We start from the raw sequence: 71,932 nt of genomic DNA, 5'->3' as shown, positions 1-71,932 counted from the left end.
ATTGAATACCTCTTTTTTCTCTGTTTAAGTTTGGGATACATCCTGCTAAGAAAACTTTGCATCCCCATTAGTGATTTCCTGCCGATTTTGTTGAACCTCTCGAATTTCTGCTTCGCTGACTCCCCGAAATAGAAGCCCAAAGGTAGAAAGTCGAAGAGAGGAAGGTTTGTCAAAAATTAGGGTTCAGGCCTGAAATTGCTGGTTAAGTAACTAGCCAACTCACGAGCCACTGAAATCCAAATGCAACCTCTCTCTAGGAATTAACGACTCTTGTAGCTAGGGGTGGCATCGAACCGACCTGGTTTGCAAGCAGCTCGAGCTCGGCTTGGTAATATTCGTTTTATTTGGATCTCAAACTGAGTTCGAGCTCCAAATCAAGCTCGTTTAATTTAACAAGCCGAGCTCGACCAAACCATGGTTCGGTTCAAAAGCTCGCGAGCCGGCTCGTTAACTTAACGATGGCCAAGGAGGCGAGAGTGAGAGCTCTCTTCGTCCTCGTCTCGACTTCTCAGCAATCAAGGGAACAAGGAAATGGTCGGCAATTTTCTTCTCTTCGATATCTTCATCCCCCCATATGCTGTCGCCGAAGAACAAATACTATGGTTGCTGACTCCTCTATAATTTTCAATCAGGAATAGGTCCACCGAAGGAAAGAAGAAAGGGAGAGAAGCGGGCACTTGAGACAAAATTCACTTATTAGCAGAAGGGCTATTGTGGATATTGACCGTGAAGAAGAATTAGGAGAAGATGAAGATGTCGTGGACAAAAACAAGAAGTGGTTAGACCCGTGGAGAAAAGCAGCGGTGAGAGACGATGTCCCGAGCGGAATAGAAGAACAAGAGAAGTCAAAAACATCCTGAACAAAGAATAGAGGATGCACTCGTACAATTACAGAAGAATGCAAATGCAGAAAGAGGAGAGGCGAAGAATAGAACTTACATGCTTCAATTGATACAAATTTCGAATTTCTCATTACGGCCATTGCGGATCGCAAAGACAAGGTGAAAGAAACCCAAACTTCTAGAGGTTTAAGAAGAGCGAGGTGTGAGGGGTAAAATCTCCGAAGAAGCCTAAGAAATGAAACTAACTCCCAATGAAACAATCGGCTCATGGCTATGCTTTTAATGAGGTCATAAGACCCATTAACTATACACTGGGCAGGGTGTGGGCAGGGTGGTCCACCTTTGAAGAGTATTTAACATTAGCTTGTAGTGGCTATCTTCCTCATAGATTAGAAAATCGGCTCTCCCATTAAATATCACTTGGATGTTGTATTTCATATTTAAACCACATGTGTTAAAATATTTCATATTTAATATAAAATATATGGTAGATGAGAATTTGCCTTTTCAGGATCCCTTGAATAATACCTCGAGCAAGGGGAGAGAGAAAAAAAAAGGAAAAATAGAAGAGCTCTCTGGTAGAGAGAGAAGGAAAGGAAAATAAAATAGAGTAGAGAGAGAACACTTCACACGAGAGAGAAGAAAAAAATCAGTAACATGATGAATTCCGAGTTACAATCACCTCTATTTATTGTTCAGGAGGTGATAGAGTCCATGTACAAAAATTTTGGACTCCTAATTACATTCTAACTAGAACTCTCCAAGATAATCCTATCATGATAAGATTACATTATCTATTTAAGAGACTAATTTAACTAAACTACAAACACCTTTAAGGATGTGAATCAAGCTAGAGATCAAGCTCTTGTTCTTATTTTGTGGGTCCCACTTAATCTTCTAGCTCATGTAGATAGAGATACCAGTTCGTGGTAACTTTGTGGGTCCCACTTGATCTTCAAATCTTCTATTTTATTTCAGCACATGTTCCTTATCTCTTAGCTAGAGCCACTTTGTATGAGGACTCTTGTGGACACCTCTCGAGCTGATGGTGGATCCTACATTGTAACATTCTGCAAACACCTCTAGTCTCCGCTCTAATGGCCACAAGCACCTCTAGATGAGAGAGAAAGGAGAGAAAGGGGGCAGATGAGCTTCCTTCTGTTCCGTAACTTTTCAACATGCTCTGCTCACCTTTATAATTTGTTCCTTAGTTAAAAAAAAATTGATTGACGACGAAGAACAAAGAGATTGAGAAGAAATCGTAGAAATGGAGGATGAAATTGAATAAAAATGAAAACTTACCTAAAGGACCAGATCAAATACCTCTTCTTTCTCTATTTAGGCTTGGGAAAGATCCGGCTAAGCGAACATCGCATCCCCATTAGTGATTTCCTTCCGATTTTACCGAGCCTCTTGAATTTCTGCTTCGGTGACTCCCCAAAATCAAAGCATGAAGATAGAAAGTCGAAGAGAGGAAGGTTTGGCGAAAAATTAGGGTTCGGGCCTGAAATTGCTGGTTAGGTAATGAATCGCTGAAATCCTAACGCAACCTCTCTCTAGGAATTAACGACTCTTGTAGCTAGGGGTGGCATCAAATTGAGCCGGTTCGCGAACGGCTCGAGATTGGCTCGGTTCAATTTGTTTTATCTAGATCTTGAACCAAGTTCAAGATCTAGATCTGGCTCGTTTAAGTTAACGAGCTGAGCTCGATAGAACTATGGTTTGGTTCGAAAGCTTGCGAGCCCACTCGTTAACTCAGTGATGGTCTGGAAGGCGGGAGGTAGGAGTGAGAGCTCTCTTTGTCTTCGTCTTGACTTCTCGGGAATTGGGGGAACAAGGAAACGGTCGGCAACTTTCTTCTCTTCAATTTCTTCCTCCCCCCATCTGCCGTGGCCGAAGAAAAAATACTACGGTCGCTGCCTCCTCTATAATTTTCAATCAAGAACAGGTGCACCAAAGGGAGGAAGAAAGGGAGAGAATCGGGCACCTGAGATAAAATTCACTGATTAGTAAAAGGGCTACTGTGGATGTTGTCTGTGAAGACGAATTGGGAGAAGAAGAAGATGTCGTGGACAAAAACCAGAAGCGGTTAAACCCGTGGAGAAATGAATCGGTGAGAGACGATGTTACGAGCAGAACATATGAACAAGAGAAGTCAAAAAATATCTAGAACAAAGAAAAAAAATATCCAGAAGAATGCAAATGCAAAACGAGGAGAAGCAAATAATGGAACTTACATGTTTCAATTGAATTTCGCATTTCGAATTTCTCATTGTGGCCTACCTTATCAGGGTATAATTGGGTCCCCACTTCCGCCCTACTTTGCCGGCAAATTCAATGGCGAGTGGAGGGTAGCCCTCCACATATAAACTGTCACGTCTTGTGGCACTCATAAAACGTGTTGTATCACGTGACAAAATGAGATACGAAAGTCGGTGGAGAACGAATGCATTTCCTCTATTTTCGACCAATTAATTAGTTGAGGCAGAAATCCCTCCTAACACAGCCGATAACGCCTCTCGCTTTATAATCTCTCCTTCCCTTCTCTCCTCTCTCTCTCACTTCCAAAACGATTCCTCCTCCTCCCTCCCCTCTGTTTTTCTCCCAGTTCCCGTTTCAAGAATGTCTGCCTTTTCTGCCATCAATATCCTACAGCCACCACCATTCGCCTCCCGATCTGCATTCGAGAAGTCTCCCCCGAGTCCTGTGACATGCAAACGTCAGGTCGGCAAAGTGATGGCCTCCCACGTAACAAATCATCCTCCGACCACCGGAAACAGCTCGTCGGAGCAGTTACGACGGACCCAAACGAATCACAGACCGTCCGTTTGGGATTATGGATCGATTCAATCCTTAGGGAGTCATTCCATGGTTTGTAACCTCATCGTCTGAGATCTGTTCATAATTCATGTACTGAATCACGTACTTGGAAAACTTGGTTGCAGGGAAGCAGCAATGGCGAACAACTGGAGAAGCTCACCCAGGCAGTGAGTGTTTTGTTTGAACAAGCAGGCGAGCTTCGGGCGGAACTCCAGCTTGTTGATGCAGTTCAACGCCTGGGGATGGGTTACCTCTTTGAGAAAGAGATAAAGAAAGTACTGGATAGAACAGCCGAGAGAGTTGACGGTATAGTGATGGTAGACGACGATCTCTATACTAGAGCACTCTTGTTTAGACTCCTCAGGCAACATGGTTACAAGGTTTCACAAGGTATATCTTTTGTTTCCATCAACAACAACTCTTTCAGTTTTTCTCATGGATTAGTGACTCAAGACAAGGTTTTCAAATTCGGAATTCGGATCCTACTTGGGGTTCTAAAATTTTGCTCTCTTTTACAGATGTCTTCAAAAGCTTCAGGGACAAAGAAGGTTTTAAGCCATACCTCTCAGAGGAGATACAAGGAATGTTAAGCTTGTATGAAGCTTCCCATCTGGCATTTGAAGGGGAGATCATACTGGAAGAAGCGAGGAACTTCACAAGAAACCGACTTAGGGGCCATTTACAGGTAGAACCAGGGCTAGCCGTTAAGGTACAGCATGCCTTGGAGCTCCCAACGCACAGGTGGTTAACATGGTTGGAAGCCAGGTGGTACATGGACTCGTATCCGAACGAACACTGGTCGGAACCTGCTGTAGTTGAGCTTTCCAGGATGCATTTCAACATGGTACAAGCCACACACCGGAACGATGTCAAGGCCATGTCCTCGTAAGGGGATCACACCAAATTCTCTTCTCTGCTATTTGAGAATGTAAACTAAGTATGCTTTTGTTTTCGCCTGTTTTAGGTGGTGGAAGGATTTGGCTCTTGCATCTAGATTGAGCTTTGCGAGAGACCGACTGATGGAGAGTTTCTACTGGTCAATAGGACTTGTCTACGAGCCACAGTTCAGATATTGCCGACAGCAGCTCACTAAAGTTGCTCAACTTTTAACTACCATTGATGATGTTTATGACGTCTATGGCACCTTGGACGAATTAGAGCTTTTCACAGATGCCATTCGCAGGTTAGTCTCTTCAATTTCTTCTTCATCAGATAAACCCATTAACCCATTAATTACTTGAATTGCCTTACTAATTCTTCAGGTGGGATTTGAACACGATAGACCATCTTCCAGACTACATGAAGACATGTTTTGAAGCGCTTTTCAAAACTGTTAAAAGAATAGGAGACGATACCATTAAAGAACTGGACAGGGACATCAATCCATACTTGAGCAAAGCGGTATTGCTACAACTATTTGCTCTTACACACTTCAAATTCTTCTTCATGTAGATTTAACATGAAAATTTATGTCCGTTCCAGTGGGGAGATCTATGTGAGGCGTTCTTGACAGAGGCCAAATGGTTCGATAAAAAAACGAAGCCAACATTGGAGGAATACTTGGAGAACGGATGGGTTTCATCATCCGGGCCACTCCTCCTAACTTTTGCATACTATTTATTACCTCGTAAGGCATCAAACAAAGAGTCAGGAAGCCTAGACAATTACATGGATCTCATTAAATGTTCTTCCATGATTTTCCGGTTGTGCAATGACTTGGCAATTTCAAAGGTAAGAAACTATACCTACCATCGAAGGGTCTAGGAAGATGCTTCAATCACCTGGTCAGTGATAACCCAGTTGTGCTTATTCAAAATCAAGATGACTTATGTCTCTGCATTTTCTCCGTGTCATCTGCAGGAGGAATTGGAATTGGAAGGAGGTGATTCTATAAGTGCTATCCAATTGTATATGGATGAAACCGGTTCTACCGAAGAAACTGCTTGTGAATACATTCGAAGTTTAATATCTGATTGCTGGAAGAGACTAAATGAAGAGTCCATCTCATGCTTCCCACTATCACAAACTTTTACCCATGTCGTAATTAATCTAGCTAGAAATGCTCAAACTGTCTACCTGCATGGAGATGGGTTTAGTGCACCCGAAGGCCAAACTAAGGCTTGTGTTACTTCGTTGCTGGTTGAAACCTATTGAAGATAAGAGGATTTAAAGATAAGAATAAACCTTTTAGATAAGAGAGATTTGAAATTTGAATTTATACGGGATACATTCCTTTATATACATGTAATCTGCTAATGTATCAAATATAGGAAAAGAGAAATTTACTATAGTATCAGAGCATAGCTGGTTTTTGTCAATCCCGAATCGCCGCTTGTAGTGAGATTTCTCGTCTTCCTTCTCGTTGCCGCTTTTGGCTTTAGTGACGATACCGTCGAGGTTTAAAACCTCTCGGTAAACAGAGACTCGGCCATTTTGTTGCAGTCCATTAGTCCCGAACGCGGACAAAATCTTCATCATCAACGAATCCGGTGAATCGTCTCACAACCACGTACTTGGAACCCCATTTCTCGATGAGGAGATTTCTCACCGACGGTGGGTTGGCTTGATTCTTCACCGACATGTAGAAACTGTCGACAGATGAGGATGTGCTGAAGGGTCAGTTGCTTGGGACGACTTGATATTGATTTCTCTTTGTTATCGCAATTGTTTCCGTCACGGCCACTCTGGCTTCTCCACTCCATCTTCCAACTCTGCTACCTTTGCCATTCCCCGCGAATGGGCAACATTCGACGCCATCTCGATGCAGAGGCATCTCGCCAGAAAAAAAAAAATTGGAAAACAAAGAAGAAAACAACGGTGGCTCGATCAACTATCAAGGCAGAGTATCATTTTATGGCTACTACATGTTGCGAAATTACTTGTTGAAGAATATTTTGAAGGACTTGGAAATCATAAATACTCAGCCAGTCATGTCGTATTGTGACAACCAAACTGCTCTACACATCGCCTCAAACCTGGTCTTTCATGAGCAAACCCAGCACATTGAAATTGAATGTTACTTAGTTCGTAAAAAGATTCAAGCAAACATGATTAAGACAACACACATATGAACCAACAACCAAACTACAGAATAGTTCACTAAGGAGTAGAGTTCGTCCTAATTAGAGGCATTACTTGATAAGTTGGGTATCGTTAACATACACTCCAACTTGAGGGGGAATATTGAAGATGAGAAGATTTGAAGATAAGAATAAATCTTGTAGATAAGGGAGATTTTTAATTTGAATTTATAAGGGAAGCATTCCCTTATGTACATGTAATCTAATAATGTATCAAATATAAAAGAATAGAAATTTATTAAAACCTTCCAGTTGGTGAGATAAGAGATGTAGTAGCTTCTTTGGAGAGAGAGAGAGAGAGAGAGAGAGAGAAAGTGAGAGAAATATTACATCTTGGGTAAAAATCTGGGTGAGGAATTCTAAGGGGAGAAATGACATTGAGAGATGGAAATTCAAGGGGATACTACCCATTTTTTTAGAGAAGCACTCTCTGTTTTCTGGCGAGTAAAAATTTTGGGAAAACACTTTTTATTTGTGTGGTTGACTGTGATCATTTCCAATCTCCAAAAATAATAAAGACATCCCTCCTACATTTGGAAATAATTAAACATCTCTCCTACATCTAACATGCTTAAAAGTGTTATAATCCTAATTACGTGCATAGTTGGGAGGGTTAATTTGGGACCTAGGGGACCTAAAAGTCGTATTGCATATGAGAGATTTGGTCATTTTACATAAGTTTTGATCTAAGAAGGTTAAGGTTGCGGTAGAGAGAAAATTAGGGTAACCTTGTTTGGATGGATTGAGGGACAAGAAGGAGGTTCTAGGCTCAGGTTTATGGACTAGGTTTTGTTTTAATGAGGGTCTTGGGTTGGTGGGACTAGGACTAGCTTTCGGGAGCACTTGATGAGAAAGACTTAGGGTTTGGATGGAAGAGAGGGATAAACTTGATAGACTTGTGGAGCTCATGAGAGTGTTTTAAGTGGAGAAGAAGGGTTTGATTAGGCTAGAGAGGCATTGGATTTGGTTTAGGAAGCTTGGAAGAAGTTAGGGAGGTTGAGAGAGAAGATAGTAGGGACTGAAAAATTAAGGACAAGATAGTAGGTAGTTGGCATGGGACTAAGAGAGTGGAAGTGTTTAAACAAGAAAAGAGAGTCTAAAGAGAAATTTTCAATATCCCTACTAGCCTAGGTTTCCTAATCTAAGTTAGAAGTGGTGAAGAGTTCTAGGGAGACTACACTCATAACCTAGGAAATGGTAGAACTAGAGGTGCACTTGTGTTAAGTTGTGGAGCCTAATCAACACCTTATGCTGAGTCGGTACACAGATTGACTTTTGTTTCATTAAGGGCAATTTGTGGATTTCACACTTGTAATCGGGTTGCCCTAATTTTATCTTTATATTTGGGGGCACCGTTGTTAGGATTTTATCACTCAGAGTAAGATCATCAGTATCTACCGAGAGAGGTTAGAGAAAAACCACCTGTAAGTGTGTGTAGTGTGCAGTCGCAGGCAACCAAAAATAAAACTTATACTCTTAAAAATATATGAACTAGTGAATAAGGAACGATCCCACGAAGAGTGATTAGTCCACTTTTATGTTCCGTGAACAAGGATGGGGGAGGGGGTTTGAGTATAACGAAAATAATTTAAAAAAACAACAACTTAGAAACAATTCAAATTAAAAGAATTGAAATCAATCAAAAGAACAAACTTGGGTCTAAGTCAACATCCACCATCGGAATTTCACAACTGATCATCAATGCAAGCATATATCAATTCGCACTTGAATATTCACCGTTAGAACTATCTTCCTATCTCTCATTTCGTAGTTAATTAGAAAACAAGCAATCCAATTAACCCTAACTACTAAACAACCCAAGACAAGCGCTAAAGGTTTAATCTAGCATGAGCCTTAAGAATTAGAGAGACTGACGAAGCTAACCAACACAAGCACAAGTGGCTGCATTTAATTTATTCCAGCGTTCTTCTCAAGAACTAATAATTCTTGACATAACAAATCATCAAATCTTGATTGCTTCACAGGTTAGAGAGATCAAACAATTACGGATTTGACATCTAACCTAGCAGTAGATTGCAACGAGTAATAAACTAGTAGGCTTCCTAGGGATTAAACGAGACAATCATGAACGAAAATTTCAGAAGAACATCGGATACTCACAACATTAATTGAACAATGAAAATAAATCAGATCTCAATGTTGTATTGATACCGAGGCTTCAATTTTCTTTTACCAAGTCTGAAAGTTTAGCCACGCAGAGCCATGAAGAAATCTGAAGGAAAAAACTAGAGAAAATAGAGAGGGAAATCTGGAGAAGAGAAAATGAGTTCAGGGGGCCCAAACTCCTTTTTTCCTTTTTTCCCCCTTCTTTCTACCGGTTTAGGGTTTTTCTTTTTGTGCATTCGGTCTGGGTTACAGTGCACATGCCGCGACTTCAAGCCAGGTTTCGACCTAGATGTGTTCCGTATTGCTCAAAATTCAAAACATAAAAGTTGTAGAAAGTTTTCTTGGAATTCCATATCATTTTAAATCATCTCCATCAGAGCTCGGATGAGAGAGTTATGCCCGATTACTCAGCAATGTCAAAACTATCCAGAATCGCCCAATTAACTTTGTTTTGCACTTAACACTTCCATTTGCATCCTAAATCAAAATATAAGAATAATGAGTATATTTAGGCACAAAATAATTACAAAACCCCTAGAATTAAGGGATAAGAATATGACATTTTGCATTCTCATCAGTGTGTGATTTCTCTTGTAAACTATTTCATCTTAAGAGTGGATTACTGCAACGGCATAAGACAGGACGTAGTCTCACCTTGAGACGAACCTGTATAAATCTTGTTGTTTTTTCATGCTTATTTTTACTTTCTTCTCTAATTATCATTATTTCTCTCGTTAGTTGGGAATTATAGCATCTAATTCCTAACGAGTGGTATCAGAGCTTTTATTTGTAATTGAGAGCAATGGCTGGCAGAGATGGATCGACACTTGGAATCAACAAGTTTTATGGTATGGATTTTGCCTTCTGGAGGATTTAGATCGAAGATTACCTGTATAGTAACCACTTATGGATATCAAACCAAAAGGTATGAAAGATGATGAGTGAAATCTCCTTGATAGATAGGAGTTGGGAGTGGTCCAATTGACACTATCAAAGAACGTCACTCATAACGTGGAGTTGGAGAAAACCATTGCAGGGATGATGAAGATTTTATCGGATATGGACGAGAAGCCTTCCACAAATAATAAAGTACATCTCATGAAAAAATTCTTCTATTTAAAGATGATAGAAAATACATTAGTGGCAACTCATTTGAATGAGTTTAACACGATTGTCAACCAATTGACCTTGGATCATATTAACTTGATGATGAGGTTCATGCTTTAATTCTTTAGGGATCTCTGCCAAATTTTTGGGCGCCTATGAGGGTTGCAGTTAGCAATTCCGTAGGAAATGGGAAGTTGATATTTAATGATGTTCGGTATACCATTCTTGCTGAGGAAGTTCGTAGAAAGGACTGAAAAATCGTCAACATCTAATTTTGCCCTAAATGCCGATACTAGGGGCTGGAACTTTGAGAGGAATTTCAACAAGGGATACGGTAGAGGAAAGTCAAGGAATGGAATAAGCAAGTCCAGATTTAGAAGGAATGTGGAGTGCTGGAATTGTGGCAAATCTGGTCACATAAAAAAGAACTACAGAGCACCGAAGAAGGATGAGAAGAAAAACGATATCGCAAATGCAGTGACTAAAGAAGTAAAAGATGTTTTACTCTTGTCAGTTGATAGCCCAATTGACTTTTGGATGTTAGCTTTAGGAGCTTCTTTGCATACCACTGCACACCGCGAGATCATGGAGAATTATGTTGTTAGAGATCACGCGAAGGTGTATCTTACTGATGGAGAAACTTAGAATATTGTCAATATTGGTAATGTCAGTTTGAGGATGTCAAATGTGATCTCAGTAAGGCAGCTTGAAGTGGAAGGTCATAATGTGACTTTTAATGGTGATGCCTGGAAAGTCACTAAGGGAGCCATGGTTGTTGCATGGGGAGTTAAAACTGGAACTCTTTACATCACTTCAGGTTGCAGAGACATGGTTGTAGTTGTTGATGCTGTTACTGATTTTGATTTGTGGCATTATAGGCTAGGTCATATGAGTGAGAAGGGAATGAAAGTGCTTCAGTCCAAAGGGAAAGTACCAGGGTTTAAAAGTGTAAAAAATAGTTTGGGTGAAGGCCGTATTTTTGGCATGCAGAAGGGTTAACTTTACTAAGGCTAGAAAGGAGCAAAAGACAGTAAAATTGGAGTTAGTTCACACGTATGTGTGGGGGCCTCCAATGGTTACCAGTCTTGGTGGTTCTAATTAATGTGTGACATTTATTTATGATGCAAACAAAAAGGAATGGGTTTATTTCCTGGAAAAAAAATTGATTTCTTTGATACCTTAAAGAGATGGAGAGCAATGGTTGAGAATGAGAGATTTGAAGGTGAAGTGTCTGCAATCAGATAATGGGGGAGAATACATAGATGATGATTTCAAGTGGTATTGTATTGATAATGGAATCGAGATGAAGAAGAACATTCCTGAAAAACCTCATCAGAATGGTATGGTTGAGAGGAAGAACATGACTTTGAATGAGCGTGCTATGAGCTTGAGATTACATGTGGGATTTCCAAAGATGTTCTGGTCTGAGGCTATTAGCACCACTGCCTATTTGATCAACATAGGTCCCTCAAAACCATTGGATTGCAAAATACGGAAAGAGGTTTGGAGTGGCAAAGAGGTAAACCTTTCTTTATTGAAAGTTTTTGGTTGTGTTTATTATATTCACACTGGTTCTGTTGTTAGAAATAAACACTATGCTAAATCTAAGATATATATTTTTATTGGCTATGGTGATACCGACTTTGGTTATCGCTTCTGGGATGACCAAAGTCGTAAGGTTATCAGGAGCAAGGATGTGATATTCAATGAAGATGAATTATATAAAGACAAGTTGAGAACAGAGTTTGAGAGCACAAGTAATGAAACCAAGAAGTCTGAAGTGATTCCGTTGAGAGATCTTCCAGTTATTCAGATGGAGAATATTGCTCAGGAAGACTAGGAAAATATACCTCCATAAGGAAATCAGAAAATTCCTGTGACTGAACTCAGGAGATCTACCATAACTAGCAAATCACCACTGAGGTATTGCCCCACTCTGAAATATATTTTATTGACTGATAAAGGTGAACCGGAGAGTTAGGAGGAAGTCATGCAAGCTGACATGGATGATTGAGTTACCAAAAGGGAAGAAGTCCTTGCAAAATAAATGGGTTTAACGAATCAAAGATGAACATGATGGTAGTAAGTGGTACAAGGCAAGACTGTTTTCAACAAAAAGAATGCATTGACTACAATGAGATTTTCTCTCCAGTAGTAAAATTGACTACTATTAGAACAATACTTGGACTTGTGGCAAATGAAGACTTGCACTTAGAACAGTTGGATGTAAAGATAACTTTTCTTCATGGTGATTTGGAAGAAGAAATCTATATGATGCAAACACAGTGTTTCAAAGCACAAGGAAAGGAGAAAATGGTGTGCAAACTTCAAAAGAGATTGTATGGATTTAAACAAGCTCAGAGAGAGATCATGAGTAGTATTTATTTCCTGAGGTGCTAGGCGAATCATTGTTGCTATGTGAAGAACTTTGATGACTTCTATATCATACTACTGCTATATGTTGATGACATGTTGATAGCAGGTGCTTGCAAACAGGAAATAGATAAGTTGAAAAGGGAGTTGTCCAAAAAGTTTGCAATGAAAGATTTGGGTGCTGCAAAAAAAATCCTTGGGATGAGGATTACTAAGGATATTGATGTCTTGAAACTATCACAAGGAGAATATATGAATAATGTGCTAAGCAGATTCAACATGAATTATGCAAAACCAGTGAGTACTCCTTTGGCTAGTCACTTTAGGCTATCTAAGGAGCAGTCATCTACAGAGCAAGAGTGAGCCAACATGGCCAATGTGTCTTATGCTTCTGCTATTGGCAGACTTATGTATGACACGGTGTGCACTTGACAAGACATAGCTCATGTAGTGGGAGTTGTGAGCAGATATATGAGTAATCCAGGTAAACAACATTGGGAAGCAGTGAAGTGGATTCTTGGGTATTTGATAGGCATTGCAGACTCAACCTTATATTTCAGAAAGTCAGACTTGGGATTATAGAGTTACGTACATGCTGACATGGTTGGAGACATTGATGGTAGGAAGAGTACCACTGGATATGTATACACATTGGGTGGTGCAGCAGTTAGCTTGGTCTCTAAGTTGTAGATGATAGTTGTTCTTTCCACTATTGATGCAGAATATGTCGCTATGACCAAAACCAACAAAGAGATGGTATGGTTGCAGTCTTTCTTGGAAGAATTAGGTTTCAAACATGGGAAGAAATTATTGTATTGTGATGGTTAGAGTGTTATTCATTTAGCAAAGAACCATGTTTATCATGCCAGAACAAAGTACATACAGGTGTGATATCCCTTCATTAGAACGGCTCCTGAAGATGGAGTATTAGCACTTGAAAAGATTCAAGGGAGTTAGAATCCGGCTGATATATTGGCAAAGACTGTTACAATTAATAAACTGAAGTTGTGTGGACTTCTCTCTGAGGTTTGAGAAGTTTTTACCGCTACAGAGGAGATATTGATGAGGGATTAGTCTCCAAGTGGGAGATTGTTATGTTGTGGAGCCTAATCAATGCCTTACATTGAGTCAATTGCCTTAATTTTCTCTTTACATTTGGGTGCGCCATTGTTAGGGTTTTATCACCCGAAGTAAGATCATCAGTTGCGACTGAGAGAAGTTAGAGAAAAACCACCTGTAAGTGTGTGAGATTTATCTTGTTAACTATTTTATCTTCAATGTGGATTACTACAATGGCGGAAGACAGGAAGTAGTCTCACCTTGAGTCGAACTTGTATAAAACTTATTATTTTTTTTGTGCTTGTTTTTTCTTTCTTCTGTGATTATTATTATTTATCTCGTTAGTTTGTAATTAGTGCATCTAATTCCTAACAACTTGATGGGGTTGGGGTGGCTCAAATGCAATGCCGGGAAGGGTAGGTGTAGACCGGCATTTAATCAATCTATTGAAGGGGAAGGGTGGCTATGTTAATGAATGAGGAGTGCTAATGATAAAGAAATTGAAGAACGTATTGACTCTCACCATTGTTAGGGTAGTCCTCCTTGTGCTGGCGAGACTCAATACACCAGATAAAAACCCTTGAATTGGGGACATGACCATTTTTAGAATTAGTTTAACGCCTTAGGTTGGCTAAAGCTGAAAAAAGAGGTTTGTATTGATTGAATGATTATGAGGTTCATAGAGCTTATAATTCAAAGATTGGGGACTAAAACTACTTCTACTCTCTGCTCTATGTGCAGTTAATGGTTCTCAACTCTGAAACTTCTTGTTCTAATGTTATACCCTAAGCTTAGTTGACACCTCTTGCTAGAGATTTCTTTGGATTTTTCTGTCCAATGATGAGTGGTGCCACCTCTTCTATAATATTCCTTGACTCTTCTAACCTTACATAGATGGTGCTCTAGCATATTTTGTGATAATTTTTCCCTTCTTGATTGGCACCACTTGTGTCCTCCTCTTCATTGGTCTCCTGCTTCTTCTTGGACACTCCTATTTGACATAAATAATACCCTATAGACTTCTAATGTACAATTAAATCATATTGGGCCTGCCCAAGGACCTAATTCTCTTATTCTCCTATATACCCCTTGTGGCCAATACGGTCTTTCCCTAATCAAACCAGCTTGGGCATGTAACAAACCGTGCCAGTTAATCTAAAACCTGCCATCAAGATTCTACTTTATTTTGGACTTCCTAGACTGACGGATGCTCACCTTCCATATTCTTTTAAGGGTTGGTTCTTGATCCTTTCTCTGCACATCAAACTCAAGATCTTAACATGAAAGAACTACTTCAATGAATAATTCAACCCAAACAATTATTGGGAGGGTGCATAAATAAGACATAAACATGAAAGAAGTACAATACTTTTAACATGTTTTATTATGACAAACTAAGACTCTTTTGACATGCTTGACCCATCTCAAACTACCCAGACTTATACTTTGTCCAATTGAGTTTCTTGTTCCTATTAGGATCTATGGTGTAATTCACTATAATCCTTAGTGGTAAATCAAGAAGAAAAGAAAAGAAGAAGAACGACAACAAAACAACCAAGTAAAGAGATAAAGAGGAGTGGTAGGAGAAAGAAGAAGAGAATGACTGGAGAGAGAGACAACTTTTGCCCCTTAGGATTTGAATGGGTTGAGCTCCTCTCACTTGTATTTATATTAAAAAGTCTTATTAAATAACAAGTGTCCCTTGGCTACTTAAAGAGAAAATAAACAACCTTAGAATTAAGAGTTTAATTACTTTATACTTTCTTAACTCCCCCTCAAATTGGTGGTACTAATACATCGAATACCCAAGCTTGGAACATTAATGTTGAAGTATACTTGCTGCAACTGCTTCAATGAGGATGAGTACAAGCTAATTTTTAGAAGGAATGCAATGCATACTAATAATTCAGGCCTTAAGGCTTTTATGAATAGAATAGAAGTCAATCTCAATGTATTCTTTATTTTCATTAAACACGGGATTTGTCCCAATATGAATGATTGTTTGATTGTCATAAGGAAGTTACATAGGTCTCTATAAGACCAAGTTTTAAAAGTAAAGATTGAAGCCATAACATCTCACAAATGGCTTGCACCATAGCCCTATATTCGGCCTTTGCACTAGACCATGTTATAACACTTTATTTCTTATTGCACCAAGTTAGCAAGTTGTCACCAACCATTGTACACAAACCAGAAGTAGATTTCCTATCATCAGGAGAATCAGTCTAGTCTACATATGTAAATCCTTCAACTCTAGAGTACCCATGATTCTTATAAAATAATCTTTGGATTCTTTTTCTAATACCTCAATATCTTTTTAAGCGCTTGCTAATGAAAGAGCTATGTTTTTATGTATGAATTGACTGATAACACATACATCAAAACAAATATTTGGTCTAATAACAATCAAATAAATTAGCTTACCAATCAGTCTTTGAAACTTAGCAACATCAACCTCATATCTGTATTCTACACACAATTTGACATTCCATTTCAAAAGAGTACCAAGAGGCCTAATCATTAAATTGGTATCGCAGCCTAAACAGAAAAAACCAAAGATTAATCCATATTTATTCAAGTAAATCTAACACGTGCTTCCTTTGAGATAAAACAATTCCATGTTGAGATAATAACACCTCAATTCCAAGAAAACATTTTAGGAATTCATGATCTTTGTTCATGAGCAAATATGGAGGAGTCTTACATAACTCTCACGATAAGAAATCATACAGAGCCACAATTATTATGGGAGGTCTCACAAAAGAGTTTCAGTTTAAAGGTATATTAGTTATGTTAGTCTTCTATTTATATTGAGTTATTTAATTATGTTAAGAGGTCTCTACTACTTTCCTTTATTATAAATAGGGGTTCATGTACTCTGATTATAAAAAGTCCATGAAGTATTTCTCTTTTCCAAAATGGTATCAGAGAAGGTTTTGTGCTTGACATGATCAACTCCACAGGGATAATGTGATACTTTTCTGATCTATTATCTCTAGCAATTTAGGTTCGTATCTATTTTTTTCTCTGTTCAGTCCTTTTACCTATTCTTTGCTTTGAATTTTCACTGCTATATTGAGATTTTAATATTGCATATTATATATTGATAGAAAAATATTTGAGCCTACTTCCCAAATAGAAATGAATTTTGGAAATCAGAGTTTTCTACAAAAATAAGTCAATATTTGAAGTGGCAAAGATCATATTGCAAAAATGGTTCGAGCAGCAGTAGAAAGCTTCAACTTCCAAGTTATTTTATGCTATCAAGAACGAGACTTTATATAGAGAATTATATATCAAAAGAAACATATGTAAGTATATTTTATTATCTATTCAACCAATTCTCTATTTGAGTTTTTTATATGGAGATATTGATCTTGGAAGAGTCAATGGTTATGCTGGTAAAAGGAGAAAGAGTACTTAGCTCGGCAAATTATAGAGATTGAAATCTATCAGATTATTTATCTCGAAATAAGTATATTTTATGAAGAAGTTATACTTGGTTGAAAGGTATTTAAGCTAGTTTAACAAGGAGAAATTTTTATATCAATATGATCTATATTTAAGGATATATTCGCATTGGAAGAATCAAAGGTCATGTTGGTATCCTATTGCATTGAAAAATCCGAATTTAAGCTAAGTTTTTTGCGTCACTTTTTGAGTTGCTGTTATTGATCAACTATATTAGGAAAATATAACACTTACCCCTTTTTCGGTAACCTTTATCCTACCACCCTTTTTTTACTCTCACATACCCCCATGATTTTCTGGTTGTGCAATGACTTGGCAATTTCAAAGGTAAGAAAATATAGCTACCATTAAAGGTTCCTGGAAGATGCTTCAATCACCTGGTCATTGATAACCCAGTTGTGCTTATTCAAAATCACGATGACTTACGTCTCTGCATGTTCTCCATGTCATATGCAGGAGGAATTGTAAGTGCTATCCAATTGTTTATGGATGAAACCGGTACCACCGAAGAAACTGCTCGTGAGTACATTCCAAATTTAATCACTGATTGCTGGAACAGACTAAATGAAGAATCCATCTCATGCTTCCCACTATCACAAACTTTTACCCATGTCATAATTAATCTTGCTCGAAATGCTCAAACTGTATACCTACATGGAGTTGGGTTTAGTGCACCCGAAGGCCATACTAGAGGTTGTGTTACTTCTTTGTTGGTTGAAGCCCTTCCAATTGGTGAGATAGGAGATTAGTAGCTTCTTTAGAGAGAGACAGAGAGAGAGAAAGAGAGAGATTACAGCTAGGGAAAAAATTAATGCAGAGGAAAGACATCACTAGGAATCAAAGAGGAATTAAGTAAAAAGTTGATCCTTATTGTCATATTTCAATGGGATTAATGGGGTGAAATTGGAGAAATGACATTGAGAGATAGAAATTCAGGGGGATACTACCCAGTTTTTAGAGAAGCACTCTGCTTTTTCTGGCAAGTAGAAATTTTGGGAAAACACTTTTGACTTGTGTGGTTACCTGTGCTCAATTCTACTCTCCTAAAATAATTATGTTTTGGTCCCAATTATATACAAAAATAATAAAGGCATCCCTCCTGCATTTGAAAATAATCATTAAAAACATCTCTCTTACATCTATCATGCTTAGGTGAATGAGTGAGAGGGATCAACTTGATAGACTTGTGGGGCTAGATGAGAGTGTTTTAAGTGAAGGAGAAGGGGTTGATTATGTTAATAAATGAGAAATGCTACTAATAAAGGAATTGAAGATCGTACTAACTCTCACCGTTGTAAGGGTAGTCCTCCTTGTGCTGGCGAGACTCGATACACCTGATAAAAACCCTTGAATTGGGGATATGACCTTTTTTATCATTACTTTAACACCTAAGGTTGCCTAAAGATGAAAAAGGAGATTTGTATCGATTGAATGATTACAAGTGTCATAGAGCTTATAATTCAAAGATTGAGGACTAAAACTACTTCTACTCTCTTCTCTATGTGGGACTAATGGTTCTCACCTCTGGAAACTGTTAGGAATTAGACTCCCTAATTCCAAAATAACAAGAGCAATAATAATAATTGTGGAAGAAAGGAAAAGAAAGCACAAAAAACAACAAGATTTATACAGGTTCGCCTCAAGGTGAGACTACGTCCTATCTTCCGCCACTGCAGTAATCCACTATAAAGATAAAATATTTTATAAGAGAAATCGCATACACTTGCAAGTATTTTCTCTATCCTCTCTCGGGCTACAACTCTAGCTCCTTCTTGGTGATGATCAAACCCTAATAGTGGCATCCCTCAATTATAAAGAAAAAATTAGGGCAACCGCTATACAAAAGTAAAATTTCCAAACTGCCCTTAATGAAAGCACAGTTAATATATCGTGGACCAAGCGAGGGCTCCACCCCCACACAACCGACAGGGGCTTCCCGCCCCCCTTCAAACCCCCACAGTAACCTTACTGTGAATGTCGATCTGCGTACCGACTCAGCGTAGGATGTTGATTAGGCTCCTCAAGTTAACAATCTCCCACTTGGAGACTAATCCATCATCCATAACTCCTCTGCAGTGGCAACAACTTCTCAATCCTTAGAGAGAAGTCTAACTGAAGTTTCACACAACTTCAGTTTCTCAATTGTAACAATCTTTGTTAATATATCAGTCGGATTCTGACTTCCTTGAATCTTTTCAAGTGCTAAGACTGAGATCCTCCAGACCCGATCTGATGAAGTGATAACGCACCTGTATGTGTTTTGTTCTGACATGATAAATGTGGTTCTTTGCTAAATGAATAACACTCTGATTGTCACAATACAACATATTTTTCCCATGCTTGAGACCAAATTCTTCCTAGAAAGACTGCAACTATACCATCTCTTTGCTGGCTTCAGTCATAGCAACATATTCTGCCTCTATAGTGGAAAGAGCAACTATCTTCTACAACTTAAAGACCCAACTAATTGTTGTACCACCCAATATGTATACATATCCAATGGTACTCTTTGTGTTATCAATATCTCTAGACATGTCAGCATCTACATAACCCTGTAATCCCAAGTCTGACTTTTTGAAACATAAGGTTGAGTCTGCAATGCCTCTCAAATACCTGACTTCCATCATGAAATCCAAACCTTTGACATTTGATCTTTTTTACAGGAGTATTAAGTTCCTCCATCATGAAATCCCAACTATTGATAGTTTATATTTTTGACAGGGGTATTAAGTTCCTCCGTCATGGAATCCCAACCTTTGGCATTTGATATTTTTTACGGGGGTATTAAGTTCCTCTATCATGAAATTCTAACCATTGACATTTGATTTTTTTACGGGGTTATTAAGTTCCTCCGTCATGGAATTCTAACCATTGACATTTGATATTTTTTATGGGGACAAATAAATGATAGTATGATGTCACCTCTTCTTCAATAATAATGTCTCATCCAAAGAGACACAATAGTATCAACTAGAATGGGTTTGGGCCCATATAACACGAACCAAAATAATCCTTGTAAAATTGACCCATGAAATAATCTAATGCACATATATGTACCCAATAATATGCTGACCAAGGAATAATCTGTCAATTCTTCAAAATAATAATCCAGCCAGAGAAAAATTTACCAGAGTCGCGTCAAGTCAATATATCCGAGTCACTGCAGAAATATGTATAAGTTTTGGTCCATACACATATACCAAGGTAGAAAATAAGTGGCCCAGGTTAGGTTGACCCAGACCCGAGTTGACTCGGTCCGAGTTGGTTTGGGTTGACTCGGTAAGGAACATAAGTCACACTCGGTTGCTGGTTTGACTCGGGAACGTGGCCAGTCTGAGTTAGGCTGGAACGGGCGTGGGCTATGCTGAATCGGCGCTCATTAATTCATTTTTCCTTAAGTTAGGAAACATATAATTTTTCTATAGTGTCTTCTTCCCCACACTGAAGAGATCGGCAAACCAGAGATGCATATATGTATCATCGTGGCAATCAGAAAGTTTTCGAAAATAACCAGCGAAGGATTAACAATGTCTGAAAATAAAAGATCCGCCAGAATAACTCGAAAGAACCAATAGATTTAATCGGCAACAGCAGTGGATTCGTCTTCCCCAAGGCCAAAGGTCTCTCAGAGGAAACAGTCCATTAAAAAAACTCGGCAAGGATAATATATTCACGAATTCAATTCAGTTTCCTACCTTAGGAAACTTTTATTTGGGAAACATTACCTTCATCTTCTCCTTGACGCCGAATAGAGAGGGAGACCAGAGGGTCTTCAGAAGATACGAATTCAGAAAATCAACTTGGCGGTCATCCACAAATGGCAACACCTTGTATAAAATCTCTCTTCTCGGCAAGGCAAAAATAGACACACAACAGAGTCGTCGTCCTTTGAAGCTGGTGATGAACTCGGTTGGGTGCTGGCAACATTGTTAATGGAAAACTTTTCCGACAACAACGAATTTCTAGACAGCAACGCAGTAGCGAAACACCAGGAAGCAAAGCATATCTTCGTCTTCCTCCCCCTTCCCAAAAGTTATTTTCAGAAGGAGAGTTCTTTTGCTGGAAGCGTACAACAAATTTCCCACAGAAACTAGCAGATTTCTAGAGGAGAAGCACCTTGCTCCTCTTGCACGATCAACCAAATGAATGCGCCTTTGGACTTTCCTCATGGGCTGCCCTTCTAAGCAGAACTTCTCCACGGCCGAGTTGCAGTCGAGTTGAACTGAGTCAAAAGACCCATGCTCGAAACTTGACTAGTATTATCAAACACTCTTCACCAAGCTCACGACAGGAAAATAAAACTTCACCATAATTCCATGTTTTGATTTTTTTATGAGTCCTCAAGAAGAAAGCGAGTAACAAAAATTAAAACTGAATTTATATACTATATAAAAAAAAAGAACATGGGTTTCTGGAACCCTGAAAACCATAGCTAGGAGTCCTGAAAATCAAAGTTCTGATACCATGTTGGTTTTCAAGACTCCATGGATTTAGCTCATGGAAAAAAAGGGAGAGAGACCCATAGACAGAAAACCAGAGGAAGAAGAGGTTATGGACTTGGTGTCCTAACCCTCCCCCTGAAGCTCTATTTATAGATTAATAAAACTATTGTATTACAATAATACCCTTGAACTTAGGGTTTAGGGTTTTAACCCTAGAACTTTAACCTAATTACATTAATGTCATCTCTATGAGATGACTCTTTATTTACCATCCTGCCATCATATTATGTGAGCCTTCTCCTTGATCTGTGGGCCTTGAGCCTGCCTTCTATATCTCTTGGATATATGGGTTTTCCTTGGTCTTATGGGCTTGGGCCCATCTTCTAACACTCTTGGATATGTGGGTCTTCCTTGGTCGTGTGGGCTTGGGTCCTATCTTCCAACAAGAAAGGCATTAAAAGAGAGATAAGAAATCTTACAAAATCTGCTTGGCAATTGGAGAAAATGTTTTTTCATAATCAATGTCATATGTTTGAGTAAACCCTTTAGCAATCACAATTGCTTTTAGCCAAGCAACAGACACAACTGAATTGTGTTGTACTACAAACACTTCTAATAGTCTACAACTTTTTTTTCTAAGTGGTAAAGAAGTCAAATCCCATGTTTAATTACTATACATGGTAGCCATTTCCTCCATCATGGTAGTTTTGTTTTCCATCTTGGATTTTTTATGAGCCTCAACATGATCCCTGGAATTAGACATAGAAGTCAAGGAAGCAAGAAAAGAACAATACTACGAGGAGAGTCAGTGAGTGAATATATCGTGAGAAACAAGATAAGAGGTGGAAGCTCGTAGAGGAACACAAAAATCTGGTTATTTACGGATAGCTATAGGACATGCATCAAAATGAGGCCCAAACATATTAGGAGAAGAAGGAGAGTTATTAACCTTAGATTCAACAAATGGGGTAGGTGATTGGTTGGCCACTAAAAGAGTGTTGCAAATAGCCATGTACTTAGGTCATTATTCAGCTCTTCCTATTATGTTCAGCCTAAGGGCATGATTGTATTAGTAAAAATATTTTAATATAAATAGAAGTTAAGGGATGTTGAATTTAGGATCCCACGACAAGGTCCTCGACCAAGGTAGTTAAAGAGGAGAGGAATAAAAGGAGGAGAAAGGAGAAGAGAGAAAGAAAAGAGAACTCGACTAGAGAGATGGATAGAGAGAGCTTGGGAGAGAACAAAATTCTAGGGACAAATTTGAGAGAGAAGAGAGGAAATGAAACTTAATAATCTACTTCATGCCTTGATCCTCTATTTATAGTTGTGAAAGGGAGTTTACAATAACTACAATGCCCTTAGGACTATAAGTTTTGTAAAAGAAAAGATATAAGTAGACATACATCATCTTCTTTAACTACACTTGTGTGTCATCCTTATGAGAAGACCTTTTAACTACCTCATTTGCCACCTCCTTGATGTGGGGGAGGTATTTACTTTGATGCTACTTTGGGATGTCTTCCAACACTCCCCCTCAAGTTGGGGGAGAGAAAACATCTTAGATACCCAACTTGCCGCATATAGTGGTTAAAATCTTGAATGTGACTGGTTTTATAAAAATGTCCGCCACCTACCCTTATGATGAAACATTTCTGAGAGATAAGATACCAACCTAAAACTTTTCTCATATAAAGTGGCACTCTACCTCAATATGTTTTGTTGTCACGTCGAAGACAAGATTTGAAGTGATATTAATAGCCGCCTAGTTATCCTAATATAATTCCAAAGAAGCTCATTTATAGAATACAATTAAGTAAGAAGGGATTTGATTCATAAAAGTTCATTGAGTGTGTGGGTCATAGCTCTATACTTTGCTTCTACACTAGACCTTGCAACAACATTATGTTTTTGATTCTCCATATAACTAAGTTACCTCCAACTAAGGTACAAATACCCTGAAGTGGACTTCCTGTCATTAGGTGATCCAGCCTAATCTGCATCCGAAAACCCTTCTATGTTGAAGTGGTCATGATTCTTATAAAAAAGTCATTTCCTCAAAGTTCCTTTTAAATATCTCAATATCCTCTCCAAGGCTTGCCAATGAATAAGTTGTGGATTGTGCATATACTGTCTTATCACACTTACTGCATATGATATATCCAATCTAATCACTATGAGGTAAATAAGTTTTCCCACAAACCTCTAATATTTACCTATATTAACATCTTCTCTAGAGCTTGTATATAGCTTTGTATTGGCATCCATAAGCGTGTCTACTGGTTAACACCCCATCATCATCCATGTATCCTCTAGTAGATCCAAAACATATTTCCTTTGAAGTAATACAATCCCATGTTTTCATTGGAATACCTCAATACCCAAAAAATATTTTAGAAGTCCAAGATCCTTCGTTTTAAATTCTTTGCATATCTTCTCTTTGACTTCTTTTATGTTGTATGTATCATTATCGGTTAAGACGATGTCATCGACATAAACTATTAGTAGTATTTTTTCCTCTAAGGTATTCTTGACAAAGATAGAAAGATCTATTGAGCACGGGCTGAATCCAAACCGCAACATTGTTTAGCTAAATTTGTCAAACCAAAGTCCGAGGGGATTGTTTAAGCCCATATAAAGATTTCTTCAATCTATATATCGACTCCCCCTCAACAAGATGTATATATATCTTTTCTTTAATGTCCTCATTCAAAAATACATTTTTTTATATCTAATTAATATAACGACTAGAGATAATAAGATACGAATTGAGTTTAAGATGGGGATGACCTCCCGACATGATCTACAAGTTGCAGGAGGAGAAATCCTAATGCAACCTCTCTTGTAGCCCTCCACATATAAATTGTAACGTCTTTGTGTCCCACATAAAATGTGTCGCAGTCACGTGACAAAACGAGACAAGTAAGTCGGATGATGACTCTATTCCTCGCTGTGTAAGGGGGGGGGGGGGGTACTGCCTGTTAATTCTATTTATTTCCCCCATTTTCGACCAATTTACTGCACTGCTGTGTTTTTTAATTAGTTTAGTCATAAATCTCTCCATAGATCAAACAGTTGGGTGGCCTTCCCTCTCATCAAAGCTGCCAACGCCTTTTGGGCGGTTCATTCCACACTCCCTTCTCTATATTTCTCCGCCCCTCGCTTTATAATCTCTCCTTCCCTTCTCTCCTCTCTCTCACTTCCAAAACGATTCCTCCTCCTCCCTGCCCTCTGGTTTTCTCCCAGTTCCCCTTTCAAGAATGTCTGCCTTTTCTGCCATCAAAATCCTACAGCCTCCACCATTCGCCTCCCGATCTGCATCCGACAAGTCTCCGGACCCCCTTAAGTCTGCCTTCTCCTTTCTGGGTTCCACCTCCCGCCTCCAGAGATGTTCCCCCTCCAGAATCCTACCTTCCTCTTCTTCTTCCTCTTCTTCCCGCGGATGCTCCGTTGTCGCCGTCTCGGAGGTTGTCAAGCAAAAGAAGACCAAATCTAATCTGGTAAGTGTGAGTCTCTGTAACCGTGATTTGAATTGGGGGAATTGGATCTTGTTTGGTAATGAATGGAACCCTGTTTGTTAAATTTTCGTTTGTTCTTTCGAATTTGTTATTTCTTTGTAGCTCGTTACGAGGGAAGAAGGATTGGTGATTTATGAGGATATGGTTTTGGGTCGATCTTTTGAAGACATGTGCGCCCAAATGTATTACAGAGGCAAAATGTTCGGATTTGTCCATCTCTACAACGGGCAGGAGGCCGTCTCCACCGGATTCATTAAGCTGCTGAAGAAAGAAGACTCGGTCGTTAGCACCTACAGAGACCACGTTCATGCCCTCAGCAAGGGCGTCTCAGCGCGCGCTGTGATGAGCGAGCTCTTCGGGAAGACCACCGGATGCTGTCGGGGCCAGGGTGGCTCCATGCACATGTTTGACAAAGAGCACAATCTCCTCGGGGGCTTTGCCTTCATCGGAGAAGGGATTCCCGTGGCCACTGGCGCCGCATTTTCTTCCAAGTATCGGCGGGAGGTTCTCAAAGAGGCTTGTGATGACGTGACTTTGGCCTTCTTTGGGGACGGGACCTGCAACAATGGTCAGTTCTTTGAGTGTCTGAACATGGCGGCTCTATGGAAGTTGCCTATTGTCTTTGTCGTGGAGAACAATTTGTGGGCAATTGGGATGTCCCACCTAAGGGCGACTTCAGATCCGCAGATATGGAAGAAGGGGCCTGCTTTTGGGATGCCTGGAGTGCATGTAGATGGAATGGATGTATTGAAGGTCAGGGAAGTGGCCAAGGAAGCTATTGACAGAGCTAGAAGAGGGGAGGGACCAACTTTGGTGGAATGTGAGACTTACAGGTTCAGAGGACACTCGTTAGCTGATCCTGATGAGCTTCGTGACCCCGGTGAGTCTTTGGAACCATGTTGATGGCCTCTTTTTCTCCTTTCTATTTCCCATTTTTCCTTTGTGTTCCCTTGGTGCTGTACTGGCTACTAGTTGCCTCTAAGTATGCATGTCTGTTTCTTCTGTGATTGTTTCGTGAAAGTCTACACTTTTCTTGCTTGCAGCGAGTACTTGAAGAATTACATTTCTGCCTTCTACAAGTATGAAATATGTTCTTGGAACTGAATTTTTTAAATTTGATATAGTGGTTTTATTTAAAATCCAATGATGGGATGGAGATGTATCACCAGGCATTGATTAAGATGAGTTTCACCATGCACCATTCGCTACCTCAAATACTTGTTTGTGTCAAATCTGGATCTAGTGAAGTTATTGAGGGTTGTAGAGTTCAGACTCTAACCTTTCATTTACCTAATTTTTTAGTTGTGGATTGATGATTAGTCTGCACTTCATGGTTGGTAGCAGGAATCCCATTTCTTTTCTGCTGTATGTGAATTTGTTAGGAATGATTAACTTGATTCATCTATTTCCTGTTTGTTCATTTGATGAATGGGGATTTTGATCAAGCACTACCTGTATACAGTTGTGTGCACATTAAGCCTCCAGCATGCCTGCAAAAAAGAAAAGGTTGTATGTCACCAATTGAAATTGATGTTCTATCCTTAAAACTGATAAATGCTCCATAAAATTGTTTTTTTTGGTTGTTCTATTCTTCCATTTTTCAAAAACAATTAAAAGAAAAAGAAAGGACCTCCGCCTTACTTCTGTAAGGCATCTAACTTTAACTATTTAATTTTTAATATTCTTACTCTTTCCAATTTGTTTCTTATACTGTTCTTTTATATTCAATTTAGGATACTAAGCTTCATAGATACCTGCATTGTGTTATCTAAACTGATTAATACCTTCTTTTTTGGTTGAAGTTATTTAGACTTGTTGAGTTTATGTGCACCTTTAATTATCATCAATTTGAAACTTTATCCCACCACCAGAGGAATGTTTGCATCACAATCTCAGGTGCCTGTTGAATTTGCGTTCAATGCCTATACAAAATGTCCTGTTAGATTACTGTATTTTTAATGTATTTCTAGTTTTCTACAGCTGAACTAGGTTTACTTGGAAGATATGATAATCTTGAGCAGTTCCCTGTGTGGCTTATTAGCTTGATAAAACTTGAGGTTTCTTGTACTACCCAGATGATCAGTTTCGAACAAAAAATGCCCTAGTTTTGCACCGATGTGCACATATTTTTGTTACTGAATGTAGATGTTAAAATACGGATACGTTTACATGTTATAATGCAGATAAGTTGATGATGCATGAGTTTACTTAGTGAGAACGATCGTTTGTAGGGCATTTAGCTTTATATATTATTGCTGATGATACCTACTCACATATCAGTTCTATTTCCGCAGCTGAGAAGGCTCATTATGCGACAAGAGATCCCATTGTAGCCCTGAAGAAGTATCTCACTGAGAACAATCTAGTCAGTGAATCAGAACTGAAGGCAATTGAGAAGAAGATTGATGAAATTATTGAAGAGGCAGTAGAGTTTGCTGATGCAAGCCCTCATCCAGCACGGAGCCAGCTGCTAGAGAATGTTTTTGCAGATCCCAAGGGCTTTGGAATTGGACCAGATGGAAGGTATCGATGTGAGGATCCTGGGTTTACAGAAGGCACTGCTCAGGTGTAGAACCCCAACTAGGTTTTGGTAGTTTATGTTAGTTTGGAGTAAGGAAGTTTTTGCAAGAAAGAGTATCCTACTTCAAGCAGGTTTTTGGTTCTTTCCTTTTCTTCTCTTTAAATATTTTTCGTGGAACTATTCATTCCTGTTGTAAACTCCAGTTGTTGGTGAACAGTTGAAGCTTCCTTATTGCCCCAGGGGTGCTAAAACTACTATATATATATACCCAACTCTCCCACGACCTCAAAGTGCTCATGTTGTGCCAGGGAAGGAGTTTCTTCAAGTGAACCAATAGCTGGTTGACCCAGCCAATCAACCCATCTCTCTTCAATTCTTGGTTTTATATCTTATTGATAAGGGTTTAGGGAATTGCAAAACAATTCATAGTGTCATTAGTCATACTCCAAGTAATTAGGAGACTGATTGTTGGTTCATCACTGGCGACTGCGACGATCCCTCTCTGCTCTCACTACTATCCCGTTTTACGACGATCCCTCTTTGCTCTTACTACTATCCTGCTTTGTTCGCAAGCAGGGAAGGCGATGATATCTTGCCGAATTAAAGTTTTACCATGTTAGGAAATGCCTGATTTTAATCTAGTGCCTCTTCTGTCGAGTCAACTCGAACCTGGGTGTTTTGGTTCCGTTGGGTTAACTCAAACTCTCTCTAAGGTAACTATTTGTTGTTCTGCTGAGTTAACCCGGGTCAACTTGGACCACGTTAAGTCAGTTTGGGTAAACTCGGTTGGTCAATCTGACTCTGCCCACTTGCTTATTGCATCTGTTATACGGGTCTGGGTCCCGAGTTCTCTATTGATTTCTCCCGTGACTTGGGGTGACTCATTTATTGACTCGGATTATTATTACTTGGTCAATGTATTATTTGGTGCACAACTTTCAGATGGACTCACAACGAATTATTTTATGGGTACTTATTTAAGGATTTCATTATTTGGTACATGTTATTTGGGTTCAGGCCTATTTCAATTGTTGCTATTGTGTTTTTCTGATTGAGACATTATTATTGAATATGGACTTCTTAGTTGCTGATAGTTATTAGCATTGGTTATTCTAATAAAGAAGAAAACATATGGTAGCCCCAAAATGTTATCTTTCGGTGATTACCTTTTTACCCTCATTTGACATTTTTACTCCTACCATTTTGAGAGTTGGTACCCTGTGGAGGAACACCGTGATGGGAGTTTATTACTACACTTCTGAGCAATACCTATAGACCCACTACCTATGAGCATATGAGTGTGCCCAACATCTGTGAAATTGAGTAAAAAATATTTTTGACTATGACCATTTGACAAGAGTATGGAGTGATGTCTGATTTTACTCTCTTTTATATTATGCCAATTGGGTCTCTAAGAGACCACCAATTTGAAGGGGAGTGTTGGAAGATATGATAAATTGCCATTTTATACGGGAAGTTCTTATACAATATGTGCAATAAGTTGGGCTTTTTTTTTTTATATTCTTTCACCCCCGGCTTGAGGGGAGAGTGTTACAAGATGGGCTCAAGGCTCACATACCATGGAGAAGGCCTCACAAGTCCATATAGTGATGGGATAATGGTAAATAAAGAGTCATCTCATAAAGATAACATCGATGTAATTAATTTAAGTTTCAAGGGTATTATTGTAATATTGTAATATTATTCATCTATAAATTAAGTCTCATGGGAGGGTTAAGACATAAGTTAGTAAACTCTTTCTTCCTCTTGGTTTCTCTCAATGAATCCTTTTTTTTCTCAATCAACAATAATTTAAATTTATTTTTCTTAAATTTAAAATATTATTTTTAAATAATTTAATTATTTTAAATTAATAAATGTTATAGTTACTACAATAGAAATTTCATTCATCATATTAAAATTATTAAAAATATTATTATCTATATAATATGAATTTAATAATATATAAAATCATACAATCATTTATTTGAGATAATTGTATAAGTTGTATAAATTTAAAATTATCATTATTAGATAATTTAAGTTGAATGATTGTCTCAATAAAGAGAAATATGAAATATGTTTAATTTTAAACCCATACATGTAATTAATTTAAATATTAATTTCTATTTAACTTAAATGTCAATAATATTGTATTATTAAAAAATATTATTAATTAAATATATACATTCATATTAGTATATTGTTAATTAAATATATACATTCATATTAGTATATTATTAATTTGTATGATAAAAATATAAATTATTTGAAATTTATTAAAAATTTAATTATTTAAATAAGTTTAAAATTAATTAATATATAGTATTTTAATATATATTTATTTAATTTTAAATTCTAATTACATTAATAATTTATTTTTATTATTAAAAAATTATGTTAGAAGGAATTTTATTCTTTCCAACTATTTTTACCTGTTTAGGATTCTATTCCATTTTTAGAAGAACGGAATTGAAATTCTATGACTTGCAGAAAAATTACAAACTTAGCATTGCAATTCTTGACCCAAAATTCGCTACCAGACCTTTCTGTTTTCGGGTCACAGAATCGCTGGTTTCCCAACTCCCACATGAGGCATCCATCAAGGGTACTTTCGTATTTTCGTTGCTTTGACTATGACCAAACGCAGTCCTTCCATATATAATGCGCTGAAAAACCCTAGCGCTTCCGGTGGGGGAAGCTGAGCTTCGCTGAAACGAGAACGTGTTCGAGGAAGCCGCAACTCCACAGCTAACAACCATGGGGCGTATGCATAGTCGCGGGTATTTTTCTTCTACTCTTCTTCTTCACTATTTCCTTCGTCCTTACTTGAGGTTTTGATCTTAACCTGCATTTGTCTGATCAACTGTCTTTTGGATGGTGTCTTTTCTCGCTCAGTAAGGGTATCTCAGCTTCGGCTCTGCCTTATAAGAGGACCCCTCCGAGTTGGCTAAAGATCTCTTCTTCGGATGTGAGTTCCTCAGCTATTACTCCTAAAATCTTAAACCTTTGTAGAGAAAGGTCTTGGTTCTGAGCATTAATAATAATTGCTTTCTTTTTTTTTCTATGCAATTTTAGGTTGAGGAGAATATCTGCAAGTTCGCGAAGAAGGGTTTGATGCCGTCTCAGATCGGTGTTATTCTTCGTGACTCTCACGGTATTGCGCAGGTTAAGAGCGTCGCCGGCAGCAAGATTTTGCGTATTCTGAAGGCTAATGGTGCGCCACTATGTAGTTTCTATTTTTGGGTTTTCTATTCTGTGTTTTAAATGCGGACGATGATTCGAATTTTAATTGTGATTTTTCTTTATTAGGGCTCGCCCCTGAGATTCCGGAGGATTTGTATCACCTGATCAAGAAGGCGGTGGCCATCCGTAAACATCTTGATAGGAACAGGAAGGATAAGGATTCTAAGTTCCGATTGATTCTCGTTGAGAGCAGGATTCATCGATTGGCTCGCTACTATAAGAGGACGAAGAAGCTTCCCCCTAGCTGGAAATAGTGAGCTCTCTCTCTCTCTCTCTCTCTCTCTCTCTTTGACTCGTTGTTTTAACTTTTTTAGCTGCTCGTTTTTTTAAGAGCGTTTTTTCGGGGAATGGTTTGTTTATTCGAGCTTCAAGAAGGGATTTTTAGGTAGTGTGTAGTTATAGCGGGGTGTACTCGACCGTGTGTTACCTTATGAGTGGGTAACACAGTGGCGTTTGTTTTCATGCATCCAGCTTGGGGGTTTGGATTTATATAGCTAGATATTACGGTAGAGGAGCTTTAAGCAATAGTAAAGCTTACGGTAGAGGAGCTTTAAGCAATAGTAAAGCTTTAATGGAAAGATTCATGCAACTCTGTTAGCAACTCTGTTCTGCAGATTGGATGCACTTGTACTAACACTGGGGGTTCTGGATTTAGCATATCTATTTGGATTTGTTTATGTTATTGTTATTACATGTTTATGTAAGTGTAGATCATTTGCCTGTGGTGTTTAGGGAGTCTGGCAATTGATACAGAAAAAATGGGCTTCTTTGTAAAGTGGGAATGTTTGAATATTATGCAGCTTTAAACAATATGCAAAACATATGGATAGTTTCAGTCCTAGTTTAATTCTGTTCTTTACCTAGGCAACGAGGAACTTATTATCGTTTATACTAATATATTGCACCTATTGTTTCTTAATTAAGTGGCAGAAAAAATAATTATGCTGCATATCCTGTGTTAACTCGGTGCTAATCCCCTATTCTGTGTTTATTAATTTATATAAATTTACCGTTCGTCATATAATGCCTACTGAACTTTTCTATTCGTAGTTATCAATTGCATTCTTTTCCAGTAATTGGTGGAGGGACTGTTCTTCATTTACAGATCCTTTCTGTTTTCATCTCTTAATTGTGAATTTGTGCCATTGCAATGCTGAGAGTTGAAGGATATTTGAGTCTTTGCTGTTGACGTAGGGTTTGTTTGGAGCCCTATGGAAAAGAAAAGAAAAGAAAGAAAATGAGAATTTGACCATTATTATTCCCAAAAATAGTAGTGAAATGAGATAATGATCAAATTCTCCTTATCAATAACTATTTTTGGGAATAATAATAATCAAATTCTTTTTTTTCCTTTTCTTTTCTAGGGGTTCCAAACCCTTAATTTTGAACTAGAAAGTCTCATGGTAGTTCTATGGTTTAATTGGGGAAATGACTTTTTATCGAAAAGTTGTTATGTTTATAGGCCTTGGGTTTTTTTATCTTGTTTTAATTGCATATTCAAATTATCTAATGCTGTTTTGTCTTGCTGGTGGCTATTGAAGATTTACTTCTGTCCAATCTTAGCTATACTTGGATGACTGAACTTGTTTTTCCTCACTTGCAGCGAGTCTACCACTGCCAGCACCCTGGTGGCATAAGCTGTCATAGTTTTGGATGATGCTAGAACATTTCTGATTCAGTATGCGGACACTTGAAAATCTGTTACGAGTTTTGAGTTTTCAAAGCTTCCAAGGCATAAACTTTTTTTTTGTTTTTTGTTTATTTTGAACAAATGTTTGATAGATAATGTCATTTGATTTAGTGGGAGGCAAAATCTTTAAATTTCAACTGTCTTCTTCCATTCCTGGCTTTTCATTGGTTTCTAAAATTGATTATATGAAGAAAAAGAAATGTGGCTATTTGGATAAAATACTGCAGGTTTTAATCGTTTGGCTATAAAATGGCAATTCTGGATCAGTAAAATTAGAGACTGCCAAGATAAAAAAAAAAAAAATCTGTTATTCAGGAGATGAGGGTTGATCCAATACAAAAAATTATTTGGTGTGAAACATGTAAAGGTTATCTTAGCCATTGGATCATGATCATCGGTCTGAGATAGCCGGTTTTCATGGATGACTGAGGCATATTTGATACTCAGATGACAGATATTTCTTGTATCAAATGGTTTTTGTATTGGATTAGTTGTGTTGAGGAGATGATATAACTTTGAATAGAAAAAACCAAGATTGAAGTGAACAGCAACTGCATAGAGTATTGTTTGGAGGCCTTTCAATTTGTTGAAGTTATTAGACGAGAACAGAAGGCATTTAACAATGATGTTGATGTCTAGGGAATTTCATCTTAACTGAGATGAATTATAATCGACGCTAGAGATTTTCTTTTATCTCTGTTGATCAACATTCCCCACTTCTGATCTTCCATACTCTGGTGGAGAGGATCACCTCTTGTTTCCATGCCAACCAAAAGAGAGCTCTAAAGAAGGTATGAATTGTGAAGTGGAGTTTGATTTAATACTGTATTAGTTAATTTTGAAAGTGAAAGTGAATTATTTTCTTTATGTCAGTGAGTATAATGGAAAGTATAATGGAAAGTAATTTTTTTTGTTAGTGTATAATGAGAAAGTACAAGGGAAAGTATATAAAAAATCTAATATTAAAATACTTTAATAGATTTAACTTTTATAAGATAGTTTTTATTAACTTTTTTATTTATAATTTAAGATAGATTTTAACTTGTCTTAATTGATAATATCTTTATTTTTAATAAATATATAAAATAAAATACTTAATTTTTTTTACTTTTTAATATCTAAATTCTCACTTTTAAAATATTAATTAAATATAATACTAAAAATCATAAATTTATTTAAATAAGAAAAGGGTATTTTAGTATACATAATTACTTTTATAGATTTAATTTTATAAAATACTTTTATTTAATTAAACCAAAATATATTTTAACTTATTTTAAATTAAGATTATTTATTTAACCTATATATAAAATAAAATAATTAAAAAATATTACTTCTCTAATATTCAATTTATTACTTTTACAATATCTAAATTCTCACTCTTAAACTAATCATTAAATATAATGTTAAAAATAAAAAATTATTTAAATAAAAAAGATATTTTATTATAAAATTACTTTAATAGATTTATCTATTATTTTAGATATTTTTTACTAAACTAAAATAAATTTTAACTTGTTTTAAATTAGTAAATAATTTTGAAATAAAATTTAATTAATTATTTAACTAAATATATAAAAATAAAATGATTAAAAAATACTTAATTTTATAATATCCAAATACTTAATCAAATCTTTACTTTTGTAATATCTAAATTCTCATTCTTAAATTAGATATCAAATATAATATTAAAATCATGAATTTATATATATATATATATTAAAAAGAGGGTATTTTATTATATAAAATTACTCTAATTGATTTAATTTTTATAAGATAATTTTATTTAACTATTCTGTTAATAATTAAGATAAATTTCAACTTATTTAAATTAAATTAATAATTTAAATTAAATTAAGATTTAAAACTACCAGAAGGCAGTTGAACCAGACGTGGGTGCGTTTATTAAGGAGATTTGTCGGGCAAACGTTTGGATTTTCGAAGTCGGTCGATCATATCGTTAATGTTCTTGCGCCTCTTTTCCGTTTTCGATTCGAGGGTGAGGAGTGTTTCGGAGTTTCACTGCAAAAACCAGAGCAGCTGTTCTACTTCCACAAAAAATGGGTCTAGGGTTACGTCACTTCACTAACAGAATACAAGAGGGTGAGTGCGCGGGACAGCCTCTTCTCGACACTGAAAATGGTGAAGCGCTTCTCCGCGTTCAGCCGGCCGTTGCCATCGTTCTCGGAAATCTGCCACCTGAATCTCCCGGCACCCTCTTTATTTCTTCCAAGTAAGGCATAACGTTTCTGAAGCTGGCAGCTTCTTTTCCTTGCCCCCTTAACGATATCTTATTTTGTTGTCGATTTCTGTTTGGTTTTGTTCCGCCAGGCAGGTGGTGTGGTTGAGCGGCGTCGATGAGGGGAAGGGCTATGCTCTCGATTTCTTATCAATTTCGTTGCACGCCGTTTCCAGTGACCCTGAAGCTTATCATTCTCCTTGTATTTATACTCAGGTACTTGCTTAAGCTTGCTAGTGCTATGTTAGGCGCTTTTACTTCCCTGACCAGTCCTACAGTTTGCGAGCTCATACTGATTGAGTTAACTGTGGTATGAATCGAAGAGTGTACAAATGAGCTATTGCGGTGTACTCTCTTCGCACTAACTAATGAACTTGGGAGTGCCTTGTTTTACAATTTGGTTGTTAGTCAAGAGGAGTGACTCATTTGAGGCCTGTCCACTGTATTATAGAGTGGAGCTGAGGTCCAGTAGAACATCTAGAGTTCAGCTGGAAATATCTGTTAAGGTCCAGGGGAACACGCCATTGTTTAGGTAGTTAATCAGGTAAAATTCTTGACCATAAGCATTTTGTGGTGATGATATAGATGGGCTACGACTGTGTATATTAATTATTTTTCTTTCAAATTTTGATGCTCTGTGAACTTATCTTTTTATGACACAAGCTACTTTATTACTAGGTGTGGATGGTGATGAATTTAGATGTGCAGGAACTGTGTATACTAAATTTTTTTCCTACCAAAATTGATGGTCCAGAAGCATATCTTTTTATTCTATGAGTTGCTTTCCAAAGTTTAGTACTAGAAAAGTCTTTGTTATTTTTGGATTTATTCTAATTGACTATAGTAAGATTTCTTTTTTTTTTTTTTTTGTTTTAAATTAGTGGTTGGGAAGAATTTTATTGAGAGAAAGGAATGTTCAAATGGTGCCCCAGAAGGATGGCGCTTACCGTTGAGTTGCGAGCTGGAAAAGCTCAAGAATTGAAACAAGTGATCTTTGCATAAACTGTGGAAACAAAGCTATTAAATCTCCAATCGAGCGGCAGATTGTAGAATGGTTCCCAGCTTGGCCAGGTTATCCGCAGCAGAGTCTGCTGATCTTGGTTTATGAATCCATGAGATAGTGAGAGTATAAGCAATGTAAAAGATTTTCTCCACTAAATGCAAAAGCCTCCTTAGGGTGACTTATATCCGCACCATCCAATTACTACAACAGAATCCCCTTCAACAATGGATCGGTGTGTGAAATTATGCTGTCAATGCACATATCATGCAGCAAAACATGAGCTTAAGCAGCAACTGTGTCCAACAATCCTAGTGGATCAGCACATGTGAGCACAGCGTTTCCTGTATAATCTCAAAAGATACCACTGTAGCCGGCAAGTCTTTCCTAGATTCCCTTGAGCAGAGGGCTAGTGATCAGTACAAGGGTATTGTGGAAATTATATACCTATTGATAACCAATTAGCAACTTTTGGTTAACAAAGCCCATCATTACATCGTTCATATATAGATCAAGAAAGTGGCATATGTTTGTTGTGCGCAATGATACTGTTAGACTTGGATTAATGTGCATTTGAAGGAAAGAGGGTAGTGATTAATGTGGCCCTTTGGAAACACCCAATAAAATTGGAATTATATAGAGAAGGTTAGCATGACCATGTGCAAGGATGACATAGAAATCAAGAAAGAGGGTAACGTTCTCTTTGTCAAGTGATTAAACATAGATTATTTTATCTGATAATTTGGTTGTTTGTGAAGTTGCATGATGGCTGGTTGAATTTTATTTTTTAAAATTTAATAAAAAGAGTATAATTTGCTTGCTATAAAAACTTTATGTATGGAAATGGTATGGATCATTCCATTCAAAAAATAAATTACCCCATGCTCATTCTGTTACTCTTATATCTCTCTTGGGTAAGATGTGTTCTTTTCTTTATGTATCATTGGTAAATGGATTTGTTGAAAAACTAGTAGGGAGCATTTTGGTCATTTCACCTTACCCTCACTTTCATATTTTGAGGTAATCTTGTTCCCTATGTTGAATTATGTATATAGTCCAACTTTCATGTACATAGGACATGTAGAATGGGAGATTTAAGAAGATTAGGGTTTCATTTAAGTGAAGGGCATTCTTGTAATTTTATGAAAGCCACTTAAATAAATAGGTTGGGGGGTCGTGCACGAATCCCAATGCAGCACATATTCTTGATCTTTCTCTTCCAACTTCTCTATTTCTCTCATTCTCTCTCCATCTCTCTCTCTCTCTCTCTCTCTCTCTCTCTCTCTCTCCTTGCATTTTTTAGGGTTAAATGGCAAAGACTTTTCAGGTAATTTGTAGAATCATAAAAAAAGGAAAACCCACTGTCATAAAACCCGGACTGGACTGGCCGATTGAACTGAGTTTAGTCTAATGTGGCCCCTTATAAAACACTGTTATGAAATCCGGTTGATCCCCGTGCAAGGATGATACAACAAGTTGAGAAAGAGGGTATTGATTGAAATACTGAGGCTCTTTTTATCAAGTGATTAAACATGAATTGTTTTCTTTGGTGATTTGGTTGTTTATAAAGATACATGATCTCTGGTAGGATAAATGTAAGAGTTCTGTTTAGGGATATTAACAGATATGTTTTGTAACTTAAAAGGTATATTTTGCTTGCTAGAGAAAACTTGTGTCTGGAAGTGGGTAAGGATCGCTTGGATTTAGGGTCTAATTGGATCAATTTGAACATAAGTTGAGCAGTTGAACATGGTTTGTCAATATAATTTTTTTTATTTTTGAGTTCGTGTGAATTGGGCATCTTTAAGATAGTGCCATGGAAAAATCTTATTTGTGTCTGAAGTCTATAATGTATGTTTTGCAGATTGAAACTGAAGGTGGTGAAGATGAAGAACCAGAAGATTCAGATTCAGAAGCTAGTGAGAACTTCAACCTATCAAAAATCACTGAGATGAGGCTAGTGCCATCAGATCCCAGCCAGTGTATCCTATGATTAAGTTCTATTGGAATTTCTGAATTTCATCCTAATCTTCATTTGTATTATGTCCAGTATTATTCATCTTCCGCAGATTTTGCTTCCAAATTTTGGTAGTAAGCAAGCTTCCCCTGGCTTTGGCTTTGACCATTTCAAGGAATTTTTTTTATGTTTGCAGGCTGTTAATGAGGATAATCAATCCTTCATGGGTTAATGTCAAGAAAAATTATGTGTTTAATTAGTTGGGGAACAAATCCTTCTAATTTTGTCTAGTCATTTTGGAATGTACCTAAACCTTGCTTTAATATGGTATCAGAGCAGTATATATGTTCTACTGGTCCAATTTGTACCTGTTGAGTGTGTACGCAATATATATAGTTCCTCTCTTAGACATGTTGTCTGTTTGTTTAGGCCTAGGCACAAGGGGAAGTGTTAGTGGGAATAATCCGCCATAGGCTAATGTCAAGAAAGATCCTGTGGTTAACTAGGTGGGAATTGTTTTTTTTAATTCCAGTTAGTCTGTTTGGGATGGTTGCAGACCCAACTTAAACGCAGGCATAGAATTATGTTATCTTTGCAAAGTTAATTTTGGGTACTTGTTCCTTGTGATCCTTAATCTTGTTAGTGGATATACTTTTTAATGTCTTCTGTGAATGTGCTGAACTGAATCCAGAACCTCGGAATGGTCAGTAGTGATTTTTAATGGTTGTGGAGTATAAGGTTTTATTTAATTGTACTTTGAGTTAACTGTATTTTGAAATCTCCTTCCTCAGAGCAAGATGATGAAAGTGAATGGATTTTTGGTCCTGATCAGATGGTGGATGTTGTGATGGATGCAGGTTTAGCCAGTTGATTCAGTCTCTTTCTGACTATGTTGGTTCAATTTAAGTTTATTGTTGAATCTTCTTCATTTGGTCTTCTCAGAGACTGAGGAAGGTTCTGACTGGCCTGTTTATGAAAATCCTGCAAACCCCATCGGTCATGCTAATGGAGATCATGACCTAGTTCGTAATGTACTTGAGGTATGTCCTTCTGAAACTTGAGAAACGTAGAAATTTCATCATATGTTTACACTGAAGGATGGCAGGTCAGGGGTTGTGAGACGAGCGAGTGCCAAGTAAGAGTTCACTCATGCAGTTATATTAGTGACTTTTCATCCCTTCACTTTCCTGTTGCAGCTTCAGATTGATGATCAAAGATTTGAGGATGCAGAGGAAGCAGAACATGGTGCACATGATGCTTGTCAATGAGCAAAGTTTATTTGGCTTTCTTTTCTTCTTCCTCACCACTTGGAAAAAAAGTCACTACTAGGGTAACATGACTATTGCCATCAAATGCTCTTAAAATTTCTGACTTTAAATGTTGATTCTTGAATTTGCTGGGTTTATGATATATTTGAAGTATAAAAATTTGGAGAAGTCTCATCTTGGTCGGTTCTTCCAGTTATGAATCAAGCTTATGGAGCATATTGATTAAGTTATGTATGTTAATGTTATAGTTGAGTAATTGGTTGAGTTGTTAATTAAGTATAATGAAGTATAATCTATAGCATAATTAGGCTATTTTAATCAAGTCTATAAGCATTAGGGATTAATTAAGGGTAACCTAGTGGTTATATAGGTGTTAGATAGTGATTAATTGGTTAAGTAAACTTTATTATTAGTTAGGTTAATATAGTTACTAAAGGGGTTTAGGTTGTTTATTAATTAGATTAGTGTAAAATGACTTTAGGTGTATGACATTGAAAATTTTAAAATAGTTAAATATGGAAATAATTAAGTAAAATCTATTAGAGTATTAGGTTAATATAATTATCTTTGTATACCTATACCTTGGTGGTTAATCTGGTGTGACCAAATGGTTATTTGTGTGTAACTCTTAAAATTAAGAATCCAAATGTAAGTAATCATGTAAATATTTTTTACTCTATTTTTTTATTTTTTGTAATTAATCTTGTAATTATTGGTTTATCAAAGTTATGAAATATATTTTTTACATTTATTGGTAACATAAATTTTCTATATAGTATATAGTAAATTAAAAAAATCAAAATCATAAATTTTGAAATAAAAATTGAGTAAAATTTTATAATATAGTGAAATATTCTACTATTTCTTTCTAGCCATAGATACTAAGGAATTGCTGCTAAAACTGCTTTCCATATAGCTGTCCCATAAAAGGCTAGGCTAGAGAACTTTCCATATAGCTGTCCCATAAAAGGCTAGGCTAGAGAATTAGGCATGCAAAGATGGATGCCAAATTTGATAAGTATGGCATTCCAAATATATCTGCTGAAACGACAATGCATGAGAATGTGATTACTGCACTCTTCCAAATCACTGCATAGCTTGCATAAAGTGTTTACAACCTGTTGCCCCCTTTTAGTTAATTCATCACAAGTATCTTTTCATGAGAGGCTGACCATAAGAATTGCAGTACCTTTTTTGGAGCCACAAATTACAATACCAGGTTGGTACCTAGAAGATTGGTTTTTGGAGTGAGAGGAAATCTGGCATTTGTAGTAAGAGCCCATTGAGAACTGTCCTGAGGGGCAAGACTTCCATATTATTTCATAGCATAAACGCAAAAAGGGAATAGAGAGGTGAACAACAGTACATTGCAAAACCATAGTAGAAGCAAACATCATAACCCGATCAGCTTGTCTTAAACACTGATAGACCTAAATACCCTTTCAACCAACACTGGAGAAGCCGATAGGTAGGAGCATGGGGGCACACACTAGACAACTAGGGAGTAGGGTGGCTTCGAACCGAGCCGGCTCGTGAGCGGCTTGAGCTTGACTCTGTTTGATTCGGTATACCCGAATCTCGAGCCGAGTTCGAGATCCGGGATCGGCTCGTTTAAATTAATGAGTTGAGCTCGATCGAATCAGGTTCAGCTCGAAATCTCCCGAGCTGGATTGTTAATTTAATAAGCGGCGCGGGATTCAGGGGATTTGGGGGAGTCGAGACCGGGGAGCGGGAGCGAGAGCGAGAGCGAGAGGGGAAAAAATTCTTCCTACCCTCGTCACCTCTGAGCCCCTTTGGCCTCCTCTGTTGCCATCGACAATTGCCTCGCCGGCCGCCTTTTACCTTTCCATTGCCGCAGCTCGATTTCTTCCCCCTCATCTGCCTTCACCTTTGTTTCCGTTGCCGCCGTCGCCTCCATCACAACCATTATCCCCCACGATCACCGGTGCCGTTGGAAGCTTTTCCCTTGGCATCGTTCCTTGTGCGAAGATGATTTCGCACGTGCGATATCATAAAGTGAATTTTTTTTTCTTAAATTCTCCTTCCTCATGGCTACCGAAGAAATTGAAAATACATTTTAGTAAAAATAAGTTTCTAGGGACTATTAGTGTCTCATGTTTTTTTGAACATTTTTCTAATTGAAAATTCTTATTAAAAAATCATACAATTTTCTAAGTACAATTTTATTGCCAAGATGGGCTAGAAAACCGTGTATAAAATTTTTGAATAAGTATTTGATAGTTGATGCTGTAATACTTTTAGCATGAGCTAATTTTCATAGCAATTTTGTGTTTGACATTTTATTTGTTTAAAAATTTATCGACAAGTATAGTAATATATTAGATTGATTATTAATTTTTATTTATTTTCCTAAAAGAGGCAATAAGAGGTCCATTTAATTTTCATAAGAAAATTTTAAATATTTCTTGTAATTTTCTAATAAGTCAATAGGATTTTATTTAAGGTTTTTTTTTGGAAATATGTATCATAGGAAAAATATATCTAGTTTTTCCTATAATATAAATTTTCAACTAGGGGCATTAAGGAGGCTATAGTAAATTTATAGCCAGATTCAAAAATTACAAAATAAGGTAGACAACATTTGGAGTAAAAAAGATTAATATTGGTGCATTCTAATCTATTATTGAAATTCAATCTTGAACCTCTCCTATCATTCTTTTTTTAAATTGTATGCATAATTTTATATATGATTTATTTGGCATATATTTTATATAGAGTATTAAATGTAAGTTAAACTCAAACTCAGCTAGAGCTCGAGTTCGAGTTCGAACTCAGTTAAAATTATTAGGCTGGAGTTCGATTACAATTTTAGGTTCGAGGTTAGAGTCGGTCGAGCTCGAGTTCAAAAAATTTAAATAAAGCTTGGCTTGAACAAGGTTCGGACTAACCTGGATTCGATGTCACTCTTATGATCAATTTTATGTAGAGGTCATTCCCAATTTTATGTAAAATATATACATAATTTTATATACAATTTATTTGATATGTTTTTGAAAAATTTTAAATGTATGTTGGAGCACGAACTCGAGACTTATATTTTTTGAAAAGTTTTAAATGAATGTTTTCTTGGTTAAAATTATTAGACTCGAACTTGATAACAATTTTAGGCTTGAGTTTAGGCTTGACTTGAGTTTGAGTTTGAAATATTTAAATCTTACTCGGCTCGAACATAGGCAGGTTCGGGTTCGACTCAGAGCTGCCACCCCTATTGGGGAGCAGCTGAAGAGGGGAAGGCTGGCTGTAGGCAAGGGGCAGACATGCTGGCAGCTTCATCCGACAATGAAGGCCAGCAAGGAGTACAGGTGGTCTAAGGGTTCACTGGTGGATGAGCAGAGACGGGGCAGCACACAAGGGGAGGCTGCCAAAAGGCAAAGGACAGCTATGCCGGCTGTGCCGTATGCCTACAAGGAGGCAGCATGCTGTTGGACCAAACTACTGTCTACTAGGGAGCAGCTTGGCCGCCCCCTTCCAGGAATTACTGCCACAGTGGTGGCACTGATATACTCCATGGGAATATTTTACAAGCCAAGGCACCTCAGGCTCCACTGGCAAGAGGCACTTAAGAGACTTCTCTCTACTCTTCAAAACCAAAATAATGGTATCAATGGAAAAAGGAACAGATTACAGCAATGGAGAGGAAATCCTCAAATGACAAGATATGGTAGTGAAGGAATTTCCAATCACCACAATTGGCAGATGACACTGCCTTTAGTAAGAGAATCAGTGGTGCTATTAGCTGATCTAAGGGTTTTTTGAACAAGCAGAAAGAATACAACAAAGATAAGCTACTTCCTAAAAGCCATGAGCAAGCCAGCTTGCCGGGGAAGGTCGCATAAGAGGGTCGGAGGGGCCTGAGAGGGAGAATAGAAAGAATAGTAGAGAGAAATCAAACAAGTAGGCAACGGAGAGGACACCTGAGAGAGATCTAAGAGAACGGTTGATAGCCCTGTGTTTCCAAGTTTTACAACAGCCCTTTTTATTAGGAAATTTTTATAAGATTATTAGTTTCCAAAAGAGTTGTACTCTTCTTAATAGGTAAGTAATCAGCCTGAACTAGAGCTTAAGCCTCATACTTAGATCTCACCCATCTTGAGCATAGTTTTATAGGCCTCATGAAGGGCACCCTTCATCTTCTTATCTTCCACTCGGCATGCTCTGGAATTTGAGCAGAGTCACCTCCCTTAGGTGACCCAAAGGGGGAGCTCTTCCTCTTCTGTCTCCGGTATGAACTTGCTGCTCCCTTTACGCGTCTCTCATCTCTCAGGAATGGATGAAAAAAAATAGACAAAGATGGACGAAGGGAGGAAGAAAATAACAGAGAGAAGAGGAGCTTACCAGGATGAGGGTGCCTTCCTTGCTTTCTTTCTGCCGAGCAAGGTGTTGAAGTAGTATGAGTGACATCTATTATAATTAAATAGGTGAGTAGAATGAGTTGTAATTATGATAGATTTTATGTTCTTTTTATTTTTACTCATGTATTAGGGTTTCTACTCTAAAAATATAAGTATCAAGCTAAGAGGGAGGGCACTCATACCCGAGCTTTAATTCCTCATATTTCTCCATCTCCTTTCTTACTTCATGTGCTTACATTTCTCTCCTAAACTCTCTTCTCTCCTTTCTCCTTTTTTTTCTCCTAAACACTAATTATTTTAAGCATAAAACCCTAAAATCTAATATAATATCAAAGCAGAGATTCTAATGTTTTAAGTAAAGTTGTTCCCAAAGTGTTAAAAATATACAAAGGAGGAGTTTTTCCTAACAATTAAAGGAAGGTTGATGGAAGATGGGCCCAAACCAACATGACCAAGGAAGGCTCACGTCCAAGTGTGTTAGAAGATGGGTTTAAGCCCACAGACCAAGGAGAATGACCACATGTGATGACATGATAGTAAATGAAGAGTCATCTCATAAAGATGACATTAATATAATTAATTTAAGTTTTTGGGAAGTAATTATAATAGTATAACTTTATTTATCTATAAATTGAGCTTCAGGGAAGGTTATTCTTTTTCCATTTTCTCCCCAAACATGCAGTCTCCTTTTTTCTCTATGAGCTAATCTATGGAATCCTGAAAATCAACGTGGTATCAAATCATTTTTTTTAAGGACTTGTAGTTATGGTGTTTTAGAATTCCATTTTTTTTCTTTTATCTCTTTGTCTTGTACCCTTGTTTTTTGCTTGGTTCTCTCCTCTCATAAAACCCAACTTTCTTTATTACTCTTGATTTTTTGTCTAATGGCGTTTGATGGAAGTTGTGGAGAATCAAGACCCTACCAATGGTTCAAAGCCACCAGATGAGGTGGAAGAGAAGCCAACAACTACAACAAAGCTAAAAAGGCTCTAGTAGCGAAGAAGCCCAGACCCACATCTTCGACCTTGACAAAGTATTCTTGAAGTCCTCACAGATGATCTCGGGCCTTGTAAACACCTCAGGCCCTCGCTCCCTTTCCTTCTCAAAGCAGAGAATAGACACATTAGGAATTCGCTTGTCCGAGAGATCATGGCTTTGATCGACAAAGTTTATGAGAAGACAACGTCAGAGTCGCAATCGCCGACTTCTCCATTGACAACCAACCTTTCTAGAGTTGATTTCACCTTGAGATTTCTTTTGTTCACCTCAACCTTGGCGGTGCTTATTGTGATGGTCACCATCAAGCAAACTGAGATCGTCACTCTCCCGGTGTTGCTGTTGCAAGCCGTTCATCTTCATTCATTGTTGTGGCGTTGTCTTTGGCCAAGTTAATCTTCCGAACTCATTGCCATTACTTCCATCGGGAGTTGTATTGAGTTGCTGAATTTGTTTGACTGACTTCTAACTATCTATTCCTATGCTATCGCATCTCGTTGGTTTATTTGAAGAGTTTTTTTTTTTTTTTTTGGAAAATTGCCGCGCTGGTTATTCCAACGAACTTGCTTAGTGAAGAGAGATGATCATGTTGCTTTCAGTTAATGGATTGACTGATCATTCCAATGAACTAGTTCGAGTCAACGAAGGATTTTCTATGCTATCTTTGACGACTTTAGCTGTGTTTCAATACAAACTTTCTCTTCAACTGGTCGTCGCAAGGCACCAAAACTAGAGGCAACAATTGCAACCACACCAACGCAGTGAAATCACTTCCAATTGGCGAAAGTTTTGCAGCAACGGAAGTTTTGATTATTTTTCGTTGCGGTTCTGATTTATTTTTTGATGCTGGTTTTGGAAACTCCCGTAATACTTGTTGGATGCTTTGTGTTGTCCACTTGTCAACGCAGTACTGCCTCTATCGCATCATTGCTGGCCAATTTATTTTTGAAAACTTGATCTTGTTCTTACTACTGATTTTCCAAAAAATCATGTCGGGAAGAGGGTCTCTGTTTTTGCTCACTGGGAGAGAAAAAAGTACTACTAGTATGGTTTTAATTTGCCGGGTTAACTCAATGGGTGGGTGCCAGATTGATACTATTCCGCTAGGGTTAACGGTCCGAGTCAACTCGATCCGGGTCAGCCTGACTCGGTCCACTGTCTCTGTTATTGTGGTCTGGGTCCTGAGTTCTATACCTATTTCTTCCGTGACTTGACTATATTGGTTTGATACCTGACTCAGTTTGACTTGGTCTCTTGTCTCCGATTGGAGTATTATCTTAAATTAATTGATTGCTTCTTTCTCGGTCAACGGATTATTTTGTGCACAACCTTCTAATGGACTCGCATCGGATTATTTTATGGGTCTTTTTTAAGGATTTTCATTATTTGGTACATGTTATTTGGGTCCAGGCCCATTTCAGTTGTTACTATTGTGTCTTTCTAATTGAGACATTATTATTGCATTATCAGCATTGGATATTCTGATGAAGAAGGAAGCACATGGTGGCCTTAGAATATTATCTTATGGTGATTATGCATTACCCCCCCTTATTTGGAAGTTTTTCACCTACGATTTGAGAGTTAGTGCCCGGTATTGGGACATCGTGATAAAGAAACTTATTACTACACTTCTAAGCAATGCCTATAAACCCACTACCTATAGAGGACAGGGGTATGTCCAACATGAGTCAAGTTTATTATTCACCTAAGATGTATTTTTATAGCTACCCTAAGAAAGTGGGTAGACTCTGTGCCCCACAATTGGGCTACTTTTTCTCCCTTGAAATTGAGTGGAGAGTATTTTTACTATGAGCATTTGACAGTATTATGGAGTTTTGTCATACGGTTAGGAGTATTTTTTCTCACACTATTATTATGTCAGCTAAGTCTCTTGACAAGAACAAAATGACCACTTGCTTGAGGTGGGGGGAGTGTTAGAAGATATGGTGGACTGTCATTTTATACTAGAAAATCCTATACACTATTTGCAGCAAGCTGGGCGTTTATGATGTTCTCTTACCCCCAGCTTGAGGGGGAGTGTTAGAAGATAGGCCCAAGCCCACACGACTAAGGAAAACTCACATGTCCAAGTGTGTTAGAAGATGGGTTCAAACCTATAAGACCAAGGAAGACCGACACATACAAAAGAGGTGGAAAATGGGCTCAATCCCACAAATCAAGGAGAAGGCCCACACGTGATGGTATGATGGTACATAAAGAGTTATCTCATAAAGATGACACTGATATAATTAGTTTAAGTTTTGGGGGGCATAATTATAATATTATAGCTTTATTCATCTATAAATTGAGCCTCAAGGAGAGGGTTAGGACAACTCCATAACCCTTTTTTCCCCTCAAACATGTATCTTTTTTGCTCTATGAGTTAATCCATGGAGTCTTGAAAATCAACAAAGGTGTTGGAATTTTCAAATTTCAGCAACGTTCTAAATCATATAAGGGGTTCATAATCCTTGAAACCCATTTTAATTCATCCAAAACACGTTCCTAAACATCCCAAATTCGTGAAAAAATAGCCTCTTCATAGTCATGTATGGCTGAATTTCGATTTTTTTTCGTAAGTTCTTATATCTCTATTGTTTAGACATGAATTTGATGCAAAAAATTCAGGCTTTTTAATTTTGAAACTTCCTCTTGATGCTAGATTAAATCTTCACCATTTCAGTGCAAAGTTTAGTTTTCAAATAAATGGGACTAAGATTTCAATCCCACCTATAAGTGTGTTATTTTTTTGGGTTAATCATCATTTTTTTAGCATTGAGTCAATGTTTAATTGTTGAAATTAATCCTATTTCGAAATTTGCATGTTTAGTTTATATATGAAGTCATATTCTATGATGAAGAGCAAATATAGAAGAGTCTTACATGACTCTCACAATAAGAAGTCTTACAGAGCCAAAATTATTATGGAAGGAGGTCTCATAGAAGAGTTTCATTTTAAAGGTGTTTTAGTTATGTTATGTTGAGTTATTTAATTATGCTAGGACTTATCTTTAAGTGTTAGAGTGTGGGTGTAATTGGGACAATGATAGTTTAATTGTAATTGGACTCTACTAGTTTCCTCTATTATAAATAGAGGTTCATGTACTCTGATTACATTAAGTCAATGAAGTTTTTATATTTTTCATAAATTCAACATTATATAAGAGCAAGTTCTATGAGTTGACTCGATCAACCTACATAGATAATGTGATACTTTTCTGATCTATTATCTCTAGCCGTTTAGGTTCGTATTTTTTTCTCTTTTTTAGTCCCTATACTTGTTGTTTGCTTTGCATTTTCACCTCTATACTGAGTTTTTCATATTTCATATTATATATTGATGGAAAGATATTGGAGTCTACTTTCCAACACATTTGGCAATCAAAGTTTTCTACAAAATAAAACAAGCATTGCTTTGGTTGGTCCCTTTTATTTCTATGGGTGTTTTTATGTCCTTTGAGACTTTTTATTGGTACCCGTGAGTTTTTAACGTCGTCTTGTGAATGATAGATATTACCCACTTTAATGATTATTTTCACTATTTTTGTTCGAAATCCTTTGAGGTTGGTTTCAACTTATGTTTTATCACCCATTTTTACCTTTTGAGAGTCCGTGTCCAGTTTCGTACTTATCCTTAGGACACCGCGATAGAGAAAATTATTACTACATCTATGTTATTTGTTTCAAGTTGAAATCACTGTTATCACCTCCCAGTTTGAGGGGGAAAAGTAGAAAAAGAAGAAGTACAAGAAAAAGGTATTTTATTCCATATGTTGTGGTATGTTTTATGTGACCAAAATATTCAAGAAATAGGGAGCACAAAAAACAAAGTTTTTGCATCTATGAAGAATTGTATTTGTGAAGATTTATTTTTCTAGCAAAATAAAATTGAAGACCAAAAACTCCTGCTTGAGGGGGGAGTGTTGAAGAGCAAATATGGAAGAGTCTTACATGACTCTCACAATAAAAATTCTTATAGAGCCAAAATTATTATGGAAGGAGGTCTCACAAAAGAGTTTCAGTTTAAAGGTATTTTAGTTATATTAGTCTTCTATTTATGTTGAGTTATTTAATTATGCTAGAACTTATTTTTAAGTGTTAGAGTTTGAGTATAATTGGGACAAGGGTACTTTAATTGTAATTGGACTCTACTACTTTCCTCTATTATAAATAGGGGTTCATGTACTCTAATTACATCAAGCCAATTCAGTTTTTCTCCTTTCCATAAATTCAACATTCTTCATAGAGTTATTCTACGTTTGTTTTGCCATACCTTGTGAGTTTGTGTTGATTATAATTCTGAAATCGTGTGTTTGCATTGCTAATCGCTTGAGTTAATTACAAAATAGAGTGTTTGTATTTGATCTAGCATGGTAGAAATCTCAAGTAATTCTTCTTCTTCCTCATCATATGATCATTTCAACAAACATGATTCCTTGAGAATTACTACAATTTCTCTCAAGGGTTTGAGTAATTACTTGTCATGGTCTCAATTTGTCAAGTATTTTTTTATTACTAGAGACCTTGTTGGATATATAATCCAGCCACCTATGCTTGTTGATGAACCTTCCTATCACAAGTGGTAGAGGGAAGATGCCTTAGTTATCAATTGGATAATAAATAACATAGAAGAACAAGTTGCAAATAATGTTGTTCAATTGGAAACAATTAAAGAGATTTGAGACAAGTGTCTTGAATAATATTCTACTCCTGACAATCTTCAAAATATTTATGGTATAATTTAGGAGATGTTCATGACAAAGCATAAAGACAACCTTCACGAATACTTTTATCAGATTCAGAGGTCTATTACATGAATGAAAGGTTTCTCAACCTTACTCAACCGATATTACAACTCAAGGGAAGTAAAGAGAAGATTTGGTGTCAGCCACATTCCTTGCAAATTTACAACCTTACTTGGATGTTGTAAAGTAATAGGTACTTAGTTCTACAACTAGACCTTATTTTAATAATGTGTGTGCTAGCATGCTTAGGATTCCAATTAAGGGATCCTTAACTCAACAAGAACAAGTAGAAAATTCAGCAATGTTCTCCCAAGGAAGGGAGAGCAATAGCTATGGAAGAGGAAGAGAAATAGGTGAAAAATCTTATGGTAGAGGGAGAGGAAGAATTGTGGTGAACCCACTTCCAACTCCCCAAACTTTATTGACAATAGAAAGTGTACTTTCTGTGGTTTAAACAATCATTTGGTTGGCAAGTGCTAGAATTTACATTCTAAACTGGAGCTTTTCAAGGCTAATTAAGTCACAACTACTACCATAACAACCCCACTAAGTGTTACCTTTAATTATCCTAATAGGAAGATGGTTCTTATAGAAGAAGACTATGCCTTATTTTTAGAAATTTAAGAACATGATGGCTCTACTTCCAAGTGCCACTACAACTATGGTTGCTAAAACTGGTAAATTCTCCTTTGTTTGATGTTCTTGTCTTTCATCCTAGATCATTGACTTTGGTGCCTGTGAACATCTCATCGATAAAATAAATAGCATATCTTCCTTGATCCCTTGTACTATGAACTGATATATATTTATTTCAGATGAGTCCTAAAGTAAAGTCCACGGTACTTGTACATCCATTTTATCTCCTTCTCTTTCACTTTCTAATGTTTTATTTGTACCAAATTCATGCTTAATCTTTTGTTTGTTAACCAGTTAGCTAAAAGGTCTAATTACTTTACTACCTTTTGTCCCTTCTCATTATGTTTTTAAGGACATCAAGACAAAGCAACTGATTGGTTGGGGGTGATGAGAGTGGAGGTCTCTACTTTATGGATCTAGCAATTATGATAGTCTAGTGACAACCGATAAAGGAAGCCATACAAAGGCAATATAGGCTGGGTCAATATTCCTTATCAAGTTTGAGTTATTAGTTTTTTTGTTAAAATCTATTTCTTAGTTATCTTGTGAGTTTTGTGAGATTGGGAAGCATCAGTGAATTGTGTTTAAGCCCATGCGGAAGAATATATTGTCTAGTCCTTTCTCTTTGATTCATTCAAATGTATGGGGGGACCTGTTAATGTCCCAAATATTCAATCTAAGTATTTTGTAATTGTTGTGGATGATCATACACTGGTTACGTGGTATATTTGATGCAAGATAGATTTGAAGTGTTTACTCTCTTTAATTCTTTTTGTGCTATGGTTGAGACATAGTTTCAAAGGAAAATTCAGATATTTAGGTATGATAATGTAGAGGAATATTTTTCCTCTCAATTTTAGAACTTATGCCAACAATAAGGAATAATCCAATCAATCTTCATGTGTATACGCCACTATAGAGTGGTATCTCAAAAATGAAGACATCTTGTTGAAGTTGCACAAATGCTTATGTTGTCCATGAATGTCTCTCACTTTTATTGGCCATATGCAGTTCTCACTGCTTATTTTATAATAAACCATATGCCTTTTAGTGTATTACATGAGAGTACACAAGTCTCCAAGTTATTTCATGATTCATCTGTTTTCCCATTACCTCTTCAAGTATTTTGGTGCGTTTCTTTATATGTTTAAGAATTTCTAAGTATTGTAGTAGTTGTGCCCCCTTCTGGAATTGAAGTATTGTTGTGGTTATCATATGAGAAGAAGCAGTATAATCTACAATGAAGAATTCAACTTCTTGTAATAATCAAATTTTATATGACCATAATATCTAACTCAAGGGAGTACAATATGAAGAAATTTTCTTCTAGACCAATAATGTTTTTCATTACAAGCTGAAGTTATAAACTCCAACTTGAAGGGAAGTGTTAAAAAAACAGGTATAAAAAAGTCTTATATGACTCTCACAGTAAAAAAAATCTCACGGAGCAAAAATTAACATGATGGAGTCTAAAACGAGTCTCATGGGAAGGAGGTCTCACAAAAGAGCCTTAGTTTAAAAGTATTTTAGTTATGTTAGTTCTCTATATGTTCAATTATTTAATTGTGTTAAGACATCTTTTAAGTGTTAGACTTTGGGTGTAACTAGGACAAGGGTAGTTTAATTATAATTTGATTCTATTTGTTTCCTCTACTATAATTACAGGCTCACTGTACTCATTATAATCAAGTCAATTGATTATTTATCTTCTCCAAAAATTCAACAAAACCTAAAAGGGGTTGTTTGTGCTACCATAGGAAAACAAAAATTATTTTCCATGGAAAATTTTATATTTCGAAAAAGCTTTTGTCTAGAATCATGAAAATTCTATTAAATTATATAAATAATTAAAAGAATAGAATTAAAAGGTGAGTGATCAAGAAGCATGTGAATAGTTATTGGTTGTCCTACTAGAGTAAACTCAATATTTTATTCTATTTAACTTTTTTAAGGGCAAGAGCTATCAAGCTATAAATTTTCCAATCCCCAAAATTGGAAAAAAATAGAAAACATTTTGCTAGTCTTTTTTATACTTTCCTAATAATACAAATACACTACAGGGAGGAAGATATCAATTCATAGGAAATGTCTTCTCCTTTAGCCATGGATTTATCAATGCGAAAATTGTAAAAAAAACAAAAAAACATGCAGTTGGAAGAGTATTTAGGGAAGACATTTGGTTGGGTTTCGTGTAGGGGTGAGAATCAATTGGGTTTAGGGTGGCTATTTCAAAACTTGATCGTATCCCACGTATTTGACCCCAAAACCCCTTCATGTGAAAATTGGTAGTAGGGTTGGAAACTAACCCTATCCTACCCTATTTCCTTACCCTTCAACCCGTCCCATCTCATTGCTACAAAAAAAGGTAAAATGATATATATACACATAGCTGATCCAATACGAAAAGTTATTTGGTGCAAAACGGCTACCGCATGATCAGACGACTGAGGTAGCCATTTCACACCAAGTGGTTTTTCATATTGGACCAACCTTGTATACAACATAAAAATAATAAATTCATAAAATTTAACATAATCTACAACAACTTTATGCACTAATATAAGTTTTGCTTTTTTCCATATGCCCTTATTTAAGTGAAGAATCTAATGTTATTAAGCTTGGTGAATTGACCAAGGTTTGATTGGACTTGGTTCAATTGGGTTTAACCATGGTTGAACCGATGATGATGTCAATGTATACATTGTTCTTTAAAAATTTCTAGAAGTTGGAGGAGGTCTCCCCTAACCTTTGAATGTCAAATGTGACCTTTTCTCCCTACCAATGGATAGTAGGGAGGGATTCTTTGCCTCTATGTCACAACCATGTGGAGGATCCCTACCCCCTCATTTGATAGAGAAGACAATTTTTTTTTTCTCATGCAAAGGATCCCTCCCCCCTCCATTTGATAGAGAAGCCAATTTCTTTTCACATGCAAAGGATCCCTCACCTCTTCTAGTTGACGTAGATGAGTCAATCAGTTTGGATGTTAAACTGATTGGGAAAAATGGAGGAGACAGAGACGGATAGGGAACAAAATTCCATGCCAAAGAAAAAATGGCAGAGAGGAGAGAGCGAGCACAGGTAAGAAGAGGGTAGAGAACACAGAGCGAGAAGAGAAACTGTCGAGTGACAGCACGAGTAAAAGTGAATTCACAATCACTCCCCGATTTACTCTCTTACACATCGCACTAAGAGGCCCTAAACTAGACAATTCACATAGAGTTTGTGTCATTTGTATCAAATTTGAGTTTTATCCTTTCTTAAACCCAATTCGATGTGCATCCCCACATTCTATCATCCCAACCAAATTAAATATCTTCACGCTTTTCTTCTGTCTCGTGCCTGCATTACAGTCGAGAATCAGGCAAGAGGATTTCTGAACCTTCTGCTATGCTCGCTTATCCACAAGTAAAACAACCATGGAATTCAACGCTTCCAACTCTCCCTCTTCTTCCCAAGTGCAAAAACCTTAGAGACGTTAATCAAATCCACGCCCGCATCACTACCACCGGGTTCATTAGAAACGCCTCCCTCATAGCGAAGATCATCTCCGCTTTCTCTTCCTCGTCCCGCACCCCTCTCGTCGAATTCGCTCGCTACCTCTTATTCTCCCAAGCCCATCTCCACCGTCATCTCATTCTTTGGAATGGCGTCATTAAGTCTTGCTCTCACGGCCAGGAACCCAGAGAAGCCATTGTTCTCTTCTTGGTCCTGCTTGGAAGCGGCGTTTGCCCCGACAGGTTCTCGTTCTCTTTAGTTCTCAAAGCTTGCTCTCGTCTAGCTCTGTTTAGGGAAGGACTGCAGATACATTGCTTGATAGAGAAAAGTGAGCTCGGGTGTGATATATTTTTGCGGAATTGTTTGATATGCTTCTACTCTCGATGCGGATACGTAGGAATTGCTAGGCTGATATTTGACAGAATGCCGGAGCGCGACTCCATATCATGGAATTCTATGATTGACGGGTACGTAAAGAACGGGATGGTGGATTTGGCTCGTGAACTTTTTGATAGGATGAACAATGTGGATAAGAATTTGATTTCTTGGAATTCAATGTTAAATGGCTATACTCGATTTGAGGATGGGCTTGATACTGCAAGGCAATTGTTTGACCGAATGGTAGAGAGGGATTTGGTTTCTTGGAATTCAATGATTGATGGTTACATGAAGTATGGAAGGTTATATGATGCTATTTATCTGGTTGGGCGGATGCCAAAATGGGATGTTGTCACTTGGGTGAATCTGATCAATGGATTTGCAAAAAGAGGGAGTATCAATATAGCACGATACTTATTTGATAATATGCCCGAAAGAGATTTAATTGCTTGGAATGCTATGATGAGTGGTTATATCTACTCTGGAAATTATCATGAAGCTTTACTACTCTTCAGCGAAATGACGACAGAAAGCTGCTTCTCTCCCGATGAAACAACACTTGTAATTGCCCTTTCTGCAGTTGCTGAACTGGGTCTTATTGATAAAGGTTTATCAATACATGATTATATAGACACTAATGGGTTTTGTTTAAACGGGAAACTAGGGGTTGCTCTCATAGATATGTATTCCAAGTGTGGAAGTATCGATAAGGCCAAATTTGTTTTTGAAAACTTGCAACAAAGAAAGGTAGATCACTGGAATGCCATAATTGGTGGACTTGCTGCCCATGGATTGGGTGAAGCAGCTCTCGATCTCTTTGCAGAGATGGTGATGCTTTCATTTAAGCCAGACGATATTACATTTATTGGGATTTTGAATGCATGTAGCCATGCAGGCTTAGTGGAGGAAGGTTTGTTGTGTTTTGAGCTTATGCGGCAAGAGCACAATCTGATGCCTAAGGTCCAACACTATGGATGTCTTGTGGACATCCTTGGCCGGGCAGGACAGTTGGAAGAGGCAAGGAAAGTAATAGAGGAGATGCAAGTTGAGCCAAATGATGTGGTTTGGAGGGCATTGCTCAGTGCTTCCAAGAACCATGACAACTTTGAGATTGGCCTTCAGGCTGCTAGAAATCTAATTGAATTGGATTCTTGTTGTCCTAGTGCCTATGTACTTTTGTCCAATTTCTGTGCAAGTTTTCAGAGGTGGAGCGATGTCAATAAGGTCAGGCGCATGATGATGGAACAGAAGATGAGGAAAGTTCCAGGATGCAGTTGGATTGAACTTGGGGGGTCTGTTCATGAGTTTGTTGCAGGAGACACATCTCATTCTCAAGCCAAAGAGATCTATCATTTGTTGGAGAGTATTGATCTTTCACATAGTGAACTCTAGAGGTAAAATATCTTCACATGTGACTGTTTGGAATCTTGTCATGGATGGCATTTTAAGGAGAAATGGAGTCGCGTGTGAATGAATCCACGCAAAGGTGTACGATTACCATCAACACCACAAGTCAAATTTGAGCTTGAAAGGATTAGTTGCAGTGATCTTGTAAATGCAAGCGAAGACAGCAGTTCATGTTAGTATATCAAAATATTTTTTCATTAGATTATTTGATGCATTTCGTTTCAAAATGATTGAAACTGTACACTTCATCACCGTGTAGGAGACAAGCCATGGAGGCAATTTATGATAAGTGCTATTTCCTTGAGATTAAACAATTTCACAATTTCAAAACTAACTGTGGAGTTGAGGGTTTCGTTGATCTTCTTGCTCAACTAATAAACTCAATATATTTGTTCTCAATAATCCATAGGACTACTATTTAACACTCCCCCTCATGTGTAGGCCATATGGGCTCTAACATGTGGATAATTTGGGTGGAGGCCCATATATGAGTGAGTACCTGCTCTGATACCATGTAAAGTTGGGTCCAAAGCCCATCCTAAAATAACTAATCTCTATCATCAATGTGGCACTTTTGCAAGGATTTTTGTCATTTGCTTAGGTGGCATCATTTGAATAGTAATGTGTTATTCTATCATTTAAAAACCTCCATTATGAATTGAAGATTTGACTAGCTCTTTGGTAGCTAAAGGAACCACTTAAATATCATATATTCTCTTTTGTGTGATCTTGGACAACAATTTTACTCTTAGAAGAAAAAAATGCATGAAATTATTTTCCATTTGACCAAATTTTCATTGGGAAAATTTTATGTTTAATCAGTTTTTTTTCTTATCATTTCATATCGGGGCAATAGAAAACTTATTTTCTAATCCTTGTAACCTTTATGGGACAAGAAGAACTGGACAAAAACAATTTCATCCTCTAAATCCAACACAAACAGTAGAACATTTAATCAAATACAAAAGTTTCAATTGTACTTTTCTTATAATTTCCAATTGGCATAACCTTTAGAACCCCCGTTAGTGACCTTGGGGTATACATTTCCAAGAAACCTTCAGTATGAAATTCTATTAGTGCCTTCATAGAAAATTATTAGAAAATTTTCAAATTTTCCTTATTGCTATTAATGTTTTTTCTAAGGAAAAATACAACAATTATTAATTGCTCTAATATATTACTATACTTATCCAATAAATTTTCAATAAAATAAGATAAGTATCTAATTTTAAAACTTTTCTATCTAAAAATAAATTTGTCATCCTAAATTAACTATTCCACTATATTTATTGTGCTGACATTTGAGGTACTATAGAAAATGATTAACTAATTCAGTTTGCTCATTTCTCCTTCTACTCCTTATTATTGAGATAGTAAAGTAGTTAATTCAGTAGTCCGAATCATCTTCATCTTTTTCCTGATCTATTGGTTCCTCTCCATCAATTCTTTCGTTGCTATAATATGATATGTGTATAAAATTGTGAATAATACAATATGCAATAATAATTTTCACTTGAGTCTTGTATGGGTATGAAAGTGCTGGTTCCAAAATTTCAAACCATTGCTTCCATATACCAAAAGTCTTCTCAATTGTGCTTGTTAATGATAAATGTCAATGGTCGAATAAGTCTTTTGCAATATGAGAGAGATGATTTTCATCATATTCATTTAAATGAAATCAATTGAAATGATAAGGTACAAAAAAAAAAAAAATGCCTAGTTTTTTTTATTTTTTTATTTGTACCTTATCATTTGCCTAGCATCTACCAAGTAACACTTTTCTACAATATGAAACAACAATAAAGGTGAATAAAATTAAAGCTAACATGTACAAACAATAAGTAAATAATACAAACATCAATCCTCTTAGGACAACAAGCCCATCTAATGCGTGCATTAAAATGCGAGTATAAGTTGCCAATCGTTCCCACCGAGCTACTACAAAAGTGAATTCAATATTAAAATTACAAACCACCATCACATTTTGTAATAAAGATTGTTTCCAATTACAAAATTAGACAATATTCATGCTAATAATATCGGGCTTTATGTAAGTCATATCAATTGATCTAACACAATTCTAAAATTTGTACATAGAAAGTTAATATAAGTATACCTTTAAATAAACAAATACATAAATGGTAGTTACTGTAGTTTATTATCTTAAAATACCAGTGTACTTATCATTATCCATTATTTTTTGGATGAACATTTCTAATTGAAGGAGGACGTATGTAATTATTTTTCAATTTGAGCATCACATTTATTACTCTATTGAAATATACACTAATGGTTCAAACTTCTATGAACCATTCCATTGGCATTGGGTACCTTGGGTCCTGACCTGTAGTAATCGTGTAAATAACAAATTATTATTTAAATTTAATGCTCGTAGTGTCCTCAAGAAACATGCAGTCTCATTCTATAAACTTGTCTAAATAGAAGTTCATTATGCTCTAACATTTATCATATATTATCCCCTCTTCCCAATTCAATTTTTTGTATTGAACCTAAAAAACAGTTACAAAAAATCCATAACATTTTGATTATAATATGATCAAACTAACAAGACCACATTTATCTAATCACATCTTCCTATTTCTACTTTCTTCATAGAGGAACTTCAAAAACTCCTTCCTTTTGCCAATATCATACTGAACAAATAAAATTTTCTTTTTATTTGTTTCCAAAAAGATGAAGTGTTGCAGTAAAGATTATTGTCTAAATCAAGAATTTCTTGAATAACATTAACTCGTCTATTTTCTTTAGAACTAATCCCAACTTCTGCCAATTTTTGGAATGTGACATAAAATTATTCAATGTAAACCACCCTTTTTTGGTCCCTCTCTCCCAAATCTCAAACTTGATGTATATGTTTAATCAACAAAGGAGTTCAATAGCCTCATCTATGGCTACTAGTGGAGCCACCTCCATCACTTGATCTAGGTGTCTGTTCAGTCCCTAAATTCATCACACCATCATATCATATTTACACTTCATCCTACTCATTATGACTAACTTTTGTCACTTCATTTGTTTCACTTTTATCTCCAACCATTACAATAAAACTTGTCATAGCTAAATTCTCTCCAACTATAGTATAGAGTAGTTCGTAGTTGTGAGAATTTTGATGCCCAAGGTGCTCATTATCTTTGTTTTCTATAAAAAGAAAGTGTTGCAGAGCATATATAAAAGATTCTTACATGATTTTCACAGTAAAAAGTCTCATAGGAGGTCGTCTCAGAAGAGTCTCAGTTAAAGGTATTTTAGTTATGTTAGTCTTCTATCTATGTCCAGTTGTTCAATTGTTCTAGATCTTATCTTTTAGTATTTAACCTTGGTTGTAATTGGGACAAGGGTAGTTTAATTGTAATTGGATTCTACTTGTATTCTCTATTATAAATAGAGACTTATTGTACTCAAATTACATCAAATCAATGAAGCTTTTCACTTTTTCAGAAATTCAACATGGTATCAGAGCAGGTTTTGTGAGTTTACTCGATCAACCCATAGAGATGTTGACCATAGGTTGACTCCCATATTGCTTTTGATGATAACAAAACTTATTTGATCTAACAACTTGAAAATCTTATTTCTAATACTTTACCTTCAAGAGTAAATGCATCTCAAGTCTAAAGCTTCAAGCCAAAACTCAAGACCTCAAGCACATTTGAAGAACGTATCTTGAAGAAGCACCCACTAGGAAGAAGACAACGAAAAGACTAATGTTCAAGTGAAATAGACAAATGTCTAAACTCACTTTTGTAAGAGAGCATTCTAAACTCCCTCTCTTTAGGTACATATGTAAAATTGGAGTTTTAGGTTATAATTTGTATGTAGATATGTTTCGGATCATGATAAACATCATTTAGAATATTCAAGAGCACTTAAAGAAAATAACATTTTATGCTTTAAAAGTCTACACTTTTGAACAAGCATTGTAATGATCGATCAACCATTGGTAATGATCCATAATCCAGAACTATGCAAGTAAAAAATATAAAGCATGATCAATCGTCGAGGACATGGCCATTTCATCCTATAACACATGATCTATCATCTCACCTAATTGATTGATCATCCCTGCTTAGGCAAACAAATTTTTCATGGAATGATTGATCACCCCACCTGATTGATCGATCAATCAATCAATTAAAACCTTGTCAGTAGAAGACTTAATGCATGATCGATCATAGGAAAATACATTGATCGATCATATTTGTATTGCACAACTAAAGGGAATCTCAATTGATCGATCATCCACTGGTAATGATCGATCGATTTAACTTTTTTGGACCAATGGTCACATATTGATCAATCAATCCATCAATCATTAATTTACTGTCTAACAACAAAGTAGCTATTATGATGGATTGATATATCAATCACTTTACAATGATCTACCAATTGAAATACTGATTTTTTTAAAAGGCCACATAACATCTAGTTTGAGTTGGGAAAACTATAAATACCCTCCATACTGTGAGTAGAGAAATGAATGAGCATTAATTGGCAAATCTTCAAGTCATTACTCTCTATCTTGCATATTTCACTTAAAGGTGCTTTAGAGTGAAAGAGAGAGCCTCACACTTTGAAAAATCTTTTTTTTTCTTTCATTCTGTCCTTACATTCATATAGTCCAAGCTCCTTGATCATTTCACATCGTGCTACGAAGAAGGAGGAACTTGAAGCTCTCAAGGAGAAGTATCTCTCTAAGGGTATAATTTTTACCTTTTTTATTTGTATTTGTGAAAGGTTCATTTAGAACCTATTTAATCTAGATAGAAAGGCCCAGGTAGAGCTAGAATTTTGTTCTTGGAGAGAATGGGTTTGTACAACTCGTGTATTATGCTACATGTGGCCAAAGAAAGCCGAAATCCCGTTCGTAATTCTAGCTATTAGAACTTTTGAAAATAGTGGAATTTTTCCAAGAAAGTATTCTTGGGCGGTGACTACCACTAGGGGAACATCGATAATAAAAAAATCTTTTTGTCCCTATGGTGTGTGCATTTTATATTTAACTTGAATTGCTTGTATGCATGAATTTTTAGTTACATGCACACGTCACTTTTAATTTGATTATCTCAATTCACCCCCCTCTTGAGAAGCCACTTGGACCAACAAGAGATAATGTGATTCTTTTATGATCTATCATATCTAATAGTTTAGGTTCATATTCTATCTTTTTTATTTCTTTCTTGTCCCAATATTCGTTATTGTCTTGGCTTATTTCTTTCTTGTCCCAATATCCATTATTTTCTTGGCATTTTCACCTCCATACTGAACTTTCATATTATGAATTATATATTGATCAAAAGCGCTTCAATTCTACTTTCTAAAAAAACAAAATTTAGCAATCATAGTTTTCAGAATAAAGAAAATAAATCATAAAAGATTAAAGAACAAATATTTTTATGTAAAATTATGTATCAAATTAAATATTTTTGAGTCTAGTTTCTTAAGCAATAAACGGTTTGTTATTCTGATCTATATTGTGGGAGATATTGATATCAGAAGTACTAAATGTCAGTTTAGCAGAAAATCATTTTTTTCCATGTTTTCTCTCTTATTATCTCTCCATACATTGGCGTGAATTGATTTTTTTTAATCTTAATTTTTTAGCCAAATTTCTCTTCTAATTATAGAGTTAGAATTTATCATTTAATGATATGCTCATTCAAGGCATACATAAAATTCTCGCTTCGATGTTGTTTTCAAGTTTTGCGTTTTTGTTACTTGGTTATGTATCTTATGCATCATCAATTCCAAAAAATTGTGGTCACCCCAGAAAAAAATTTATAATTTGGTCAAATTTATTAAGTTCTACCATTATAGTCTCCCCAAGTTTTTTTTTTTTAAATGGTCATATTCTAGATTCTTTTTGGAAATATGAGTGTTGCATATTTGCCTCCTTTCCGTTAAAGTTATTTTCCTCTAGTATTTTTTTAGTTTATCTTCTTATATTTTAATCACTTCAGAGCAATAGACCCACAACCTAAAAAGTATAGGAGTGTGCCCAACATCTAACTTGAGTCAAGTCTTTTATTCTTCACCCAAGAGGTGATTTGTGTTTGACCTACCCTTAAAAAGTGAGTAGTCTCTTTGTTAAGCCCTAAAGTTGGGCCATTTTTATGCCTTGAAAATTGAGCAGAGTGTGTTTTAGAATATGACCGTTTTGACCGGTGTATGAAGTTTTGTCATATGGCTAGAAGTTATTTTCTTCTCCCACATTGTATTTTGTCCTAGTTGGGTTTCTATGTCCTTTTTATCCCCAACTTGAGGGGGAGAAGTAGAAGAAGAAGTACAAGAAAGAGGTATTTTGTTCCACATGTTGTGGTAATTTTTATGTGACCAAAATATTCATGAAATGGAGAGAGCAAATGATGAAAATTTAACAACTATGAAAAAATTTAACCAAAAAAGATTAAAGACCAAGATTGAAGACCTAAAATCCTTTTCATTTCAAGCTGAAGTTATAAACTCTAGCCTGAGGGGAGTTTTGAAGAGAAAATATGAAAGAGTCTTACATGACTTTCACAATAAGAAGTCTTACAGGAGAAGGTTTCACAGAAGAGTCTTATTTAAAGGTATTTTAGTTATGTTAGTCTTCTATTTATATTCAATTGTTCTAGGCCTTATCTTTTTAGTGCAGACACTTTTAATCTTTACTTTCATAGTCGCGGACTCACCCACTTGATGAAAGTAATCCTACCATCATTCTATATTATTTTTCTATTTTTTAAAAATAATAATATTATCTTTCGTCTTTTCTCTTCATATTTGACCTTTGAATTCTTGTAATATTAAAGCCATGCATTAGTCCTCCATTGGCCATTTTCTAATTTGGATCCTTTGTGGACCTCCTCAAACAAGATAGTAAGCATAGTAATATCATCATAAGGCGTCCATGTTTCATATGGTCCTCATAGTTACTCACTACTTCCTTCAAGCATCTATAAATAATTTACATATTCAATCCAAATCATTGTAGGCACATTGCTTCTCATTCAACCAAATACATCTTTGACAAATCTTATTATACAATACTTCCTCATTGATATGAGAAACCTACATGTACTTTACTTCAAATTAACTATTCTAACTCCACTTATACGTCCTTAAAACAACTTTAATTTTCTCATCAATCCATAGAATACAAACATAACCTCAACCGTCAATCCAATAGAAAGACATAAAGTTAGACATAGAACCAATTTAAAAAATAAAAGCTTTATGTATCATTAGTTATTAGTGAATTGTAATAAAAGATTAAGTCAATTTTGTTTATCTAGGGCATAAGTTGAGTGGTCAACGGTGATGGTATAGATGTATTTCCATTACCTTTTGACTTTCAATACATCATCAACATTTTCAAAAAAAAATTCTCTCCTCTCGTAGAATGTATACAAAAATTTATAAAATAATTTATTGGTAGTAAATTTATAAAAAAGATAAAATTTCCACCCTCTTATAAAACCTTCTAACGTTTAACCACGAGAAACTTACAAAAAAAGCTGAATAAATGTTCTTTCATTTATGTTTTTTTTTCTTATGAAAGGGTAAAATGGGATCAAATTCAAGGAGAAGGATTTCACTTTGGTCCTGCTGGAGACAAGGTCTTGTAGTATATTGATGTTAGATATACATATACAAGAATGGTCAAAACTACCGGAGAAGAAATAGACTATAAAAGATTTGGGGCAATTGAATGAGGATACTGACTTGATTGGCATCCTAATATTTAGGCTAATCTATGGCAGTATGTGCCTTTTAAAGATTAGTCAGACCTTAACATGTAGAATAAGTGTTCTCTATACGTATGGTTGGTTTTGAAGATATTCGATTAATGAACTTCTTCAATGATAATTTGAAGAAAAAGAATTTAAGAATCTAGTGAAAACTGAAAAAGATTGAACTGCACATAAACCAAGTAACAACATTGATCAATGGCACATTGATGCTTCTAATCCGGAACATGGAAATTATCCAGAAATTATTAATGTATGTTAGCGGTTCTTTTTCTGTTTGGTGCACAAATTTCGGGTTCAACTTTTTGAACTGCTCAGAGAGCTTGAAAAGATAGATCTCTTTAAAATCTTTGTAACTTTGATTAACCATATGTGGTTGTGTTTGTCGTTGATCTTTTAGTATGAGCCCAAAAAGCTTATTTAGAGCTGAATTGATCATAGTTAGCACATTGTAGGTTAATTTCAGGTGGAGCTGGATAATTGAAGTGTCTAGATCCTACTAAAAGGAACTTCAAGTAAGGCATCTTGGGAGAGATGCTTTGGTTTGGGGTCCAATAGGAATTTCATTGGGTGAAGCCTGTTGGAATGGTTTGTCTTTAATATGCATGTTGCGCCTTCGGTCACAGACCGGTCTTTTGGCGCAACGGTAAGTAACAGAGCCATTTAAAATTCTTCTGAAAATCTTTCACTTATTCACATGCACATGGTTATAGTTTCAAATCATAATGGGGGGGTTAGTGCCCCAAACTGGATTCTTGAAGATCAAGTCATGTCCAACATGAAGATCATGTCATGTCATGTACATGAAGATCAGGTAAGAATTTGTGTTAGTGTTGACGCCTCATGTACAGGAAAACAGTTTCCAGTGAATAGTGCCCAATTAGAAAAACATAAAAAATAAGAGAATCCCTAACCCTGTACAGTACACTTATAATTACAACATAATCCTTGAACCCTAAATTGGGTAAAACCATCATTATTACTACACGAGTAACTTATTTAATGTATAATTAAAATATATTAATATATTTATTAATTGAATTAGATATGTTATTGTGCATTAATACAGTAATTATGTGAAGCAATGAAATACGTACATGATTAATTATAATATAGTCTAAAAATAAATGTTTTAAGAGGAAAAATTGATTTAATCATAATTTTAATAAACTATATATTTGTACGTAATATTACCACTATTAAATCACTAATATAATACAATAAATAAAAAATAAATATAATGAGTAAATAAAGAATTATTATATTAAAAACGAAATATGCGTAGTATTAATTGATAATATATTTCCAAAAAATTAAAATTAATCAATTGATCAAATACATATTGTAATTATATTTTATTTATCAGGCTTAAATATCTAGTTTAATATAGTAATAAAATTTAATAAATATAATATATAAATAAATATACAACTTTATTACTAAGCAGTTCGTGATTAGCATTAAAATCATCAAATTACAAGTTTAGTACATAAGAACAACACATGTTCAAATACAATAAAAGATACACTCATCAGTTATCATTCCACATGCAAGTCGCTATGTCATCTCGAAATTGTGCGGCTCTTGTGGATTCTAATGCACGCTGCCTCCGAAAGCTTGTTACTTGGGTATCCTCTTCCACAAGACCATCGCTATCATCGCTGTCTGTATCGTCCGTTGCACGTAATTGAACCCCATCACCTCCTCCACCAAACTCATAATCCGAATCATCATCTTCCAAATTAAATATATCATTGTAATCCTCTGTACGTATATAATTGTGCAATATGCAACAAGCAACGACAATTTTTGTCTGCACCTTAAAAGAAAATGGAGGAGCACCTTTCAATATTTGAAATCGAGCTTTTAAAGCACCAAAAGTTCTCTCAATAGTATTCCGCAAAGACGAGTGTCTTCGATTGAATAATTCTTTTTCATTCTTAGGAATATTATCTCCAAATTCTTGCAAATGATATCGAGTTCCTCGATATGGAGCCAAAAATCCTCGTACATTTGCATAACCAGCATCGACTAGATAATATTTACCTACAATACCAAATATTTTCTACATTAAATGATTAAAGATAAAATAGATAAAATATTACTGCACAAAATATATTATTTACCTTCAGGTACAAATAGTCTATTTCGGCGAGTCAATGCGTCCTTCAGTACACGAGAATCAGCTGCTGATCCCTCCCATCCAGCTAGTACATAAGTGAATTGCATGTCGAATGTACATGCTGCCATCACATTTTGTGAGAGATAACCCTTTCTGTTCCAGAACCTTGGTTGTTCTTCAAGCGGGATGTTTGCTTTGATATGTGTTCCATCAATAGCCCCAATACAATCCTAATTATATAAGCGGGGCCATTAGTATTGACTAAATTTGTATAGTAATCTAAATAGAGGGCAAGTGATGTTACCTTGAAGTATGGATAAAACATTGAATTGTTTAAAATCCTCGAGTGTGTGCGTTCTGAAGGCTGTTTGATATAATCAGAGTGAAGTTTGAGGATAGCATCCAACACCTTGTTGAAATATTTACTTATGGACCAATTCGATCTATCAAACATCTCTGCTGTGACACTATAGGCTTGTTGTTGACCAACAGTTAGGAGGAAATAGGCAAGTTGTTCTTCCACTGAGATGGTCTTTGTCGTTGATAAAAACCCTCTGGTATTAAGTATTGTTGCCAATTTGTGAAATACAGTTTGATTCATCCTGTAAACTTTTCGAAATTTAACAGGAGATTTATCTAAGGCCTTTTGCAAATACAACGGACCATTCATCCCATAAGAACGTGGTACACCTCTGTTACTAGGGCATAGATAGTATTTTACTATGACGACAATCATACATGCCAATCCAATCATAATTACATCCATATCTTCTTCTGTCATAATATCCATGAGAATCTGCAAATTTAAACTTCTAAATAGTCATAAACAAAAATAATAGCTAATCTTTAATCATAACCTATTTATCCAAACTCAATAATCATATTCACATCAATACTCATCCACCATATTATCCACATAATATATTAAGACAACAAACATATAAAATAGAAACTTTAACCGTACTGATAAGTCTAACAACGTTATAATTCAAACATCGTCTTTAATACATAACAATCTTCTCAAAAAAGATATTGTACTTAAAACGCATTACAATTACTTGTTTGCACAATAATTAAGCCACCTAACCCGCTCCGCCACTGTCATTTTTAAAAACAGGGTCCTCTTACCTGGCGTATTTATCCATTCAGGAGCGCCATACTTCAGTGCCTCTGACAGGTCCGGAATTTCCATGAGGGCATTGACCCAAGGTTCTTCGACATCGCGTTCCTTATACTCCATAACAGATTTCATAGCATCAGCGATCTTGCCAACTACATCAATTAATTGTCTATTGTCTTCAATGGGCAATTCGCTTCTCTTTCTACGACGACGTGAAGATGGCCCTTTAGTTCCACAAGATTGATCCGCTGTCGAATCATTTCCACTATTGAATTGCGGTGGAGTTCCCATAACTATGTCAACATTGTCGAGCTCATCCATCGGGATAGGAGCCGACTCATCATGGATAATTTCATCACATAGATCTATAGGAGTTGTACTACCATTCCCTACGGCTATTGTGTTTCCGACTACAATAGCCAATTTGTCGTAAAGGGGGCAACCTTGTTGTCTATACTTCTCAGCCTCTTTATGCTCCTACAAGAATAAAACATCATTCTTAGTAATGCGAAACAATACAAACTGTTTTACAATATATCATGATTTACTGACCTTAATGTAGTCTTGCCATACAGAATGACATGCAGTAACTCGTTGTGTAGTTGCATCCCAACCGAACCCACTAGTGTTGAGACAGCTCGTTACCGTTTGGTATGTTTTCTTCCATGATCTTGTTCGATTCTTAAGTTGCTCAATAGTTTTTTTATTGACAGCGTCTTCATTGAACTTACTGACACATTCCGTATATACCTCGTGCTTCCAAACACCATTGGGCAACTTGTTCCCCATATATACCTGCTCGACTAAAAGATCGAGCATTTTGTTGTCTTCTTCAAAGCTCCAAAAGTCATATGGTCGACCACTTGGTTGTTTTCTTGCAGCCATTTTCAATCTAAATCCGAGATTGTCCTCATGGAAAAAACTTTATCAGACTACCATTACCCGTCACGAAACAAAAACCACAAATAAGAAAATACCATGTGGTGGATATTTATAACACCCGAATCTCCTCACCACATGGCAAAAACATTCCATAGCACTTCAAAATTTGTAAACAACATTCTAAAACATTCCAAAACTAATCAACTATTTCCACTTGAGATGCAAAACAATGCAAACACACACACACACACATCAAGTCCAAATTCACCGAACACCCCTGGTAGAGCCCCATATGACTTCACAGTCACTACGAACTGTACCTCGTCAGTGATGGGGGTCGGGTTTCGTTGGCTAATGGACGCCCGTGTAGGCGACTCAACCTTGTTTGAATTGGACTAAACACCGTAAACCGTAATTGAGAACCTTAAAAACCCTAGACCCTAAACCCTAACCCTAGACCCCATAGCTCCAAAACCTCCTAAACCCTAACCCTAGACCCCATAGCTCCAAAACCTCCTAAACCCTAACCCTAGACCCATAGCTCCAAAACCTCCTAAACCCTAACCCCATACCTCCAAAACCTCCTAAACCCTAACCCCATACCTCCAAAACCTCCTAAACCCTAACCCTAGACCCCATACCTCCCAAACCTACTAAAGCCTAACCCTAGACCCCATAACTCCAAAACCTCCTAAACCCTATACCCCAAACCCTAATTCCAGAAGTTAAACAAAAAACCCTAGATCTTAACAACCCTAAAAGCCCCAAACCCTAAACCCTAAACCCTATCACCCATTAAACCTTAGCTGAAAAAAATTGAAAAAAAAACCTAAACCCTAATTCCAGAACCTAAACCCTAACAATACCATAAATCCTTAACCCTAAAAACTTAACCCCTAAATACAAAGCACCAAACCCTAAAAACACTAAACCCTAACCCTAATAAAAATTTTAGACCCTAATCCGTAACACTAAATCCCACAATTATGTACAAATAACCCCAAATTAGACACTGGAACTAAAATTAAATCAAATACAACACTCATTTAATCAGAAAAAATAATTAGGGTTTAGTCATACCTTCTGAAATTTGGGGAAAATCGAAGCCGACGACTGAAATCAAAGCCGAACCGGGAAAATCGATGCTGAATCGAAGTGGAAATTTAGAAATCGAAGAAAACCAAAACTGAATTAGGGGAAATCGCAGGAAATCGGAGGGAATTTTGGGGGAAAAGATATGAGCGAGAGGGAGAAGGGCGTGAGATGCCGCAAGGGGGAAAAGAGGGAGAAGAGACAGAGCGGGAGGCCGAGAGGGATAAGAGAGAGGGAGAAACGAGCGAGAGGTTCAGAGGGAGAACGAGCGAGAGAGGGGGAAGGATGTCGGAAGGACGCTCGCAGCGAGAGACGGAGGTAGTAGAGAGGGAGACCGAAGAGAGGGAGACCGGAGAGAGACGGCGGAGACGAGAGAACGAGCAGAGAGCTCGGGCTTCACGGAGACGACAGAGGCTGCGGGAACGAGAGTCGCTGTGTGCGGGAATGAAACGATCGAAATGAAAAAAAAAACAGAGACGGTCGAGCCAGAGAGAGCCCGCGCGAGAGAATCAAGTGGATGATTCTCAAAATCGGGCGGAAAGCACTTTCCGCCCGTTACTCTTTACACATGAACTCTTGGTTCATGTATATTCATGTACATGACATGAATTTTGGCGTCCACTAACGATATCAGGACATGAACTGCGTAATGCGCTTGAATATCATGTCCTGAGTCATGTGCACTAACCCCCCCAATAGCAAAACAATATGTTGAGCCCCATCTTTTGTATTAGTTTTTTATATTTTTTTAACTATTGTTGCTCATTGTTCCTTTTACAACTACTTTTGGAAAAGGAATTTGATCTCTATTATGCTATTCCATTGGAATTCTATTGCTCTACCTTTAATTTTGAGGCGATCATAGGAGTTACCAACATGTACCTTTTTGTTGAACCACTTCTCCAATCACATAAAAGTAAATTAATTAATTAATACCTTAAATAGGTCTGACTCGTGTATACATTGCCTTTGAAAAATATTTGCCTCCTAGAGTGCACCGGATGCTAGTGATACTTCCCCAAGATACAACAGATTTTATGCCCTCTTAGACATGCACAATATTAAGATGGGCCCATGGACTCAGTAGGACTTTTTTTTCTGATTGCTCGAACTGAAGAACACCTTTGAATTTTCTCAAGAACACGAAAAACACATTTTCTTTCTTTCAAAGCACTTTGAGAGAACAAATTTTCTTCTATGTCTATTTATAAAACTTTTTACTTACCAAAGACAATCCCCCTTTGATATGAAAACTGATCCAATGTCCAGACTTATAAGCACTCGATCTTGCAGTTCAAATTGGTAATGCCTAATCAGTGCATTCACTGCTGTAACACATGATCAAATGATTCAAATCAGTAATTTGATCTGATTGTTCAAATCAGTAATCAATCACCCTTTTGATTTGATGATTATATGGGTTGAATTACTTAGATGGACAATGAGGCAAGCCAATCAAGGGATAGTCCTGAGTTAGGGTTGGCATCAAGTCTGAGTCAAACGGTTTGAGCTTAGCTTGACCTTGAAAACTAGAAGTTCGAGCTCAGTAGCTCAGCCTTGAGCCTTAAATTGAACTCAAGCTCGATTTGGGTTTGAGGTCAATGTACATTCAAAACTATTAAAAAAATTATCAAAAGAAACAGGAAAATTTTGGTGATGAGTTCAACGCCAACATCTATTTCATTGGCAAATAACAACATCGGATGTTGAGGGACAACAAAGAGGTGAACGGTCGGTCATCTTTGACGTTTGAGGGAAATAAGAACAATCATCAACCAACTAAAGAGAGAACTAACGAGAACAATTAGGGTAAAAGCTATTTTCATAAGAAGATACCGAGTTGGCTCACAGCATGGAAAATCTTGAACTTGGGTTATTATGCTTAACAAATCTTATTCCAAGTTCGAGCTTAACTCAAAATAGGGTATTCTAAGTTTGAGCTCAGCCCAAGCTCGAGCTCAACTCAAGCCCAGGAAAACACTGAACTGAGCCAAGTTTTTTCTACCCAACCTCTCCAAAGAGTTTGAATTGGAAGACGAACTAGCATGACTCAAATGCAAGCCACAACCTTTTTTGTTATTATGTAATTCAGTTTTTATTGTTTAATTATTAAATTTTGGTCAATATGAATTAATTTTTTTGTCAATATGTTATTCAGTTTTTAATGATTAATTTGTAATTTTTTGTCAATAGCTCGACTTCTTAAAAGTTAATATCGTATTATATAATAGAAACATGACTATTTTGTTAGGTAAAAATTAGATTATTCCCTAAACACTTAAAAGTACAAATTAGATCCACTCTACAGTCCATATTATATGTTTTCAATTTATTAATTAATTTTATGTTTGTAGATTTGCTTCTTTTCATAATAATTATTTTTAAAAAGTAAATTGTTGTTATTTCTATTTAATTTATTTATTTAGTTTATTTTTTATTTTTATTTATATTATTTTTAATTTTTTTAACATTTTTACCAATTTATTTTTTGTTCAACTTATGTGTGTTTAATCTATTCATAAACAAAATAAAATTACTTTAAAATCTATTAATTTATTGAAAATTGATGTTTATTATTTGCTTAATGTTATAAAAAATATGTTAAAAAATATTTTATATTTTCAATTTTTTATTTGTATATAAATTTATAATTTATTTTTACCTTTTAATTTATTTATTTTTTCTATTTTTACTTAAATAACCTTGTTCGTTTTGGTATATTATTTTTATATTTAATTAAATTAATACTTTTTTTTATTTTGTAAATTATTTATCATATTTTATTATTTTACAATTAAATAAAATATCTTAAAAAAGTTAAATCTATCATTATTTTATTAATAACTCATTCTCCACTTTCCACTACAGTTTTCATTGTGCACACTAACACAAAAAAATATTTTACATCGCACTTTCCTTTGAGCACACTAATACAAAAAAAAAAAAATCACTTTCACTTTCAGGAAGTGGTTAGTACATTTTTAAAGTGAAATGGAAAATAAAAGTGAAAGTGAAAGTGAATTGTACTCTACAAAGACATCAATTTGCGAAATAAAAAAATCACAACAAGAAATTAAAAAGATTAGTACTTCAAGCAAAGAAAAACCAAAAATGAGATGTAAGCCTTTTGCTTGGGTTTCTTAAATACTATCGTTGATTGACCCTATTTATATGTATAATTACATCTTATTTATCTTCTTAGGTGTGAGTGGAAGCTTCAAAACGCAAGAGGGAGAGACCCTTGAGTATGGGTGGCATCGAATTGAGTCGATTTGCGAGCGGGTCAAACTCAGCTCGGTTCGATTCGGTTTATTTGGATCTCGAATTCGAGATCCAAATCTGGTTTGTTTAAGTTAACGAGCCGAGCTCAACCGAACCATCGTTCGGTTCAAAATCTCACGAGTTGACTCGTTAACTTAACAAGGGCCCGAGCGCGGAGGCGGGACATGCGTCTTTGACTCTTCGAGTTCGAGATTTCTTTGTCTTTCATTCTTGACTTTACAGGAATCAAGAGCGAAAAAGGGGATTTGGGCGGTGTGGGGTGTGGGGAATCGATTTCGCTTCTCATTCCACCCTCCCTGACACTTCTGTCGTCACTGTCGCCCGACGTTTCCCTATCCCACAACTTCCAAACTCTCACATGCGAATTTTTTTATTATAAATATTATCGTAACATGCTCTAAAGAAAAAAAATAAAAATGGGCATGCGATTAAATCATCCAAAACTATTTTTCTTAAACGTTTTCTGTCTCAATGATCTAGTTTTTCAGTCCTTGAATTAGAACAATCTAATTGAGTACAAATGGACAAAACTAGTATTGCTTTTCAAATAAATATTTTTGTGTTTGATTATTGAATAAAGTTTATACATAATTATGTAGATTTTATGAATAATTTTATGCACAATGCATAGATAATTTTATGCAGGGTTAATTTACGGAGGTTATGCCCAATTTTAAGTAGAGGTCATGCCTAATTTTATGTAAAATGTATGCATAATTTTATATATAATTTTTTAATATATATTTTATGCAAAGTTTTAAATGTAGGAGCTCGAACTTGGTTAAAATTATTATGCTCGAGTTCGATTACAATTTTAGGCTCGTGTTCGAAATATTTAAATCAAGTTCGACTCAAATATAGGCAGGTTGAGGCTCTGCTTGATTCGATGCCAC

The 71,932-nt window shown here is 36.3% G+C and overlaps 5 protein-coding genes and 1 non-coding gene across 6 annotated transcripts; all 6 read left to right on the top strand.

The window, feature by feature from the left end:
- Positions 1 to 3,375: 3,375 nt before the first annotated feature.
- On the top strand, positions 3,376 to 5,934 carry LOC137948737 (terpene synthase 10-like). The gene is made up of 7 exons (XM_068794894.1): positions 3,376 to 3,713; positions 3,788 to 4,052; positions 4,181 to 4,547; positions 4,627 to 4,845; positions 4,925 to 5,063; positions 5,145 to 5,393; positions 5,523 to 5,934. The coding sequence occupies exons 1-7, from the start codon at positions 3,465 to 3,467 to the stop codon at positions 5,814 to 5,816; spliced, it is 1,782 nt and encodes a 593-aa protein (XP_068650995.1). The 5' UTR covers positions 3,376 to 3,464; the 3' UTR covers positions 5,817 to 5,934.
- An 18,512-nt stretch (positions 5,935 to 24,446) lies between these two features.
- LOC137948787 (pyruvate dehydrogenase E1 component subunit alpha-3, chloroplastic-like) lies at positions 24,447 to 27,685 on the top strand. The gene is made up of 3 exons (XM_068794956.1): positions 24,447 to 24,821; positions 24,942 to 25,719; positions 27,134 to 27,685. Exons 1-3 carry the CDS (start codon positions 24,582 to 24,584, stop codon positions 27,409 to 27,411), a joined length of 1,296 nt encoding a protein of 431 aa, XP_068651057.1. The 5' UTR covers positions 24,447 to 24,581; the 3' UTR covers positions 27,412 to 27,685.
- A 2,363-nt stretch (positions 27,686 to 30,048) lies between these two features.
- On the top strand, positions 30,049 to 32,433 carry LOC137948223 (small ribosomal subunit protein uS15-like). The gene is made up of 5 exons (XM_068794230.1): positions 30,049 to 30,143; positions 30,259 to 30,331; positions 30,439 to 30,577; positions 30,673 to 30,859; positions 32,210 to 32,433. The coding sequence occupies exons 1-5, from the start codon at positions 30,121 to 30,123 to the stop codon at positions 32,241 to 32,243; spliced, it is 456 nt and encodes a 151-aa protein (XP_068650331.1). The 5' UTR covers positions 30,049 to 30,120; the 3' UTR covers positions 32,244 to 32,433.
- Positions 32,434 to 34,202: 1,769 nt separating this feature from the next.
- Positions 34,203 to 38,928, top strand: LOC137948790 (chloride conductance regulatory protein ICln-like). Its single transcript, XM_068794961.1, has 7 exons — positions 34,203 to 34,529; positions 34,628 to 34,751; positions 37,400 to 37,517; positions 38,136 to 38,195; positions 38,284 to 38,349; positions 38,435 to 38,532; positions 38,689 to 38,928. Exons 1-7 carry the CDS (start codon positions 34,357 to 34,359, stop codon positions 38,758 to 38,760), a joined length of 711 nt encoding a protein of 236 aa, XP_068651062.1. The 5' UTR covers positions 34,203 to 34,356; the 3' UTR covers positions 38,761 to 38,928.
- On the top strand, positions 36,135 to 36,238 carry LOC137949140 (U6 spliceosomal RNA). Its single transcript, XR_011111712.1, has one exon. It is a non-coding gene; the product is annotated as a U6 spliceosomal RNA (small nuclear RNA).
- A 13,942-nt stretch (positions 38,929 to 52,870) lies between the features above and the next one.
- LOC137948837 (pentatricopeptide repeat-containing protein At2g45350, chloroplastic) lies at positions 52,871 to 55,099 on the top strand. The gene has a single exon (XM_068795016.1). The coding sequence runs from the start codon at positions 52,901 to 52,903 to the stop codon at positions 54,776 to 54,778; it is 1,878 nt and encodes a 625-aa protein (XP_068651117.1). The 5' UTR covers positions 52,871 to 52,900; the 3' UTR covers positions 54,779 to 55,099.
- The last annotated feature ends 16,833 nt before the right edge of the window (positions 55,100 to 71,932 follow it).

Source organism: Aristolochia californica, unplaced genomic scaffold (assembly GCF_029961685.1).
Source record: "Aristolochia californica isolate CCGP_79_NKW_82.1479 unplaced genomic scaffold, dmAriCali1.0.hap1 SCAF_13, whole genome shotgun sequence".
NCBI lineage: Eukaryota > Viridiplantae > Streptophyta > Magnoliopsida > Piperales > Aristolochiaceae > Aristolochia > Aristolochia californica.
The sequence above is the reverse complement of the archived record's forward strand: the minus strand, read 5'-3'. Positions and strand labels throughout refer to the sequence as shown.

Bases quoted from the DNA above. Each gene is read 5' to 3' on its own strand.
- LOC137948790 (XM_068794961.1), top strand. From the start codon at position 34,357: ATGGGTCTAGGGTTACGTCACTTCACTAACAGAATACAAGAGGGTGAG. The intron at 37,518-38,135 runs GTATCCTATGAT...TAATCTTGTTAG, and splicing joins GCCATCAGATCCCAGCCAGT to TGGATATACTTTTTAATGTC. The intron at 38,533-38,688 runs GTATGTCCTTCT...TTCCTGTTGCAG, and splicing joins TAGTTCGTAATGTACTTGAG to CTTCAGATTGATGATCAAAG.
- LOC137948737 (XM_068794894.1), top strand. From the start codon at position 3,465: ATGTCTGCCTTTTCTGCCATCAATATCCTACAGCCACCACCATTCGCC. The intron at 4,053-4,180 runs GTATATCTTTTG...TCTCTTTTACAG, and splicing joins TGGTTACAAGGTTTCACAAG to ATGTCTTCAAAAGCTTCAGG. The intron at 5,064-5,144 runs GTATTGCTACAA...TGTCCGTTCCAG, and splicing joins ATCCATACTTGAGCAAAGCG to TGGGGAGATCTATGTGAGGC.
- LOC137948223 (XM_068794230.1), top strand. From the start codon at position 30,121: ATGGGGCGTATGCATAGTCGCGG. The intron at 30,144-30,258 runs GTATTTTTCTTC...TTTCTCGCTCAG, and splicing joins GGGCGTATGCATAGTCGCGG to TAAGGGTATCTCAGCTTCGG. The intron at 30,860-32,209 runs GTGAGCTCTCTC...CCTCACTTGCAG, and splicing joins CTTCCCCCTAGCTGGAAATA to CGAGTCTACCACTGCCAGCA.
- LOC137948787 (XM_068794956.1), top strand. From the start codon at position 24,582: ATGTCTGCCTTTTCTGCCATCAAAATCCTACAGCCTCCACCATTCGCC. The intron at 24,822-24,941 runs GTAAGTGTGAGT...ATTTCTTTGTAG, and splicing joins AGAAGACCAAATCTAATCTG to CTCGTTACGAGGGAAGAAGG. The intron at 25,720-27,133 runs GTGAGTCTTTGG...CTATTTCCGCAG, and splicing joins TGATGAGCTTCGTGACCCCG to CTGAGAAGGCTCATTATGCG.
- LOC137948837 (XM_068795016.1), top strand. From the start codon at position 52,901: ATGCTCGCTTATCCACAAGTAAAACAACCATGGAATTCAACGCTTCCA.